This window comes from Loxodonta africana, chromosome 5 (genome assembly GCF_030014295.1).
Source record: "Loxodonta africana isolate mLoxAfr1 chromosome 5, mLoxAfr1.hap2, whole genome shotgun sequence".
Taxonomy (NCBI): Eukaryota; Metazoa; Chordata; class Mammalia; order Proboscidea; family Elephantidae; genus Loxodonta; species Loxodonta africana.
Window position 1 is genome coordinate 123191286 of NC_087346.1, and position 72089 is coordinate 123263374.

The window sequence follows — 72089 nt, forward strand, 5'->3', positions numbered from 1 at the left end:
CAATGGCACCTAACAACAATAACAATTTCTTCTCTCATTTAAATATTTACTGAATACCTAGCATGTATCTGGAACTCTCTAATCACTATATGTACAGCATTGAAGCGGTCAGCGTTTACATTTAGTGAAAGAAGATGTAAAATATACAAGCATATGGGTAAAACATGTCATATGCCAGAAGTTGATTAGTGCTTCAAATATAATGAAAGCAAAATTGGGAACAGAGGCAGCTGGGCAAACAGTTGCAATTTAAAGTATGGTAATTTGAGCAAAAACCTGAAATAGGTGAGGTAGTAAGCTATGTACATTGGGGGAGAACTTCCCAGATGAAGGAAAGAGCAAGTAGACTGGACATGAGGTGTAAGAGAAAGTGAGGAATTAAGGTGATTTCAAAAAATTTGGTCTACACACCTAGAAGAATGAAGCTACAGTTTTCTGAGAAGGGGATAAGAAGAAAAAGTTGTACAAGTAGTATAAAAAATCTGGAGGCCATTTTTTTTATATGAACACTAGACAGTCAATATTAGACATTGAGAATATTAGACTTCAAAGTGGCGATATTGAGAAAATAATTAGATACAAAATGATAGCTTGAGAATAAGACTCAGGCTAGAGATACACATTTGAGAGTCACTATATGCATGTGGGAAACCCTGGTGGCATAGTGATTGAGAGCTCGGCTGCTAATTAAAAGTTTGACAGTTTGAATCCACCAGGCACTCCTCGGAAACCCTACAGGGCAGTTCTACTCTGTCCTGTCACTGTGAGTCAGAAGTGACTCAAAGGCAATGGGCTTGGTTTTTTTTTATATGCATATATGTGCATGTGTATATATAGAGAGAGAGAGAAAGAGAGAGTTAGTAGGTTAGTTAGTTAGTTGAAAAATATCAAAAAATGTAAGGTCCTTGTCCTTAAATAACTCATTTTTTCCTTCTTTTTTATCTTGAGATTTCTAATTTTTTGAGGCTAAATACATGTATTTTCTCTTTTTGGGAACATTCCATAGCACAGCCCAGCCTGGATTAGCTTCTCCTCTGAAGCATGTTATATGAACATCTCTCTATCTTTACAACATTTATCAACCTGTATTTTAATTATCTTTTAATTTGTCATCTTGACTCTAGTAGATGAAGTGCTCCCGAAGAAAGAGTGTATGACTTACTCTGCTTTGTTCACTCACTGTCCAAGAATGTGCTGGGTGATGTCCAAGCACAACAGTTGATGCTTAATTCAAAATAATGTAATGACATTATACAGTCAGGGGAAGATTTTAAGTGATTTAATTAAAGGCTGCATTATGGATCGAAGAAGAATGTTAAGGAGACCTGGTGAAAGTAGATTGGGCTTTGTATGTGTAAATGTAAGGCATTTGAAATCTTTCCTGAAAAAAAATATGATTTGTATTCTCTTACAGCATGGTGGAGGGTGTATTGGAGCGAATACAGTGGTGGAATTGTACTTTCAAAAATACCTGGAAGTGCCTAAAGGATATAGATGTCGTTGCACTGAGTTTAAAGTTCTACCTCACAGCAGGAAAAAGGAGTTTGGAGATGGGTGTCATTTCAGGAATTTAATTTGGGAGATTACGTAATGAGAGAAGCAGGCAGAGAACTGATCATCAGAGAATCTGCTTCTTGTTTGTTCAATGATGGGAGGATATAAGCATGTTCATTTCCAAAGGGAAAGATTTCTCAGAATCATTTATCACTGTTTTAGATACTCTCCGTATTACAGTTAATGATAAAAGTGAAAATGTTCATGATTGTACTTTACCTGAGCTCTGGGATTTCTCTGGGAAATGAGTATTTTATTTCTGCCATTACTGTATATTGAGGAAATTTCAAATTTTGATGTGTCTAAAATAATTGTTTCTGCATCTCTGGGCATCTGGAATGATAGTTATTTAGATTAATGGGGCATCTGCTTTATACTTAAATCTATGCATTTCTTTTCATGACTCCCTAGATAAAACATGCACATTTTTCTATTCGAATCTTGTTATTACTGCAATAAAAAACTTCTTGAAACTTAAGGAAAACAAGTTTTATTTTAAATGTTTTAACAAAAAGAAATCCATAAGATAGGTCCAAAACAAACTATTTAGAAGTGTGTAATCAGTCAAAGACTAATTAGTCCATTGTAGCCAAGAGCTATCCCAGAGCAGTATCTGTCTAGCTGTCAGTGTTTGATCCCTGAAACTACTTTTGAGCACTTCTGATTAGTAGCTTAAACAAATCCCTTCTCACAAATATTTATGAGTGTTCAGGTCTTCTGAGAAAAAAGAAAGAAAGAAAACCAAAATAATTAATCCCCTTTGACTATTTTCAAACTAAAAGATATAGCTAGTGTAAGTATAAAACCCCCCAAAATTCATATTACCAAATCAAGAACAATTTTATCACAAGGGAATAGATAATTGTATGCTCTACACTTACATACGGAGCAGCATTTTGGCTGAACAAATAACAGAATCAGATCTGTGTTGTGTGTGTACATGTGTGATAAATTTTGATTTACAACTTTCACTAGTTTCTACAGAGTAACTACTAGGAACTAAAGAGCCATTTCTTTGCAGAGTGCAGGGATGGCTCTGGCAAATTTGAAGGAGATTTTGGAACAGGGAAGAATTGTTCTGTGTAATAAATCCAGTAAACAACTGAGTTCTCAGTGAGGGAATCCAAAAAGAAGGAAATAGGTACTAAAATGATGAACACTGAGTTGAGAAGGGTCAGAAGACAGAGGAAACTTTGATCTGTAGTGCAGCCAAGGGGATTTGGTTTGGAAGTGGGGGTTGAAATGCAATGCACTTGGGAAATAGGAAGTGGTTGACATCCATGCATTAGTACATTTAATACCATGACAGATTTGGAATGTGTATTAAATGGAATGGCAGACATGTAGAGAATATTCATACAGCTATTAGAGCGTATATTTTATGCAAATTTTACCTTTCAAGAAAAACAACAACAAAGGACAAGTCAGAGAAACGTGGCTGTACCTCTCCATTTATGTAGAAGTGGCTCATTTGTTTCTTACACTGTTAATGAGGCTACCCTAAGATTAAGATGGGAACCAGGGCAAGTAGCAAATTATTAGCGTGTCACAGCTTCTTCCCTGACTTAGCCCTCTTTAGTAGCAACCCAGAGCATTTTTAATAAATGTCAAGGCTGCTTAGATAAATTACTAGCCCCAGAGTTCTAGTCCTACCTTCTTCTAGAGCTTTATTTTGAATAGTTATCTCTTCTTTTTCTGTGTTAGATTCTGTAAATGGATCCACGTGAATTATTATTTCAGTAACTTCTTATATATATTTTCACTTAACTGCCAGGGAAAACTCATCTGTCTCCAAAATGTCCTATACTTTCTGTGACTTATGTCTTTACGATTTCTAATGAATATTTATATTTCTTCTCCATTGCACTGTATTGTTTATGAGGGTTGTTTTGTTCTCCCTGGTATCCCAGTAACAATCAAAATACCTGTAGTTATAATTACTGCAAATAAATATTTGTAGTCTACGTGAATAAAATAAATGAAGCTGGACTATATGAAGAAGAACGTGGCATCAGGATTGGAGGAAGGCTTATTAACAACTTGTGATATGCGTACAACACAACCTTGATTGCTGGAAATGAAGAAGACTTGAAGCACTTATTGATAAAGATCAAAGACTACAGCCTTCAGTATGGATTACACCTTAACATAAACAATACAAAGATTCTCCCAACTGGATCAATAAGCAGCATCATGATAAATGGAGAAAAGATTGATGTCGTCAACAATTTCATTCCACCTCACCATCAACACCCATGGAAATAGCAGTCAAGAAATAAATGATGCATTGCATTGGCAAATATGCTGCAAAGACCCCTTTGAAGTGTTAAAAAGCAAAGATGCTACTTTAAGGACTAAGGTACCCCTAACTGAAGCCATGGTGTTTTCAATTGCTTCATTTGCATGCAAAAGCTGGACAATGAACAAAGAAGACTGAAGAGGAATTGATGCCTTGAAGTTATGGTGCTGGCAAAGGATATTGTATAAACTGTGGACTGCCAGAAGAACAAACTTATCTGTCTTGGAAGAAGTACAGCCAGAATGCTCCTTAGAAGCGAGCAAGGTACGACTTCCTCTCACATAATTTGGACGTTATCAGGAGGAACAAGTCCCCGAGAAGGGCATTACGTTTGGTGAAGTAGAGTGTCAGCAAAAAAGAGGAAGACCTTCAATGAGATGGATGAACACAGTGGATGCAACAATGAGCTCAAGTATAACAATAATTGTGAGGATGGCCCAGGACCAGGCGGTGTTACCTTCTGTTGTATAGTGTTGCTATGAGTTGGAAGCGACTCAACAGCACCTAACAACAACAACAAATGGATAAAGACTGAATTAAATATTCACAAATATATTATTTTGAAGGAAGAATTCACTATAAACCCATTGCTGTGGAGGTGATTCCAACTCCTAGCAACTATATAGGATCAAGTGGAACTGCACCATAGGGATTCCAAGGAGCGGCTAGTAGAGTCAAACCGTCGACCTTTTGGATAGCATTCAAATGCTTAACCACTATGGCCCTAGGGCTCCCACTTTACTACAGTGATAAAAAACAGTTCTAAGTGAATATTTTGTTTGAGCATTTCAGTGTAACAAATCATGAACAAGCTTATAAATAATAACAACAGTAACATTTAACATCTATTAGGAATAAATTCTGTGTCAGACACTATGTACTGTTATTCTCTTTATACCCCTATGAGGTAAGTTACATTGATATTCTCATCTCCATGTTACATATGAGACATTTAGAAAGAGATATAGTAGGCAAATTGAACAAGGTCTGATCTAGTGATGGTGGAGCTGAGATATAAACTCTAGCAGTCTAACTCTGAATCTTTTAATTGCTCTTCTAGACTGCCTGTCATGGATTTGGACTTCAAAGTGTTTTACATATAATGGTCGTATTTATCACTAGAAAAAAGTGACATTTCCATTCACCAATTCATCCACTTATTCACTCACTCAATATGTGTTTATTATAGCCTGCTAAGTGTACACACTATTTTTTTTATAAAAAAATAGTATAATGCAGGTATAATGGCAAACAAGAACAGATTCTGACTGTCCAGGGCAAGAGCCATGATAGCATGGAAATTAATATCGTGAGCTCTGAAAAAGCCAGCTTGAGTCTACCACTTAGTTCTATGACCTTGAGTTAGTAACTTAATTCTCCTTTCTTCAATTTTCCACATCTGTGAAAACGACCAGTATATGAGATTAAATGACTTAATACATATAAGACCCTTACTACCGAGAATTTCACTTAGCACACACTGCCTTGATTTTATTTTTGGTGGGGGTTTCAAAAGTAAACAGAAAATCACACTGAACTATTTAAGTGCTCTGGAAAACATTGACCAAATAACTTATTCTTGCCTGGAGTTAAAGGTGAGAAATTAATCCAGGAAAGCCAACCTATGCCTGCTGTGAGATAAAACATGGTACCTTGACTATGACCATAAAATAGAGAACAAGAATTTGTCTCAGAAAGAAATAAAATTCTATAGGAATCCTTGAACAATGGATAACCCTAGACCGACCCATTTCAGAAAGGTATTCAGTCAAGGTTTGACCTCTCCCTTGGGCCCATACCAATCTGAAACATTAAGGTTAAGACAAAAATGGAGAGATACATAACCGCAAACAACATCCCATTCTGAAACTCCTTAGATAATAGACCTTTGATACCTGGTTACAGCTGTGTCAATTCACTTTCCTGTCTCTCTCAGGTTTGAAACTGTATTTATATAAACCAAAATATAAGAGATCAAAAAGACAAAATATAAAAGCAAAAATTAGTAAAGAAAGCCAAACTAGTGACACTTTACATTTATTCCTTATTTTTGCATATCTTTCCCATTATCTAAAGACATTCACATCTGTTGGTCATGTACTTTGACCAGGGAGTTTTTTTATGAGTTGACATCAGTAAAAGTACTGATGCACATATTTATCTTTTTGTACAGATAAGGGAAATAGCATTAATAAGAAAAAAAAATTTTTAAGCTACTAGAAACTGTTATAAACTATAAACCCACTATATAATAAAGAATACCAATTCACTCATAACATGATTATTCCAAGATACTTGGAAGAAATTTCCAATTTACACACACTAGTTGAGACATATTTCTGGCCATTTTGCTTTGTCTTTGCCGTTAGAAATTATTGGTAGATTCAGGCCCAAGACAGAGACTCCCTTTTTAAATACTCAAATTTAGGTACCTTGATAATATTCAAAATATTTAATAAGAAATAAGAAAAAAGCAATACAGTTATATAAATTCATAAATAAACCAATAAATAAAGACATAACGTATTCACTTTGGTTTTTTAAATAAACTATACATTAAAAGGAAACCCTGGTGGCATAGTGGTTATGAGCTACAGCTGTTAACCAAAGTTCAGCAGTTAGAATCTACCAATCTCTCCTTGGAAACCCTGTGGGGCAGTTCTACTCTGTTCGATGTGGTTGCAATGAGTTGGAATCGACTCGACACCAACAGGTTTGGTTTGTTGGGGGCTTATATATTAAAATGTGCTTAACAAGTGACTTAAGTTGAAGTGCAAATTATTCACCAAGGAATTCTAATAATTTTTAATCATCTATTGATTTGCAGAAGTTATGAGTGTGATCCATTGGTGTGATATGGCCATGATATGAGAATGAACCATATTAAGCCCTTGATTAGACTTCACCATTAAATAATACTCATTAGTTATCGAGTGTTTGGCAGAGGCATAAGGGTACTGATGTCATTTCCTAATATCTTAGCCTTCTAATCATCCCCCAGGCTTTCTTCCCTCTATCACCATCCTTTCTCCATCATGAGTCAAGATTTTACAATCTGGACACCGGACACATGTAACAGCATCAACACTCAGACCAGATGTGGAGGGATTCAGGCCGAGGTAAACAAGAGAGAGGCATATGGAGATATATAAAGCCTGGTTACCGGAGCCAGGATTTTGACTTTTGACAGCCTCATTGCACTGCAGAAGTGTGAAGAGGTTTTATGCCTTGCAGGGACCAATCAGGAAACAGTTGTTTCCATATAGGACAAAAACAAGGGGAAAGAAAAAGAAGAGAAAGATATAAAAGAAAATTCAAATAGCAATTACTGAAAGATTAGGTCAACCTTCAAGGGCTCCCATTAAAGCTAATTCTGCCAGAGCACCTAAGACAGGAGGCAGAGGAAGAGGAGGTGTTGGGCTCCTGTGAGGCTCCTTGACATTGGGGGAAGAGAGAGAGAAGTTTCACAATGTCTTGCCTTCAAGATATGCACTGGTGTGTGCCCTGATAATAGGGATTAAATGGACGGTTTCCCTCTCCACAAACCTTATCACCAGGAACCAAATGAACACAATTCCTTGTCCTCCAATGTCACCCACCACAAAAGAGTAGTTTTCAAACAAGCAAATATTCCTAAACTTATCTCGGGAATTAATCATTTTCACATGAGCACACCCTGCACAGCCAATTTTCAGTGGTCTTTGTTCCCAGCAACCTCCTCAGCGGAGATCTGAATCTGGACAAGATTAGGCATTTCTTTATGTTTGTGTGTGTGTGTTCGTGCTGTATGTGTGGGGGACGAGGAGGGGAGGGGATTGCACAATAAGTCTTCCTAGCTCTGTGAAACAGCAGATAATGGCGGCAACCAGCCCTAATTCCCTCCAGCACACACACACTCTCAGGTTCAGTATTCATATATATGAGAATGTGTATTATTAAATCATTTTACACTCACAGAAGTTATTATTATACAATTTAACTAACAATCACACAAGTAGTGTAGTTAAATGTTGTAACACTCGCTGTGCTGTGTCAACGCAAGCCATCACTTAGGCCTCATATTTCATATGTTCTGTTTGACCTGATTGCAGGGCTCTGTATTTGTTTCGATCTTGGATTAATGTTAAAGTAGTTGTTAAAAAGTCATCCCCCTACTGTGGTTTACCCTATTACTGCCATTTAGATTTGTAATTTAAGATGGTGCTTTTGAAGACTTTCGGTATTTCCTGCTTTGCACTTGCTTTGTTTGTTAGCAGAGTTCACGTTCGACAAAAGCAAAATAATTTTATTTTCCCTAAATTTTGTCTCAAGTGTTTAAGAACATATGTATCTAAGAGATAATAGAATTAACTTTATTGCCCAGGATCATTTTGTTGAATTTCATTGATTTTCAAGGCTCTGATCCAGGAAGACATAGTTATTTTGCCTAATTGCTATTACAGGGAGTCACTTTCTTTTTGAAATATGATAACAAATTGTTATAGTTTCTCTTCCTAATATTTTAAACATTGTTATCTGTATTATCAGTTATTGTTGAATGCTGAAGATTAAAACTCTGTTTTGGAATTTGTAAAGTAATATACTAACCACAGCTTATAATTTTGTTGTGAGATGTGAGAAAAAAAAAAAAAAAGGCACAGAATTTTGACATATAAATTCTAATTTTACTTAATGTTATTGCTGTTGTTGTTAGGAGCCGTCAAGTCGGTTCTGACTCATAGCAACCCTATGCACAACAGAATGAAACACTGGCCAGTCCTCAGCCATCCTTACAATCGTTATGCTTGAGCTCATTGTTGCAGTCACTGTGTCAATCCACCTCACTGAGGGTCTTCCTCTTTTCCACTGACCGTGTACTCTGCCAAGCATGATGTCTTTCTCCAGAGACTGATTCCTCCTGACAACACGTCCAAAGTATGTAAGATGCAGTCTCGCCATCCTTGCTTCTAAGGAGCATTTTGGTTGTACTTCTTCCAAGACAGATTTGTTCATTCTTTTGGCAGTCCATAGTATATTCAGTACTCTTCGCCAACACCACAGTTCAAAGGTGTCAATTCTTCTTCGGTCTTCCATATTCATTGTCCAGTTTTCACATGCATATGATGTGATTAAAAATACCATGGCTTGGATCAGGTGCACCTTAGTCTCCAAGGTGACATCTTTACTCTTCAACACTTTAAAGAAGTCCTTTGCAGCAGATTTACCCAATGCAATGCATCTTTTGATTTCTTGACTGCTGTTCCATGGCTTTTGATTGTGGATCCAAGTAAAATGAAATCCTTGACAACTTCAATCTTTTCTCTGTTTATCATAATGTTGCTCATTGGTCCAGTTGTGAGGATTTTTGTTTTCTGTATGTTGAGGTGCAGTCCATACTGAAGGCTGTGGTCTTTGATCTCCATTAGTAAGTGCTTCAAATCCTCTTCACTTTCAGCAAGCAAGGTTGTGTCATATGCATAACGCAGATTGTTAATGAGTCTTCCTCCAATCCTGATGTCCTGTTCTTCTTCATATAGTCCAGCTTCTTTGATCATTTGCTCAGCATACAGATTGAATACGTATGGTGAAAGAATACAACCCTGACACACACCTTTCCTGACTTTAAACCAATCAGTATGCCCTTGTTCTGTCTGAACAACTGCTTCTTGATCTATGTAAAGGTTCCTCATTAAGTGTTCTGGAATTCCCATTCTTCGCAATGTTACCCATAATTTGTTATGATCCACACAGTTGAATGCCCTTGCATAGTCAGTAAAACACAGGTAAACATCCTTCTGGTATTCTCTGCTTTCAGCCAGGATCCATCTGACAACAGCAAGGATACCCCTGGTTCCACGTCCTTTTCTGAAACCAGCCTCGATTTCTGGCAGTTCCCTGTCAACATACGCCTGCAGCCATTTTTGAATGATCTTCAGCAAAATTTTGCTTGAGTTAATGTTAAAAAAAAAAAATTAATGATACTGTTCTATAATTTCCACATTCAGTTGGATCACCTTTCTTGGGAATAGGCATAAATATGGATCTCTTCCAGTCAGTTGGCCAGAAAGCTGTCTTCCATATTTCTTGGCATAGACGAGTGAGCACCTCCAGCGCTGCATCTGTTTGTTGAAACATCTCAATTGATATTCCATCAATTCCTGGAGCCCTGTTTTTCTCCAATACCTTCAATGCGGCTTGGACTTCTTCCTTCAGTACCATCAGTTCCTGATCATATGCCACCTCTTGAAATGGTTGAACATCGACTAATTCTTTTTGGTATGATGACTCTGTACATTCCTTCCATCTTCTTTCGATGCTTCCTGCGTCATTTAATATTTTCGCCATGGAATCCTTCGCTATTGCAACTTGAGGCTTGAATTTTTTCTTCAGTTCTTTCAGCTTGAGAAATGCTGAGGGTGTTCTTCCCTTTTGGTTTTCCATCGCCAGCTCTTTGCACATGTCATTATAATACTTTACTTTGTCTTCTTGAGACACCCTTTGAAATCTTCTGCTCAGTTCTTTTACTTCATCAATTCTTCCTTTTGCTTTAGCTGCTCGACTTTCAAAAACAAGTTTCAGAGTCTCCTCTGATGTCCATCTTGGTCTTTTTTTTTCTTTCCTGTCTTTTCAATGACCTCTTGCTTCCTTCATGTATGATGTCCTTGATATCGTTCTACATCTTGTCTGGTCTTCAGTCACTAGTGTTCAATGCGTCAAATATATTCTTGAGATGGTCTCCAAATTCAGGTGGGATGTACTTAATATCATATATTGGCTCTTGTGGACTTAACTCTGATTTTCTTCTATTTCAGCTTGAACTTGCATATGAGCAATTAATGGTCTGTTCCACAGTTGGCCCCTGGCCTTATTCTGACTGATGATATTGAGATTTTTCATCGTCTCTTTCCACAGATGTAGTCAATTTGATTTCTGTTTGTTCCATGTGGCGAGGTCCATGTGTATAGTCATCGTTTATGTTGGTGAAAGAAGGTATTTGCAATGATGAAGTCATTGGTCTTGCAAAATTCTATCATTCAATCTCCAACATTGTTTCTATCACCAAGGCCATATTTTCCAACTACTGACCCTTCTTCTTTGTTTCCAATTTTCCCATTCCAATCACCAGTTATTGCCAATGCATCTTGATTGCATGTTTGATCAATTTCAGACTGCAGCAGCTGATAAAAATCTTCTATTTCCTCAGCTTTGGCCCTAGTGATTGGTGCGTAAATTTGAATAATAGTCCTATTAACTGGTCTTCCTTGTAGGCGTATGGATACTATCCTATCACTGACAGTGTTGTACTTCAGGATAGATCTTGAAACGTTCTTTTTGACAATGAATGCAACACCATTCCTGTTCGAGTTGTCATTCCCAGCATAGTAGACTATATGATTGTCCAATTCAAAATGGCTAATACCAGTCCATTACAGCTCACTAATGCCTAAGATTTTGATGTTTTTGCATTGCCTTTCATTTTTGATGATTTCCAGTTTTCCTAGATTCATACTTCGTACATTCCAGGTTCCGATTATTACCGGATGTTTGCAGCTGTTTCTTCTCATTTTGAGTCGTGCCACATCAGCAAATGAAGGTCCTGAAAGCTTTACTCCATCCACGTCATTAAGGTTGACTCTACTTTGAGGAGGCAGCTCTTTCCCAGTCATCTTTTGAGCGCCTTCCAACCTGGGGGGGCTCATCTTCCAGCACTGTATCAGACAATGTTCTGCTGCTATTCATAAGGTTTTCACTGGCTAATGCTTTTCAGAAGTAGAATGCCTGGTGCTTCTTCCTGGTCTGTCTTAGTCTGGAAGCTCAGCTGAAACCTGTCCTCCATAGGTGACCCTGCTGGTATCTGAATACAGGTGGTATAGCTTCCAGCATCACAGCAACACGCAAGCCCCCACTGTAAGACAAACTGATAGACATGTGGGGGAATTTTACTTAATGTGGTTTATATACCATTTATATATTAATGTGTTTAATTACTCTCAATAACCAAGTTAGTTTAAGCTTAAACTAACTTGGTTATTGAGAGTAATTAAACTCATTAATATATAAATAGTATATGTCCCAGGACCCAGGAAAATTTTGTTTGCAGTAAAGATGGGTTTTTAAATATTGGGCTTTTAAGTTGCTCATGATTAGGGGCTATTTTAAATTGATGAACACTTTTCCTAACATGAAAACAGAAAACAAAATATTATGTGTAAATACTTAAGTTTTAAATTGCTTCAACTCTATAAACATATAAGACATATTCTAGGATTTACTAATGGGAAACATGTTGATCCTAGTAAGAAACACTTCTTAAAAATCTTTTGATTATGTTAACCAATGAAAGAGTTGAAGCTGTAAAACTAATCAAAACAGATCTTTAAAGGCCTTTCAATGTTGTGAAGGAATTTTTATTCTATCTTTAGGGACATTTGAGGTCCCTGGTGGTTTTTAACTGTCACATAATTTACGTCGGTGCCAAATGTCAGTTCCTTAGAGGACTTCCGCGACCACTTATCTAAAATGACAGATCCTGCAACAATCTTACTGTCCTCTTTTTTTTCATAGTACTGACATTATTATTATTTTATTTGTCTGTCTTTTATATCTATTTGCTTGATGTCTAAGTTTTCCAATTTTCCATAAAAAATATAAAGTCCATATGGACAGCTTTATTTTCTTATTTTTATTGTTATTGTTCAATGCTGTAACTCCATAGCTTAGCATAATACCTAAAAAAAAAAAAAACTTTTTTTTTTTTTAGATAATAAATATTGTTGAATGAGTGCATGAAAACTAGTATAATGAATGCATGAACTGCATGTAACCAGTAATAATTCATCTGTCTAAAATGCACATTGGCTGCTTCACCTAACCAAAATGTAGGTAACATCTGAAACTAAGAATGCAATAGCCACAGAACAGACTAAAAAAAAGAAGGTAAAGATTTATTCTCTATGGCAAACGCTTTATAAGTATTGAGGGAGACTTTTCCTTTTCAGGTAAGGTATTTACTATTAATTACATGTGAATTTAACTCATTTGCAAATCTGAGTTTGAGGCCTATATCACATTAAAAAAGCAGAATATTAGAGAAACTGAAAGGTAGCCCTCTTTGCAGGCAGAACAATCTTTTTGAAACTCCAAATATAATCAAATCACATCACTCCCTTGTTAAAATGCTTCAATGGCTTGCAATTATATGATATGACTGATATGATATGAGCCACAGTATTAAAACTGTAAGGTGCACATGATATGTGCTTAATAATGTCTGCTGAACATGGAAGTCTCCACTCAATAGGAGAAATTCAGGGGTATTATTGGGAGGAGGATATTCAAATTGTCTTCAAGAGCTATCATTTTTAGGTCTATCAGTTAGTTTGTTCTTGGTTTTAGTTACAGAATTTCAAACCAAAACCCAAACCCATTGGCATCAAGTCAACTCTGACTCAAAATGACCCTAAAGGACAGAGTAGAACTGCCTCATAGGGTTCTAAGGCTGTAATCTTCACAGAAGCAGACTGCCACGTCTTTCTCCCACACCAAACCAAGGAAGATTTAAGTAACGAAGACATAACTTATCTCTATAGCGAAGTTTTCCATGGTATAGTTTTTCCAGGGTTGGTTGTTTTAGTGGTTCAGTGGTGTCAGAGACCTGCTCAACTTCCCCAAAATGCCTTTGGTGGCTTTTACTCTCACAGTTACAGATTGGCCAGAGTAGTTCCAAGCATCATGTCCTCATTCTAGATTTCAGATAGTGGATTCTAAATTTGTGTGCATATGTGCTTTAAAGCGAGGCAAAACAATCCCTATTCCACCCAGAACAATCTCTCACTCCAGTTTCTTTGGTCAACATTTTTTTTTTTAATTTTTATTGTGCTTTAATTGAAAGATAACAAATCAAGTCAGTCTCTCACACAGAAATGTATATTCACCTTGCTACATACTTCCAATTGCCCTCCCCCTAATGAGACAGCCCACTCCCTTCCTCCACTCTCTCTTTTCGTGTCCATTTCACCAGCTTCTAACCCCCTCTACCCTCTCGTCTTTCCTCCAGGCAGGAGATGCCAACATAGTCTCAAGTGTCCACCTGATCCAAGAAGCTCACTCCTCATCAGCATCCCTTTCCAACCCATTGTCCAGTCCAATCCCTGTCTGAAGAGTTGGCTTTGGGAATGGTTCCTGTCCTGGACCAACAGAGGGGCTGGGGCCATGACCACCAGGGTCCTTCTAGTCTCAGTCAGACTATTAAGTCTGGTCTTTTTATGAGAATTTGGGGTCTGCATCTTACTGCTCTCTTGCTCCCTCAGGGATTCTCTGTTGTGTTCCCTGTCAGGGCAGGCATCAGTTTCCTTGGCCGGCATTTTACCATTTGCCTATGCCATAACCAGTTACTGGCAATGAGAATGAGACCACCAGGCTTTGCTTATACCCTTGAAGTTTCACTCCCTGCCCCTGGACAGGAGCTCTGCATCTCCCGAAAGACAGATTAACCTGCAGAAAGGTGGACAGATTGGATAGCTGTTGGCAAGAAAGATTTTGATTTTGGTTGTTAAGTAGAAAATAATTATGTGTACCACAGAGGTTACATTTAGAAGCCACAAAGACAGTGACAACAGGCACAGTGATAATGATTGTCAATATCTTTCTATAAGTTTCTTCTTATCTCCCTTATTATAGTATGATTACAACTCCTTTTGAAAATTAGTCAATATTCCTCACTTGTGAATACGGATTCTGTCTTAGAATCTTTTTTTTTTTTTTTGTATCAGAATAAAATGTGAAAGAAAATAGGTACAGTATACCTGTCATTGTACAAGTAGAGCTGCTAGGTGACTAGGGATTTTGCTTTCACCCTGCATTCTAGAAAGATGGTCAAGAAATAATGCTCATTTCAACACCATTCACTTTTTCTTTTCTCAAAGGTATATGATTATAATATTCACAGGTTGTTCTACCAAATGTATAGGATTATGTTTTAGCTTTAAAGGCAATAGTTTTTAAATTATTCTTATAAATTAATCTTATAACTATTAATAGGATTAGAGAAGACCTAAATAAAATTAAAATGATTGGAAGATATTAGGTTATCCATTAATTAAATTAACAAACATTTATTAAAATAAAACTACGTGATTCAAGCTATGTCAAAGGAGTGTGCGTATCTGTACATAACAGTTTAAAGCCCGAATTATTTCCCTGGTATGCATCAGTATTGAATCGACTTGACTGCAATGGGTTTGATTTTTTTTGTGGTTTTGTATGCATCAGTAGGATGGTTAGAGCTCTTTATTCTTGTTAACTAATTGAGCTGGGGGTGTTGTAAAGTGTGTTTCCCAAAGCTTTAAGATTTTTTGCAGTTTTCTGAACTTGTCCTTGTAGGTGTAAAAGAGAGAAGTCAAAAATTGGGCCCCTATAGCTCCCCAATCTCCTCTTCAGGGAGGCAAATCCTGCTTTTTTGTCTTGTGTATCAAGGAAACATATAAATCTTAATTAAGGCAAAGACATATAAGAAGGGAGGTTGGAAGGAAGAAAAGTTGAAAGAGAGGAAGACAAGGAGGGTTTTTTTTTAAATAACAGGGACTATTCTCATCCTTGATCTTTTTGTGATATATACTTAATTATTAGTTAGCCAAAAATAGATGATTTGTTATCTAGGAAGCTTGTGTAAGTCAGGTTCTAAGACAAAGATTTAAAGATTTGCATGCAGAAGGTTAACTGGAGGCATGTAAAAGAAGTCCTGACATTTTAAAGAAATGAAAGAGGTAGGATTGGGCAGAGGGAAAGGTCAAAGAGGATCGAAGACTCAGCAAACTCCTGAGGAAGCACTGGGGCTGGTGCGGCCCTTCAGAGTTGTCCTAGCCTGAGGCCAAAGGATAGATGTTTGTACTCCTTTCACTACTTGTCCTTGGGTTTGGGCTGCTCCTGGGAAGGTGACCTTACCTTGCATGAGGCAACTGAGGTAAAGACTTTCGGCAGCAACACTCCAGGCAGCTGGGAGATTGAGTATCTTAGTCCTGAAAGTCTTGAAGTTCTTTGGGAGTGCATCACTGCATTCACTGCACAGGTTATTTGACTTTCTTGATTTCACTCACAGGAAACAAAACAGGTCACCTACACACACACACACACACACACACACGTGCACACAGTTGCACTTTTTTTTTTTTCATCTTTGTGCTTCTTCCTAAGAGAGGTAGCTAGGAAATCCTACTTACTGTTTTGAATGCAGTAAGATAGCTTTTGCAGAGATAGGGAAGGGAAAAGAAAAAGAAAGACAGTATAATTTTCAACTTTCAATTTTCAGATTGACTTTGAATTATATAACTTGAGAGTTAAAAGGAATTTTGATTTCCAAGAAGCAGGATTTTACTTTTGCCAAAGAAGGCCCTTGAAAGCCTCTATCTAGTTTATGCTGAAAAGAAAAAAGCAGCTTTTTCTTATTGTCCGGACTGGAGAAAAGTTCCCCAGGATTTGTTTAAGAAGGAGGGTCTAAAGGGATATGAATAGACCAAAACCTGAGGTTCTGCTCTGGTCATACTTCTCTCACTCTAGCTGAGCATGGAGAATAAATCCTTCTCATGAGTCACAGTCATACAATATATGCACTGTTTCACATCTCTGTCCATGGGAGGTATAAACCGAAAAAAAAATAAAAAGACAAACCTGTTGCCATTGAGTCAATTCCAACTCAGCAACCCTACAAGACAGAGTAGAACTGCCCCATAAGTTTTCCAAGGAGTGCCTGATGGATTCGAACTGTCGACCTTTTGATTAGCAGCCATAGCTCTTAACCACTACGCTACCATGGTTTCCATGGAAGGCGTAAGCTCCCAAATTCCCTGTTTCCATGGCAAAGGAGAAGGCTGCTGTTGTTGTTAAATGCCCTCCAGTCCATTCCGACTAACAGCGGACATATGTACAAAAGAACAAAAATCTGCCAGTCCTGTGCCATTTTCACAATCGATATGCTTGAGTCCACTGTTGCAGCCACTGTGTCAATCTATTTCATTGAGGGTCTTCCTCTTTCTCGCTGACCCTACACTTTACCAAGCATGATATCCTTCTCCAGGGACTGATCCCTCTGATAACATGCCCCAAGAGTGTGAGAAGCCTCCCCATACTTGCTTCTAAAGAGCATTCTAGCTGTACTCCTTCCAAAGAGATTTCTTCGTTCTTCTGGCAGCCCATGGTATATTCAATATTTTTGGCCAGCATCATAATTCAAAGGCATCAATTCTTCTTTGGTCTTCTTTATTCATTATCAAGCTTTCACATTCTTATGAGGTGATTAAACACACCATGGCTTGGGTCAAGCACATCTTAGTCCTCAAAGTGACATCTTTGCTATTTAACACATTAAAGAGGACTTTTGCAGAAAATTTGCCCAATGCCGTGAATATTTTGATGTCTTGACTGCTGCTTCAAAAGGCATTGATTATGGATCCAAGTAAAGTGAAATCTTTGATGACTTCAATACTTTTTTCCATTTATCACGATGTCACTTATTGGTCCAGTTGTATTTTTGTTTTCTTTATGTAGAGGTATCATCCATACTGAAAGCTGTAGTCTTTGATTTTCATCCATGAGTGCTTCAAGTCCTCTTCAGTTCAGCAAGCAATGTTGTGTCATCTGCATACCTCAGGTTGTTAATGAGTCTTCCTTCAATTCCGATGCCCCATTCTTCTTCATATAGTCCAGCTTCTAGGATTATTTTCTCAGCATACAGATTGAATAAGTATGGTGAAAGGATACAAACCTGACATACACCTTTCCTGACTTTAAACAATGCAGCATCCCCTTGTTCTGCTCTAAAGACTGCCTCTTGGTCTATGTACAGTTTCCACATGAGCACAATTAAGTGTTCTCGAATCCCCATTCTTTACAATATTATCCATTATTTGTTATGATCCATAAATTGAATGTCTTTTCATAGTTAATAAAACACAGGAAAACATCTTTCTGGTATTCTCTGCTTTCAGCAAAGATCCATCTGACATCAGCAATGATGTCCCTGGGTCCACACCCTCTTCTGAATCCAGCTAGAATTTCTGGCAGTTCCCAGTCAATATACTGGCAACCATATTTGAATGATATTCAGCAAAATCTTACTTTGTGTGATATTAATAATGTTGTTCGATAATTTCCCCATTCTGTTTCATCACCTTTCTTTGGTATAGGCACAAATATGGGAATCTTCCAGTCAGTTGTCCACCGAACAGTCTTCCAAATTTCTGAATATAGATGAGTGAGCATCTCCAGCACTGCATTCTTCTGTTGAAATACCTCACCTGGTGTTCCTGGAGCCTTGCTCTTTGCCATTCCCTGTAGTGCAGCTTAGACTTCTTCCTTCAGTACCATTGGTTCATGGTCATATGCCACCTGCTAAAATGGTTGAAAGTCAACTGATTCTTTTTGGCTCAATGACTCTGTGTATTCTTCCCATCTTCTTCTGATGCTTCCTGTGTTGTTTAATATTTTCCCTGTAGAATCCTTGCATATTGGAACTCAAGTCTTGAAATTTTTCTTCAGTTCTTTGAGTTTGAGAAATGCCTAGTGCGTTCTTCCTTTTTGATTTTCTAATTCTAGGTCTTTGCACATTTAAATATAATACGTTACTTTGTCTTCTGGAGCTACCCTTTGAAATATTCTGTTTAGCTCTTTTACTTCATCATTTCTTCCTTTCACTTTAGTTACTCCAAGTTCAAAAGCAAGTTTCAGAGTCTATTCTGACATCAGTTTTGGTCTTTCCTTTGTTATCTTTTTAATGTCCTTTTGCTTTCCTCATGTATGATAGCCTTGATGTCATTCTAAATCTTGCCTGGTTTTCCATGATTAGTGTCCAATGCATCAAATCTCTTCTCAGGATGTTCTCTAAATTCAGGTGAGATATACTCAAAGTCATGTTTTGGCTCTGGTGAACATACTGTAATTTTCTTCCACTTCAACTTGGATTTGCATATGAGCAATTGATATTCTGTTTTGTAGTTGTAGTAGGTCCCTGGCCTGTCTTGTTCTGAATGATAATATTGAGCTTATCCATTGTCTCTTTCACAGGTGTAGTTGATTTGATTTCTGTGCATTCCATCTGGTGAGGTCCACGTGTATAGTCTGTTTATGTTGTTGAAAAAGGCATTTGCAATGAAGAAGTCATTGGTCTTGCAAAAGTATATCACACAGCACGTGACTTCCGGCATTGTTTCTCTCATTAAGGCCATATTTTCCAACTACTGATACTTTTTTGTTCCCAACTTTCATACTTCAATCCCAGTAAATATCAATTCCTCTTGATGGCATATTTGATCAATTTCAGACTGCAGAGGTTAGTAAAAATCTTCAACTTCCTCATCTTTTCATATTAGTGTTGTTGTTGTTAGGTGCCTTCAAGTCAGTTCCAACTCATAGTGACCCTACGCACACAGAACAAAACATTGCCTGGTCTGCTCCATCCTTACAATTGTTGCGATGCTAGAGCCACTGTGTCATTCCACTTCATTGAGGGTCCTTCTCTTTTCCTCTGACCCTGTGCTTTACCAGGCACAATGTACTTGTTCAGGGACTGATCGCTCCTGACAACATGTCCAAAGTATGTAAGACACAGTCTTGCCATCCTTGCTCTAAGGAGCATTCTGGTTGTACTTCTTCCAAGACAGACCTGTTTGTTCTTTTGGCAGTCCATGGTGTTTTCAAAATTCTTCTCCAACACCACAGTTCAAAGGTGTCAATTCTTCAGTCTTTATTCGTTGTCCAACTTTCACACGCACATGATGTGATTGAAAATATCATGGCTTAGGTCAGGCTCACCTTAGTCTTCAAGGTGACATCTTTGCTCTTCTACACTTTAAAGAAGTCTTTTGCAGCAGATTTGCCCAATACAGTATATCTTTTGATTTCTTGACTGCTGCTTCCATGGGTGTTGATTGTGAATCCAAGTAAAATGAAATCCTTGGCAACTTCAATCTTTTCTGCATTTATCATGATATTGCTTATTGTTCCAGTCGTGAGGATTTCTGTTTTCTTCATGTTGAGGTGTAATCCATACTGAAAGCTGTGGTCTTTGAGCTTCATTAGTAAGTACTTCAAGTCCTCTTCACTTTTAGCAAGCAAGATTGTGTCATCTGTGTAATGCAGGTTGTCAATGATGAGTCTTCTTCCAATCCTGATGCCCGGTTCTTCTTCGCATAGTCCAATATCTTGGATTAATCCAAGAAGCATTAATGGTAGGTACATATATTTGAATGATAGTCATATTAACTGGACTTTCTTGTAAGTGCGTGTGTATTATCCTATCACCGACAGCATTGTACTTCTGGATAGATCTTGAAATGGTCTTTTTAACAATGAATGTGATGTCATTCCTCTTCAATTTATCATTCCCAGCATAGTAGACCATATGGTCATCTGAATCAAAATGGCCAATATCAGTCTATTTCAGCTCACTAATGCCTAGGATATTGATCTTTATGGTCTATTTCACTGAACAAACACGCATTCTATCAAAGCTGTGGTAATGAATACATTCTCCAGGTAATGAATACATTCTAACAAAGGTTTTGTAATGAATACATTCTCTAATGAAAGAAAATACATCATAAATATAACTTTAATATTCTGAACTGCCTGAGCTTTCCTCAGATTTCCTATGTGCTTTCCAGGCCTGTAAAAATTACAAATGAAGAGAGAGATGAGTTTGAAATATCACAAATAGAAACAGTTGCAGTTATTGCAAAACTAAATGAATAGCTTGAAAATATACCCCATACAGGGAAAAGTAAATAAAACAACAAAAGAAAAAATCGTAGCTCAAGATGACAAGAGAAAAGTGGAAAGCATAAAATAACTTTAACAATAAAAATAGCAGTAAGAGATACAATCATTTCAGCATAAAATTGGAGGTAATGTGGATTCAATGTGAACTATACCTTGAAGTTCACATAGCATTTCTTGGAGTATTTTCAATTCTTTATCTCACAGAAACTACATGAATTCAGATTTTCCTTCAGTTTCTCCTTGGTTCTCAATGCAAAATAGAATTTCTAATATCTGATTTAGTTGTGCCAACATAGGCCTAATAGTAAAAATTTAAATTTTTGTTAGATCGCAGCAATATACAATCACCAGCTAAAATGCAAGAGGCTCAGTTAAATTTGAATTTCAGATAATTACCAAATACATTTTAGTATAAATATGCCCCATGTAATATTTGATACACAGTTATACTAGGACTCTGGTGTCATAATAGTTAAGTGACTGGCTGCTATCTGAAAGGCTGGCAGTTCAAACCCACCAGTCTAGCTGCTCTAAGGGAAAAAGATGTGGCAGTCTGCTTCCATAAAGATGACAGCTTTGAAAATCCTATGTGGCACATATACTCTGTCCTACAGCATCTCTGTGAGTTGGAATTGACTTGACAGCAATGGATTTTGGGTTTTTGACTGAAAAGGTAGCCCCGGTGTTGGAGTGGTTAAGAGTTCAGCTGCTAAACAAAAGGTTGGCAGTTTGAATCCACCAGCCCCTCCTTGGAAACTCTGTAGGGCAGTTCAACTCTGTCCTATAGGGTTGCTATGAGTCGGAATCCATTTGACAGCAACGGATTCGGTTTTTTGGTATACTAAAAACTTATTCATTGTTTGTGTGAAATTCAAATTTAAATAGCATTGTGCATTTTTACTTGACGGCATGCTGAATTAACTGCCTTGCAGTTTAAAATCAAACAGCAAAGTTCTGAGAGAAAGAACCTTTTTCTTTACTATTGGATCATTCCCTAAACCACATCCATCATTCAGGAAACAATGTGCCTGAGTACTGAGCTATGGTAGCCTGCATTCTAAAACCTAAGATAGGCTTTGGTCTTGCTTCCTGTGTTGAATATCTACCCCAGCTGTGTTAATTAAGGCCTCTACAGCTTGTAAGTGATACTCTCTTTTTGCCTTCATCTATGTGTCCTGTCCCTACTCACCACACACAGGAGGAAGCTTTGCCTTCTCTGAGACTGCCAACACCTGAAAGTTGCCTGTGGTTCCCATTTTTGCTTAAGGTCCAAAATATACCTCTATAGCAGTGATTCTCAGCTTTTTCTGTACATGTTGAGCTTTAAAATAATACTGATGCTTGGGATCCATCTTCAAACATTCTGGTAATGTTTCTCTGGGATGCCTCTGTTGACCCTAATGTTCAGCCAAAATTGAGAATAGTCTGCTTTCTAGCAGTGGTTTTCAAGCATTCTTTTGCATCAGAATCACATGGAGAGCTTGTTGAAACACTTGTTGCTGGGCTCCAGATCTTTTGGATTCTGGGGCCTGGGATGGCCTTTAGAATTTCCTTGACTAATAAGTTTCCAAGTGATGCTAATTCTGCTAGACCAGTTTTTGTACTTTGAGAACCACCAATCTAGGGAAACATCGTCTCAGCTGTGGATAAACCCAAGGTCAAATTCCCAGGTGCCCTAAAACTTAAAGTCCTTTTCATGTTGTTGTTGTTGTTAGGTGCCATTGAGTCAGTTCCGACTCATAGCAACCCTATACACAACAGAACAAAACACTGCCGGGTCCTGCACCATCCCTACAATCGTTACTATGCTTGACCTCATTGTTGCAGCCACTGTGTCAATCACCTTGCTGAGGGTCTTCCTTTTTTCTGCTGACCCTATACTCTGCCAAGCATGATGTCCTTCTCCAGGGACTGATCCCTCCTGACAACATGTCCAAAGTATGTAAGACCCAGTCTCACCATCCTTGCCTCTAAGAAGCATTCTGGATGTACTTCTTCCAAGACAGATTTGTTTGTTCTTTTGGCAGTCCATGATATATTCAATATTGTTCGCCAATGCCACAATTCAAAGGCATCAACATTTCTTCTGTCTTCCTTATTCATTGTCCAGCTTTCACATGCATATGATGTGATTGAAAATACCATGGGTTGGGTCAGGTGCACCTTAGTCTTCAGGGTATCGTCTTTGATCTTCAATGCTTTGAAGAGGTCCTTTGCAGTAGATCTGCCCAATGCAATGCGTCTTTTGATTTCTTGACTGCTGCTTCCATGGCTTTTGATTGTGGATCCAAGTAAAATGAAATCCTTGACAACTTCAATCTTTTCTCCGTTTATGATGATGTTGCTCATTGGTCCAGTTGTGAGGGTTTTTGTTTTCCTTATGTTGAGGTGCAATCCAAACTGAAGGCTGTGGTCTTTGATCTTCATTAGTAAGTGCTTCAAGTCCTCTTCACTTTCAGCAAGCAAGGTTGTGTCATCTACATAACGCAGGTTGTTAATGAGTCTTCCTCCAATCCTGATGCCCTGTTCTTCCTCATATAGTCCAGCTTCTCGTATTATCTGCTCAGCATAGAGATTAAATAGGTATGGTGAAAGAATACAACTCTGAAGCACACCTTTCCTGACTTTAAACCAATCAGTATCCCCTTCTTCTGTCCGAACAACTGCCTCTTGATCTATGTAAAGTCCTTTTCATAGAGACTTATTAACCTGGAAGTGTGATGGTTCCATGCTGTAATGATTAGCACTCTGGACTCTGAATCCAGTGATCAAAGTTAAATCTCAGTGGAGCCTGTGATGGTCAACTTTGGAAACACTGGTGGCATAATGGTTAAGTGCTACAGCCACTAACCAATAGGTCGGCAGTTCGAATCCACCTGGCACTCCTTGAAAACTCTATGGGGCAGTTCTACTCTGGCCTATAGGGTCGCTATGAGTTGGAATCGACTTGATAGCAACAGGTTTGTTTGTTTGTTTTCTTAATTAATGTGGTCTTTACACAGTGAAGTGAAAATTGCCCACCCACCCACTAAAGTACAAGGTTCCAGATCACATACTAAACCTCATGAAAGCCAATCTCCAGTTATTTTTCTTTCACAAATTCATCAGCATGCCCACTGACCCCACTTACAAAAACTAACACCTCATTTTAACTTCTTTTGCTCTAATGTTGGAATCTTTAAGGAGTCCCAATAAACATTTCTCTTTTCTGTCCAGGTTCTGAACAAATTGAAGAGTAACACAAAGAAATGACATCTTGAGAGCATAATATCATCTTCATTACTAAGAAGACCAGATTCAAGGGCTTGGCTTTACATTTGTCCTTGCAAATGCCTAGTGAGTAAGTTGGACTAACCCTGAAGTTTAGTTTATACACTTGGTTTATATTAAAGACTAAATAAAAAGTCAATTTTAATCATGACTTTAATTGATATACATCAGAACCAATTGTATCAGAGCACGAGTAGTAGTCATAAGAAAAGGAGTTAATTGGGTGATCTTAAGCATTACCAATGAATCATTGATAGCTTAATGGATCTGTTTCCACATGAATCCTATAAAAGTCAAGCTACTTCAATGATCTGCTTACTTCCTTATTTGCCCTATTAGATTTTATGATTCTCTAAGAAACGGGACTATTTTTTTAGTCTTTATTTCTAGTATCCAAATGAAATAAATTTCACAATGGATATCAGTTGAATTCATTACAATACACTATGATAAATTTCACCACAAAGTTAGAGACAAAAGAACACTGAGGGCAATATCATGTGGTCATAGGATAGTTCAATAGCGCAGAATTGTGAGAGAGCCTTCTCAGTTACAGGCACCATATTAGGTAAATGTCAAGAGGAGCAAAAGAAATAGTATGCACTTTTGAAAATATCAAGTAGTTAATAGGGTTACCATTCTGTGGGAGAAAGATATGGCCGTCTGCTTCTTTAAAAGATTTACAGCCTTCGAAACCCTGGGGGAAATTCTATTTTGTCCTATAGGGTCACTATGAGTCAGAATTGACTTGTATGACAATAGGTTATAATAGAGTAAGTTGCTCTTAAGTATTAGCACTGCGACTCAGACTCATAGTGACCTTATTTATAACAGAAAAGTAGTTGCTTCACCCTGTGCCATCTTCATGATAGTTGGTATGTTTGAGTCCATTGTTTTGGCTATTGTATATTTTTTATCAGTCCATCTCATTGAGGGTTTCCCTCATTTTTGCTGAGTTAGGGCTGGAGATCAGTGCATATATGTGGGTATCTTGTGAGATATGATTGAAGCAAATTTAGGAAGGGCCTGGTAATTATTCCAAAGGATTTGAAGGCCTTGGTGTTCCATATACAACTGTTACACGAAAAACTGTACAATTCCCACAAGAAGAGAACAAAAAAGTATTTTCCTTACATTGCTGAGCTTTTAAAAACATGTGACCCAATAAATTACATTGCCTAAACTGGATCACACTCTGAATGATAGTTACATGTAAAGCTCAAGACTTTTTTGAGCTTGAATCTGTTTGACTGCAAGTCACTTGAACTTTAAAAAAAAAAAAAAAAAAGCATTTCCTTCCTTTAAAGCTTTAGATCTTTTTTCTTTTGCTGCCTTAAAGAAAAATGAATAAATAAGAGCTGGCTAGGCGAACTATTCTCAGCAGAGAGCCTGTGGAGTCATTGTGTTTGGGTAAAAACCTAGCTCTGCCTCTGACTATCTGAATTACTTCACCTCTCTGTTTTAATTCCGTTATCTATAGAAGGACCTTAATCATAGTACCTACTTTGTAGACTTATGATGAAGAATACACACATTAATCTATGTTATACTTAAAAAAGAGACTGACACAGAGTAAACACTACTGAAATAGTACCTGATATTAATGGCAGCGGCATTTACTAGTACTTTCTACTTATAATAACTTTTATCTTTTCTAATATTTACTTACAGTTACTGAGTTTGTATAACTCAGTATTTATGTCCTTAACTTCAGATCTTTCATTTTCCAGGTTTTGTTAGCAATTTAAACTATGATATTATACTCTATCTGCAATGTACATGATCATAGAAACCCAGTTGGCCAAAAGCTAGAAATGGAAAATTGTTCATCTAGGAAAAAATTGTACTTTTCTATATTTGTAAGCAATTTGCATTCAGGAAATATTCAGCCTGTAGCAGTCTATGTTCAGAGCATGATAAGGACTGAGTTTGTTTAGCTATCTCTCTTGGCCTGCCATGTAGAAACCTCATGGTATAAAATGCATATCATTATTTGAAAAATCAGAACAGAAACTACTTTCACAAAAATAATAGTAAATTCTATGAGTTTTACTTCTAAACATCTTGTTTCTGATGCTACAAACTTTGCAAATAAAATATATTTATAAAATATATTTATGTCACATGATTCTTTTTTAAAAGAGTGATAGACCTGCTAAATGTTTTGTTTGTTTTTTCCCCTTGGAAATGCATCTGATTCAATATAAAACATATTTTATGTATACAAAAATCTATGTATAATTATAGATACCAAAAAAAAAAAAAAAAAAAAAAACCCAGTGCTGTCGAGTCGATTCCGACTCATAGCGGCCCTACAGGACAGAGTAGAATTGCCCCATAGAGTTTCCAAGGAGCGCCTGGTGGATTCAAACTGCTGACCCTTTGGTTAGCAGCCATAGAGTTTAACCACTACACCACCAGGGTTTCCGTAATTATAGAGAGATATATGTAGCTATTCTTAGAACAGTAAAAAAAAAAAAAAAAAAGTACCCTTTACACCTTCCTATATTGCTCCTAGAATATTTCTTCAGGAAAAGAAAAATAAACCCTTATTACTGAATAAATAATTGATTTAAATTAATTACTTAAAGTTGATGTATTATTGATATTAATTTATTTTTAAGTTTCACTAGTATTTTTCAGTGTCACTAGCATTAATGAACATTATTTTAGTCTAAAGAGATGTTCTGTAATTTATATAGATGCATTTTTGTTTGGAGATCAGAACACATAGTCAAAATATTGGGGAGCATTCAAATCATGACTTGCATTGTGATTGCCTTTTTTTTGAATCTTGGAATTTGAAAGAAACCTAGAAGATTAGAGGAGATGATTTAAATTAGATTTAGTAGTGCTCTATAAAAATTAAATACTTAAGTGGAAAAACATACCTTGCTCATGGATAGGAAGACTTAACATAGTAAAAATGTCTATTCTACCAAAAGCCATCTATACATACAATGCACTTCCGATCCAAATTCCCATGTCATTTTTTAATGTGATGGAGAAATAAATCACCAACTTCATACAGAAGGGAAAGAAGCCTCGGATAAGTAAAGCATTACTGAAAAGGAAGAAGAAAGTGGGAGGCCTCACTCTACCTGATTTCAGAACCTATTATACAGCCACAGTAGTCAAAACAGCCTGGTACTGGTACAAAAACAGGCACATAGACCAATGGAACAGAATTGAGAACCCAAATATAAATCCATCCACATATGAGCAGCTGATATTTGACAAAGGCCCAGTGTCAGTTAATTGGGGAAAAGATAGTCTTTTTAACAAATGGTGCTGGCATAACTGGATATCCATTTGCAAAAAAATGAAACAGGACCCATACCTCACACCATGCACAAAAACTAACTCCAAGTGGATCAAAGACCTAAACATAAAGACTAAAATGATAAAGATCATGGAAGAAAAAATAGGGACAACCTTAGGAGCCCTAATACAAGGCATAAACAGAATACAAAACATTACCAAAAATGACGAAGAGAAACCAGATAACTGGGAGCTCCTAAAAATCAAACACCTATGCTCATCTAAAGACTTCACCAAAAGAGTAAAAAGACCACCTACAGACTGGGAAAGAACTTTCAGCTATGACATCTCCGACCAGTGCCTGACCTCTAAAATTGATATGATTCTGTCAAAACTCAACCACAAAAAGACAAACAACCCAATCAAGAAGTGGGCAAAGGATATGAACACACAGTTCACTAAAGAAGATATTCAGGCAGCTAACAGATACATGAGAAAATGCTCTCGATCATTAGCCATTAGAGAAATGCAAATTAAAACTACGACGCGATTCCATCTCACTCCAACAAGGCTGGCAATAATCCAAAAAACACAAAATAATAAATGTTGGAGAGGCTGTGGAGAGATTGGAACTCGTATACACTGCTGGTGGGAATGTAAAATGGTACAACCACTTTGGAAATCTGTCTGGCGTTATCTTAAACAGTTAGAAATAGAACTACCATACAACCCAGAAATCCCTCTCCTTGGAATATACCCTAGAGAAATAAGAGCCTTCACACAAACAGATATATGCACACCCATGTTTATTGCAGCTCTGTTTACAATAGCAAAAAGCTGGAAGCAACCAAGGTGTCCATCAACGGATGAATGGGTAAATAAATTGGGGTATATTCACACAATGGAATACTACGCATGGATAAAGAACAGTGAGGAATCTGTGAAACATTTCATAACATGGAGGAACCTGGAAGGCATTATGCTGAGCAAAATTAGTCAGAGGCAAACGGACAAATATTGTAAAAGACCACTATTATAAGATCTTGAGAAATAGTATAAACTGAGAACACATACTTTTGTGGTTACGAGGAGGGGAGGGAGGGAGGGTGGGAGAGGGTTATTTACTGATTAGTTAGTAGATAAGAACTGCTTTAGGTGAAGGGAAGGACAACACTCAATACATGGAAGGTCAGTTCAACTGGACTGGACCAAAAGCAAAGAAGTTTCCGGTATAAACTGAATGCTTCAAAGGTCAGCAGAGCAAGGGCGGGGGTTTGGTGACCATGGTTTAAGGGGACTTCTAAGTCAATTGGCATAATAAACTCTGTTATGAAAACATTCTGCATCCCACTTTGAAATGTGGCATCTGGGGTCTTAAATGATAACAAGCGGCCATCTAAGATGCATCAATTGGTCTCAACCCACCTGGATCAAAGGAGAATGCAGAACACCAAGGTTACACGATAACTAAGAGCCCAAGAGACAGAAAGGGCCACATGAACCAGAGACCTACATCATCCTGAGACCAGAAGAACTAGTTGCTGCCCAGCCACAACCGATGACTGCCCTGACAGGGAGTACAACAGAGAACCCCTGAGGGAGCAGGAGAACAGTGGGATGCAGACCCCAAATTCTCACGAAAAGACCATACTTAATGGTCTGACTGAGACTAGAGTAATCCCGGCGGTCATGGTCCCCAAACCTTCTGTTGGCCCAGGACAGGAACCATTCCCGAAGACAACTTATCAGACATGAAAGGGACTGGACAGTGGGTAGGAGAGAGATGCTGATGAAGAGTGAGCTGTTTGTATCAGGTGGACACTTGAGACTGTGTTGGCATCTCATGTCTGGAGGGCGGATGGGAGGATAGAGAGAGTTGGAAGCTGGCAAAATTGTCACGAGAGTCTGGAAGGGCTGACTCATTAGGAGGAGAGCAAGTGGGAGTATGGAGTAAGGTGTATGTAAACTTATATGTGACAGTTTGACTTGATTTGTCAACGTTCACTTGAAGCTCAATAAAAGTTAATTAAAAAATTAAATACTATAAATACATTAATATTGTTAATACTCTCTAGTTGATATAACTTTTTTTGCACTAACCCTGTATATCTTCAAAAGAAGGTAGCACTTGCAGCAGTTTTTCTCATAAACATATTTTGCATTTTGAGAATAGAAATACATTGACTGATCCACATGAGGGCCAACAGAAAATAAGCATGAGTAGCTTGCATTTTTATTAAATGTAAGTTTGAGTCGGTACAGATTTTTAAAAAATTCTCTAGGGTAAATGACAAGTCTTAAGGGCAGAAATGGAGCCCTGGTTGCACAGTGGTTCAGTGCTCAGCTGCTAACCAAAAGGTCAGCATTTTAAATCCACCAGCCTCTCTGCAGGAGAAAGATGTGGCAGTAGCCTCTTGTAAAAATTATAGCCTAGGAAACCCTATGAAGAAGTTCTATACTGTCCTAGAGGGTACTGTGATATGGATTTCATCTATGGCAACAGGTTAAAGGGCAGAGGAGCATGGTTTTAGAGGAGTAAAAGGGAAGTGGAAATGAATGGGATTACATCAAGATACATTGCCTACAACTCAGAACATGGTAACTAGTCCTCCTTTTCAGCCTTTTAAAAGTCTGGGTACACTGTGCCTTTCTTATTTTTTTCTTCTACACATACTCCTTAGTGGGAAGCTCTAAGATATCCCACTTATTAACATCATTAGTAGTCCTTCATGTAGGATTTGCTGACTAACATTATCTTACAGTGGAACGTCTGTCGTGAACAAGTAATTTTTCCTCTGCACTCACAGAATCATCTTCAGGAGAATCTCTGGTGAACACATCTAAGATTAGGCAGTTGCTTGCCAAATGCCATCTGTTTGGACATATGAAATTCTCTAGGAGCCTAGAGAAGGGAGTAATGAGGGAAACTGAATTCTTCTTCCTCATAACCTCTTAAGTGCTTTTGTTCATCTGACTTTAAAAACAAAACAAAAACCTTAAAAAAAAAAAGAATAATAAGTTACTATCACATTATAGATTTATAAAAGAATATCAGCTTAATTTAACTCTTTAATATAATAAAATAATAAGGAATAATAATATATTATAAGCTAAAGAAAGCATCAGTACGTAGGGTTGTAAAGTTAAGGACATAGTTGTTAATTTGTTTTATATGATCATATATCCTTAAAACAGTGGTTTTAACATAATCTGTGAAAAATCTAATACCAGATACTTCAAAGAAATACAATTAGTAGCTCTACTTTAAAAAGAAAAATCACCATACGATATTTCTTGAGCAAGTTTATACAAGTCAACCCTTCAAAGGAAATTCTCTTCGATGTGATTAATTTATTTGCTGGTAAAATGTTGTTGTTCCATTAAGTGCTGTCAAGTCAGTTCTGACTCATAACAGCCCTATGTATGACAGAGTAAAACGCTGCCCTGTCCTGTGCCATCCTCACAATCATTGCTATGTTCGAGCCCACTGTTTTAACCACTGTGTCAATTGTCGAGGGTCTTCTTTTTCACCAACCTTATGCTTTACCAAGCATGATATCCTTCTCCAGAGACTGGGCCTCCTGATAACATGTCCAAGGTACATGAGATGAAGTCTCTCCATCCTCCTTCTTAAGAAGCATTCTGTCTGTACTTTTTTCAAGACAGATTTGTTTGTTCTTCTCGGTGTTCATGGTATAATTAATATTCTTCCCCAACACCGAAATTCAAAGGCATCAATTCTACTTCAGTCTTCCTTACTCATTGCCCAGCTTTTGATGCTGTTATTTTACATCTTTTCTCCATCCGCAATTGTTGTTTCTAGCAGTTATTACCTCAAACATGTAGAATATAATGGCAAAAATGTGGTACATATGAAGGTCCAAAAAAAAAAAAAAAACAAAGAAAAGCAAAGATATTTCTTAGATATGATTGGTGAAATTCCAAGATGGCCCCCACGTTTTCACTGCCTGATATGATGAGTATCATAGGGTATCATTCACGTGGATAGACTACCAGTCAGTCAACTTTCAATTAAACTTAAGGAAGATTATCTTGGTGGGCCTAACATAATCAGAGAAGCCTTTCTAAACAACAATCTAGGGAAGTCATAGATTTGAAAAGTGAGAGGGTTTATGGAGAGAACCTTGTGGCAAGGAACTGCAGGGAACATCTAGGGGCTGGTAGAAGTTCCTAGTTCATAGCCAGCATGAGATTGGAGCTTCAGTTCCACAGCCATAGGAACTGAATTCTGCCAACAACCATATAAACTTGAAAGAGGAATCTGAGCTCCAGAAAGAAACGTAGGCCAGCCCACACCTTGATTTCAGCCTTGTGAATTCCTATGCAAAGAACGCCGTTCACTTGTGACTGAAATTCTGACCTCTGGAAACCTTGAGAATAAACCGGGGTTGTCTCAAGCCTCTAAATTTCTGATAATTTATTATACTGTAATAAAAATCTATCATCATGTAGGGGTTGGGAAGGAGGGGTTCAGGATGCTATGAACAGAGGGTTAGGTCATTTTGATGAAAATTCTAAATCCATTTTATAAACTGTTTTCTGGAAACACCCAAAGTGTAAATCATTGAATGGTGCCACATCTGATTCCTCTACTATTGTCTGCTACTACAGAGAGCTGTGGAAATGTTTCAAGAACTGTTAGTAAACATTTAAAATTTATCCATGACTGCTCATCTGTCTGCAGAATGCTATTGTATATTTAGGAATTAGTGATAAGTAAATTTTTTTTTTATAATCATGGTGAAGTATCAATATAACTTAAAATAAATAAAAATAACTACTACAAAAGTGTGAATTTATTTAAAGATGCTAATTATACTCATAAATAGAGTTATGATGATGCATTTGAAAATTATCTTCTGATTAAGGATAAACTAAAAATTAGGATGTCTGTAAAATATAAGGTATGTGAATAGATGATAGGGCTAGGAAAACAAGAATTTCTGCCCAGCTCCTCATAGAAAGATAGCCTCTCTCTCTTTCTGACCTCTCTATGATCTCTCTCTCTCTGTCAACTTAGAAATTTTGCACTGCTTTGAAAGATAGTAGTAGTCCAATTTGTCTCACATACCAAATAGATTTAGAAAGTAATGCATGGTACTTTAATCATTCCACAGGCATACAATTTTTTTTTTAATTTGTCCGTAAAATATATCTAACCAAGTACAGTAGCTCTAAAAGTCCTTAAGGGAGACATCAAGCTCTGTCATTTTGGCCTCCTCTGTTCTTCCTTATTCTTCTTCATTTTCAAAATCATTATAATATAACATTCTGAAAGCATTTTTTTGTGCTCAGCTTTCTACATTTTATTTAATAATTTCTTTTCAAAATGCACTGATTTCCTGTTGTATTCCAGAAATCAGTTGTCCTTATTTCACCCTAAGACCATGATGCTCTACTTTCCAAGCCTATCAAATACTTTTGCATTTTTGTACATATTTTATCTATGTTGTGCATACCAATTTATTTATTTTTGTTTCAATGATTGATGATTACTTCCTGTTAATTCCTCTTAATGGTAATAATGGCATATAATGGCTTGATTAAAGTGATACACTTATTTGCATTTTAATAGTTTACTCTCTGATCAGGACTCTAGAGTAAGACTACCTAGACCACCTACTTTTAGGTGAAATTTACTGGTAATTTTAACCTCCTGTTTACCTGTGTCCTCGTCTATACCCATGGGATAATCATTCTACTTACTGAATAGATTGTTACAAAGAAAAAATGAGTTAATACCTTTATGGAATCTAGAATTGTTCCTAGAATGTAGTAAACACTAAATATATTATAATTATTAATATCTAAAAAAGATTATATTTTTGTGATTTATACAGTAATTAATGAAATAAATCTAAATAATTTTATGCTATCCTTACTGTTTCAATACTTGATATCTTGCTATTTTGTTATTGATCCTACTGATTATACCATTGTCTTTTTCACATAGTCTGCGATTGACTGTTTATGTCTAGGAAATATTATGATAGTATCTAGGTTTTGGAAATATAATCAAAAGGCACAGAGGCAGAGAAATTAAAAAAAAAGACATGGAAAAATATGATCCACACTAGGGGTGAGGCTAATTTAACAAGGGAAACACTGGATTAAAAGTGAGGGGACACATATTATAAAGGTATTATTTCATTTGTATTTTATTATAGTCTTTTTTTTTTACAAACTTTAAATCTTTCATTTATTTATCTGCATTGGTATCTTGATTTTATTTAATCCTTGTTGTCATTGTTGCTGTTAGGTGCCGTTGAGTTAGTTCTAACTCATAGTGACCCTGCATACAACAGAAAGAAGCACTGCCCGGTTCTGCACCATTCTCAAAATCCTTGCTATGTTTGAGCCCAGCTACTGTGTCAATTTGTCTCCTTGAAAGTCTTCAACTTTTTTGCTGACCTTCTACTTTACCCAGCATGAGGTCTTTCTCCAGGGACTAATCAATTCCTCCTGATAACATGTACAAAGTATGTGAGACAAAGTCTCGTCATCCTTACTTCTAAGGAGCATTCTGACTATACTTCTTCCAAGGCAAATTTGTTTGTTCTTCTGGAAGTCCATGGTATATTCAATTTTGTTCATCAACACCGTAATTCCAAGGAATCACAAAACAAAGCCATCTTTAGTTTCTTATAAGTAAAATTCAATAATCTTAGTTTTTTGTGGATTGTTGAAATTATTTTTGAAATATTGGAATTGCTAATTTTATAAAGGAAAGATATTTTTATTAAGAATAAATAAATGTCATATTTTTTAAAGAGTGTATTTTGTACTTGATCACCTATCTTCAATAATTTAATGATAAAACTAGCTTCTATTCTAAAATATGATAGATTCTTCTCTTTGAGTATATTTAATTATAGTCTTCATAATGATCGATTGATACTTTATTTTTCCAGTACATTTCTTTTTAATAATTTGGTCCTGACTATTAAAAAGAACTTTATCCAGATGCATTCAAACTAGGGCATTCAGGTGATTATTTCACAATTCAGAAATATTAGAAATATATTTTAATTGGTGGGATAGTTACCAAACCAACTATATCTAATTGAGTACTAAAAACTTTAATATGGACTAGACAGTTTAAACACATACTCTCCCTGCTAAGTGACAACAAATTATTAAACTGGCATTCTAATTAAGACAAAAAGTTTGAAGACTTCAACATAGAGCATGCTTGTCTTTAAAATACAATTATTAATTTTTTATAAGATACCTTTAGAAAATTCTAATTTATTGATAAAGAGCAAAGAACATAATGGACAAATGTTTCTGAGCATTGTGTTTTGCAGGTTGTGACATACGAGAGATGCATTCAGAAGAATTATAAATATTACTATATATCAGGAAATATACATCAATTTCCAGACATTTGAAAAAATTAAGGTCAGAATAAAAATTGTTCATCTAGCAAGGCAATAACATGATAAATCTGAAATTGTAGGCTACTTTTATCCTGAGCATCTCTGCAAATGAAAAGAGAATAAAGGGCCTAGAAAAATGATTAATACTTGACTATTTCTACCAACCACTTTAATTTTATTTTCCTCAAACTGATTTTAAAATCTAAAAGCATCATTACTCGAGATCAAGCAAAATATAGATAGTATCATTCCCAAAGTAAATTTTTTGGATAGCATTACAAAGAGAGGATTGGGAAATTTAAAAAGAGGGGAATATTCTGCCAGGGATATTCTAAATCAATGCATGTTGTTTTCCTATGGCCCTAGGAGAAGTTTACCAAGGAAGTATTTTGATTAAAAACTTAGATGGTACATGTAAAGCATATGAATCTCTCTTCAAGTTTATTTTTCCATGCTCACATGTGTTACGGTCAAGAGATAACCTTCGCTTATGTCATGACAAGCGTAAACTTTCTGGGATTCCTGTATGTATTTAACTAATTGACTTTAAAAAAAAAAAATTCTTACTTGTTCTCCTAGGTTTTTATTACAAAGTTAAGTTACTTACTATTTTTTTTCCTCTACATTCCACCTTACATTTTAGCTATTTATTTAAGGAACTTATTCCAGAATTTACCCCCAGTGATGCTCAATTTTATGTGTCAACTTGGCTAGGCTATGTTGTTGTTTTCGTTGTTTTTATTGCTGTACAATTGGCTCCGACTCACAGTGGCCTTATGTATAAGAGAAACTTGCCTGATCCTGTGCTTTGTTTACTATCTTTGATACGATTGAGCCCATTGTTGTGGTTATTGTGTCAATCCATCTTATTGAGGGGTTCCCTCATTTTAGCTGACCATGTATTTAATACCTTTTGTTATTGTTGTTAGTGGTTGCTAGATTTCAACTCATGGCAACCCCATGTGTGCAGAGTAGAACAGCTCCACACACAGTGAGGTTTTCAAAGTTGTGACATTTTGGAAAAAGATCACCAGGCCTGTCTTCCAAGAAGCCTCCAAGTGGATTCTAACCCCAAAGCTTTCAGCTAGTAGATGAGCACTTAACGATTTGTAGCACCCAGGAACTCTTCACTTATTACCTAGGATCTGGTTATTTAATGAAACTCTAATCTAGGTATTGTTGTAAAGATGCATTTGCAGGTACCATTACCATCTACAATCAATTGACTTTAAGTAAAGGAAAATATTCTCAATAATATGGGTGAACCTAATCCAATCAGCTAAAAGACCTTAAAATAGAATTTAGGTTTCCTTAAGACTGAAGCACTGTAGGCTCTTTCTGGGATATTCCTGAAGGACAGTGGTGAAGGGAAATAATATCAGTAGGCAGAAATTTTAGCAGGGCACCTGGTTGTTCATTTTTCTTGAAAGGAGAAATGGCCAGAGGGAAGCATCACAATCACGCAATGAGCTGTGGCCAGTAGTTTGGTTTAATATTCAGTAATATTGATGACAACTGGTCTTGGGAAAGAGAAACTGGACAGACCCCTCTGAATGGGCAACAAGCATGATTGCACCTGTGTTCCCTTGTGAATGTTTACCAAAGGGTGACCAAAGACAGATGAAGATTATAGTAATCAAGTGTAAAAAGTGACTTGTCCTGTTGATAACAGTCAGCCTCTTTCCCCAGCCACTCTGGTCATTGCCCAATGAATTCATGAACATAATGGCCATGGTGTTAAGAGTAGAGGCTGTACATGAGCTCAGTCACATGGACTTCCACTCACTAAGACACTACTATAACCACTACTGAGTGCCTATCTGAGCAGCAGAGACCAACACTGTGTCCCTAATATGACAGCATTCTCTGAAGTGTCAGCCAGCTACCTGGTGGCAAATTGATTACACTGGACCACAAGTCCATCATAAAAGGGACAGCATTTTGTTCTTATTGGAATAGATATTTACTGTGGGTATGTATTTGCTTTCCTATCATGCAATGTTTTTACGGAATTACAAAATGTTTATTCACCATCACAGCATTGCTTCTAATCAAGGTACTCCCTCACTTCATGGCAAATAGTGTAACAATGGCCCATACTCATGAAATTCACTGCCCTTAGCATGTACCTCATCATCCTGATACTGCTGGCTTGATAGAATGGCCTTTTGGAGGTTCAGTATGAGCTTCCACTAGGTGACAATACCTTGCAGAGCAGGGGCAACATTCTCTAAAAGGCTGTATATCCCCTTTTTTTTCTTAACTGTACTTTAGATGAAGATTTAAAGAACAAACTAGTTTCTCATTAAACAGTACACATATTGTTTTGTGACGTTGGTTAGCAATATCACAACATGTCAACACTCTCTCTTCTCAACCTTGAGGTCCCTATTACCAGTCTTCCTGTCCCCTCCTGCCTTCTTTAGTCTCATTTTGTTTCATGGGTCTATCCAATCTTTGACTGAAGGGTGGACCTCAGGAATGACTTCATTACTGAGCTAAAAAGGTGTCCTAGGGCCATACTCTCAGGGTGTCTCCAGTCTCTGTTAGGCCAGCAAGTCTAGGCTTACTTTTTGAGTTAGAATTTTTTTCTACATTTCTATCCAGCTCTGTCTAGGACCCTCTATTGCGACCCCTGTCAGAGCAGTCTGTGGTGTTAGCTAGGCACCATCTAGTTGTACTGTACATGCTCTTAGTTAGTATCCAATATATGGTGCTATTTCTCCCATAGCCAGGATTCACAAGTACAGAAATGGAGGGGTAGAAATTGAGGTAACACCACTTACTATCACCCCTACTAAGTCACTAATACAAATTGTGCTTCCTTTACCCATAACCTTGTGTTCTGCTACTTCAGAAATATTTGTTCCAAAGAAAGGAATGCTTCCTTCAGGAGTCATAGCAATGATTCCATTGAACCAGGATGTGAAGACCTGGTCTTTGAATGTCTCTGAATCAACAGGCAAAAAAAAAAAAAAAAAGCTATTGTATTGACTTTGGTGATTGATCCTGGTTACCAAGAATAAATTAGACTGCTACTACATAATAAAGGTAAGGAAGGGTATGTCTGTAATACAGCAGATCCCTTAGGTCATCTCTCAGTTTTGCTATGTGCTGTGATTGAAGTCAATGGAAAACTACAACAATCAAATTCAGGCAGAACCTCTAACGGCCCTTGAGAACTAAAGGTTTAGGTCACCACACCAGGCAAAGAATCACAATCAGCTGAGGTCCTGGCTGAGTGCAAAGGGAATATAGAAGAGGTAGTGAAAAAAAGTAGTTATAAATACTAGTTGCAACCATATGACCAGTTTCAGAAAAGGACTATGACAGTTATGAGTTTTTCTTCCTTATTTTGCTATGTATATTTTTGTGTGTGTGTGTACATGCATATTTTTATTCTTAATGAGAACAGCAGGTGATCGTATAAAAGATAATGGACCATTGTTAAATCAAATTCATTTACAGGCAAATGTCAGTGTTTGCCATTGCAATAAGGAGCAGTAAGACGTTGAAAGGGGGAAAAGCAAACAATATGAGTACAGATGTAGGTAGGTTATTACATAAAGTCATGAAAGAATATGAAATTTTACTTTTTTTAGCTTCCATTTTCTCAGTGAAGACACAGAAACTCATCTGAATGTGTGGGTATATGTGTGCAGCATGTTGGAGAAAGAAAAAGTTCTGAAATAACTGCCTGGGAGAAGTTAATACATTCACAAGGTATGCTGGAAAATTTTTGGAAAAGAAAGTAAATTGTATGACGCTCTCCTAAAGATGTATACTTTTACAGTAAAGACAAATAATTTTTTTTTAAATTTTGGTGGATTTAAAAATAAACATTTTATTAATTCATATTAAATAAGATTTCTGAAATATGCTAATAACATTTTAAGATTGTCCATTTTAACGCAAAATCTGTTCTGTAATATCTTGGGAAAAAAACAATATCTTACTTTATTGAATTTTCTCTGCCTTATCCATAAACATTTAAAACTAACAATTCTTGTGGGCAATATACCAAATAGCTTTCAATTTGTTGACTCATTCATGGCTAGCTGAAATGCTGAATTCTAACTATCCCCAGTGGTAGGAGTTTAATCATTTGGATCACTGCTTGTTCTGGAAACAAACTGAGCAGGGTTTGAAATTATCCTCCTCCCAAACCCAAGAAATATTCTCAGGGGCATTGACCTATTTTAGATTTTCTCAGTAGACTTCATCCTAAACTCAGACCGTACGCTCAAAACGTAATGATGTCCAGTGTATTTCAAAATTTTCACATTGCCTGTCACTATTTCTTCGAATAGAGAAAGAAGAGCTGTGACATTTTCACTCCCTTTTTACCCCATAGGTTTATTTTTCTTTCTTTTTCTCAACAGGTAAAAGCATTTCATTCAGTATTTATTGAACATCTCCTATGGGCACAATACCAACAAACTTGTGATAGTAAATGAGCCAGATTATATTGTTAGCAAGCAGATGTTCCAGCATTACTTGTCACCTGTGACTAGTGGGGTGCTTGACTTAGCTGATGTGTGAAAATTCAGCAAAGCAGCTGGAATCCTTTATGTGATTGTGTGTGAGGATTTTTTTTTTTTTTTTGATAGGATGTTAGTAAAAATGTAGTTCTTTGGAGATTGGTTTCCTGCAGTAAAAATTCAGAAAACTCATAACCTCAAACATCAGAGGTGTTTTCATCAATAGCAATGAAGACATCTATAGAAGTAAGATGAAATTTTTATGTATTATTTTCTCCCCGTGTACCACTTCCCTCCTGAAAAACAGGTATAACCAACACAAAGATGAACTTGAAATCTGAGATAAAGCCAGATTACCATTTGTAAATATGAAATAAGTTTTTCCAAATTTATTTTTATCTATGCAATGTGTTATTAAATTAGAACAATTGAATGGGTCATAAAGATATTGATTCACTAAACATTGTCAAAACATAGCCAAGCCTATGGGAAGGATGGGGGAATGCTCTTTATGAGTGAAAATAAATCAACTAATTTTCCGTGAATATAAAATTTTGGTTACCTAGAATATAAATTTGAGTAAACAACTGTGATTGACCTGAATCACTGTTCTAATTATCTTGTCTCATTTTTAATTTTAGTTTTCAATTTGGGGACTTACTTAACCTAAGGAACCAGAGTGGCATAAGTGGTTTGTGATCAGCTGCTAACAGAATAAATATCACAGTCAAGCAAACCCTATGGAGCAGTTCTAGTCTGTAACACGTGGGGTCGCCATGATTCAAGGACCAACATGATAGCAGCTAACAACAACAACTAAAATATGGATTAACCTATCAGACAACAGAAAATGAATAAAACTGCATTAAATAGAAATGGGATGAGAGGAGAAAGAGTTTCTCTGTGTTTCGTATAATCCCTACAAAATTTTGCTTCTGGGGTATGGAGAAAATATTTTCAATATTGTGGAGGTATAATCATTCAAGGTCCAGTAAATAACCTCAGTAACCAGAGTGTTCTCTTGTATTATGCAAAGAAATAATTTGGAAATCCATTCACAGAGGAGTCTATAGAGCAAATCACATGGTCTGGGAGGTTCATTGTCAAAATCGGAGGACACAAAGAAACTATGAAAAATAAAACCAAAAACAGTCAAAGAAGGAAAAGAAATGACAGCCAAAGGAGAAAGGAAAGTTCTGGAATGAAGTAAAATATAATTTCAAATATAACTTTAGATTTTTTTAAGGCATAAATCTCACGCAAATTTTAAATCAATGTATGGCAAATATTGTAAGCTCATTAATGAGTGAGAAGATTAAAAAAAGCTTTTGCAAAGAACATTTTGAGTTCCTATTTATAATCACTTAAAAAAGCGTTAGAATGAGATTGCTAGTCTGCAGGTAAAACTGTTTCATGTTCTTATTCGGGATAGAACTATTTTACAGTTACAAGGGGGAAGTTCTAGGCTTATCTCTGGGGATGTCTGGCTTGGATTCTTGGTCAAAATTAAGCCTAACTTACTAATGAATGATTTGTGATATACCATTTAAAGCCTGGAATGGCCTTGGCAGCACTTAAGGTTAATTTATCTATGACTTTCACCTGGTGTAACAGATTAGACAGCTTGGGTTGCCTAAATGACAACAGGGGCATAACATACTCCTATGGGAACATCTTTCTAGAGCTTCCAGAAACCAAGATTCATTCTACAAATCTTGAAAGTTCAATCTGAAGATAATGTGCAACTTAGTGCATATAAGAAGAAACTTAGAGAGCATAAGCCTGGATGTCTCTTGTTGTTGTTAGGTGCCATCAAGTCAGTTCAGCTCATAGCTATACTACCTACAACAGAACAAAACAATGCCAGCCCCTGTGCCATCCTCACAATCTATCGTTATGCTTGAGCCCATCATTGCAGCCACTGTGTCAATCCATCTCATTGAGGGTCTTCTTCTTTTCCACTCTACCTTGCTCTACCCTCTACCAAGTATGAAGTCCTTCTTCAGGGACTGGTCCCTCCTGATGTTTCTTAGACCTCTGAAAGTTGCCTACACCCTTCATCTTGTGCTATAGTTTTGACTTTATTAAAACCTTTAATTGAATGTGCTTCGTAAAGTATATGATTCCTTTTATTACCCAAATTGTGTAATTTTTGCAGTTACGCAGGGCAATTAAAAACAATAAATACAATACACACACACGGGCAAATTATCTAGATCTTCTGTGAACAATTTCACATTTTTTCACTACATCGAAGATTCTACTTCCAGGTATGGTTGTCATCTGTCTCTCTCCCAACCCCACAGCACCTTCCTACAGAATCAAAGCCTTTTCCCAAATTTACATTCCTTGACAGGGACAGATGATGCAGTGAAGAAAAGCGTGAAATTGTTCACCATAGATTAGTAAGTGAGCATAAGCAACCCCGTGCTTACTTTGTCTTTTGGATAATCTGCCCTGTACACATGAGAAAACGGCAAAAACATAGTTTGTCATCTTTTGTACAGGAGAAAAATTCTCTGCAGTCCTGTCAAATAAAATGCACAATTTGATCAGGGCAGATTGTAAACAGCAAATCAAACACAAAGACGTTCTTCTACAGAATTAAATAATCCTTCAGAGGGCTTATCAAATGGTGCACTAGTAGGACAATGAAAGGACATGCTGTTCACCTTGTCTTTAGAGTAAGATTTTAAATGCTTTTTTTAAATGATAAAAGGAAGTGAAGATAAAAAGATCTGGTAGTTACCGTATTTGCTTTTATGATATTTTACTGATCATGCTTCCTTATTCACCTTCCTAGTGAATGGTAGCTACGGGGAAAAGCAAATAAGACCTAGTGCAATTTACCTAATCTGCTATGCTTACATATCTCTGATAAGGACTGAGATCTTATAAAAAGAATCACAAATTATGTTTGTATTTAACTAGTTATATTTTAGCAGAAGCTTATTTATTGTAGTTGTACTGTTCAGAGGGCTTGTGTAGTGCTGAGCAAACAGGCTCTGAAACCAGGGGTCCTCAGATGAATTGAATGGTTTAAAATGACCATATTATGTCAATTATTCTTCTAGGCTGTAGGGTCTGGAACTCCTCAAAATGTCAGTATAATGAAAGAAAGAAAGAAGGAATGTTCCAAAATAAAAGAGATTAAAGAGATGCATCAATTCACTAATTCATTAGTCTTGTTTGGGTCCTGTATTAAAATTATATATGTAATTTTGGGGACAATTAGGGAAATGTGGATATTACATTATATTAAATTTACTGAATATGATAGTGGTGAAATGCATTAATAAGAACATAACTAGAAAAGTCACACCAAAATATCTAAAGGTGAAATTTCTCGATATCCACAACTTTTTTTAATGTAATTAAAAATATTCACACACATAAATATGTGTACACAGAGAGGGAGAGAGAATGGAAATAAATGTGATAAAGTATTAAAATTTATTATTCTAGTTTAAGGGCATATGGTATCTATTGTTTTACTCCTTGATTTTTTTCTAGGCTTGAAGCTTCGGAAATAAAATGCTGAAGATAAGATATTTACTGTAAAAGATTTTGAAATTAATATATCATAAACAAACAAACTAAAAACAGAGTGGACTATAAAGAGTAAGAGTGTCAATAAGGAGACCAGTTAAGAAGCTAGTGCAATAATTCTGGTGAGAAGTGATAGTGACATGGCAACAGAAGTATAGGAAATGGACGCCTCATGGATAATTTCCTATCTGAATATAGAAACAAAGATAGAGGTTTAGGCTGTATCTCAAATCAGTTTGAGTCATCCACCTGATTAAAACCATGAAACTACTTGATACTAACTTAGCTAGCAGTTTTCAACACTGACTGTCCATTAGGTTCACTTGAGCAATTTTAAAGGACATTTGTATCCAAGCCGTACACAAGACCAATTAAATCAGAATCTATGGGGATGGCAATCAGGCATTTTTATTTTTTATAAGCTCCCTGGATGATGTGATTTTGTAGCCCTGGCTGGAAAACTACTGACCTGGATAGAAGCTATAAAAAGCAAAAAAGATCAGAGGTCTGTGTTCTAGGGGATGCTAATACTGTGAGGTCCAGAGGGGGAAGGGAACCAATAAACAGTCTTGTCTGAAGGAGCTAGCAGACGTGGGAGGAAAACCAAGGAAGTTTGATATCCTCAGAAGTCAACAGAAGGGAAAATCTAATAATGCTTCTAAAAGACTGAATGAAATGGACTAAGACGTTTTATTTAAAATGATTAGATAAAAGGAAACTTTATTACCCTACGAAAAATTATTCTTAAATGATGCTTACATGAAGTATAAGGGGGATAAGCCTGATTGATGTAGTTCTAGAGAAGGTATGAGGGGGAAAAGTTCAGAAAGTAAATAATGCAGAACTTATTTGATTTTATGAATTTTCTGTGAAGAAAAACAAGGAAATGAAGCATTAGCTAGTGAAAAGTGGGATCATTTCGGTGAAATCTCATTTGCTTTTTTTTCTTTTTTTAGATGGATGATAATTTAGAATGTTTATTTTGTGTTGTGAATGACCAAAAAGATAAAGATATTCTTATAGAGGAGGAAGCAGCAGGAGAAAATTATTTTTATTATGAATAAAAAGCACTGACCCATTGCCATTGAGTCAGTTCCAACTCATACAGAATACCTGATTTAACTTATTACAGAAGTGTAAGAGATGGCCTCAGAAAGAGGAAGGTCCTTTCTTAGAAAGGAAGTGTTTTCAAGTACATGAGTGTAAGTGAAGGAAAACTGATAGATTAGATAGTGGATAGATGAATTAGCTCTTTCCAACTGCTGCTACTTTCTGAATGAAATAACAATGGAGATATAATAGCTGACATTAAGGAGAGCAGGAGGGAGGCATTTTTAAGAAAGGTGTGATGCTGTTATCTCCGAAAGTGCATATACAGATTTAACTGGGAAATATAGTGGGATCCCTGAATAGAGTTCTAAGTGCCCAGTAAGCAAGTAGTGTATTTTTCTCCATGTTTAGTGATACACATGGTAAGTAATTGTACAGTCAAGGGTTTGTATTCAAGGTTGGAGTTTTGAGAAGTAAGTGATATGGGGATAGGCTGAGCAGAGATAGTGGTTGATGGTTTGCATTGAATGTGGAGAGTTAAGATAATGACAAACAATGCCATCTCACCTAGATAAGGAGATACATTTTAATATCAGGGGAGTAATAGGGAAAAAGTGGTGAGTCAATGAAAAAAAAAAAATCAATGGGGTTGAAGACTTTTGGCATGGGAGGAAATAATAGAGCAAGTGAGTTATGAGCTGAGTGCCAGAGAGTGTTATGTTTGAAATTAAGATTTGGGAGGTGAGAAAGTTATCTCTGATGTAAATGAACAATATATAGTTTTAGGCTATGGAAGGGTCACCTAGTGGTGCAGTGATTAAGAGCTCAGCTACAAACCCACAGGTTGGCCGTGAGAATCCACCAGAAGCTCCTTGAAAACCCTGTGGGGCAGTTCTACTCTGCTCTATAAGGTCACTATGAGTTTGAATCAACTCGACGGCAATGGAAACAGGCTATGGAAGTGAGTGGCTGAGGGGGGAAACTGGGAGAAAAAAGAGAATAATATAATCAATGAGAAAAGAAAAAAAAGTGTTTTAGTATAGGCATAAAAAAAAAGGACAGACATATAGATAAATGGAACAAAATTAAGATACTAGAAATAAACCTTACGGCTAGACAATTCAATGGAGGAAAATAGTCTTTTCAGCAAGTGGATGTTGAAACAACCGGACATCCACAATCAAGTTGGACACCTTCCTCACACCATACATAAAAACTAACTCTGTATAAGTGATCCAACTGTAAAACATTTAGAAGAAAACAGAAATAAATTTTCATGACCTTGGGTTAGACAAATATTTCTTAAATGCAACACCAAAGCTCAAGCAACAAAAGAAAAATTTGATAAATCGAACTTCATCAAAATTCAAAACTTTTTGTGAATCAGGGGATATCTTCCAGAAAGTGAAAACACAACCTACAGAATGGGGGGGGGGGGACTTGTAAATTGTATATTTGGTAAGTGTTTTAGTTAATCTAGTGCTACTGTAACAGAAATGTCACAAGTGGATGGCTTTAACAAAGAGAAATTTATTCGCTCACAGTTTAGGAGGTAAAAGTCCAAACTCAGAGTGCTGGCTCCAGGGGAAAGTTTTTCCTCTCTGTTGGCTCTAATAGAAGGCTCTTGTCATCAATCTTTCCCTGGTCTAGGAGCTTCTCAGCATAGGCACCCTGACTCCAAAGGACACACTCTGCTGCTTGCTCTTCCTACTTGGTGGTAGGAGGTCCCTCTATCTCTGTGCTCACATCTTTTATATCTGAAAATAGACTGAGTCACGATACAACCTAATTTTGTAGATTATGTACATCCTCATTAACATAACCGCCTCTAATCCTGCCTCATTAACGTCATAGAGATTAGGATTTACAGCACATAGAAAAATTATATCAGATCGCAAAGGTAGGACAAGCACACGACACTGGAAACCATGGCTTGGCCAAGTTGACACACTTTTTTTGGGGGGATGGGGGGCACAATTCAATACATAACAATAAAGATCCAGCATCTAGAATATATAAAGTACTCTAATAACCCAACTGAAAAATGGTCAAAAGATCTCAATAGATATTTCTCTAAAGAAGATGTACAGATGGTCAAGAAGCTCATGAAGAGAGCGCAACATAATTAGGCAAAAAGAGATACCACTTCACAAAGAAAACAGAATTATAAGTGTTAGCAAGAACTTGTGGAGGAATTGATATTGTCATAGATATTGGTGGGAATGTAAAATGGTATAGTCACTTTGGAAAACATTTTGGCAGTCCTCAAATTTTAACCATAGACTTCTCATATGATGAACTAATTCCATTCCTAGGTAAATATCCCAGAGAAATAAAACCATATGTTCACATAAAAGCTTGTACATTAAAGCTTATAGCATTATTATTCATATTAGCCCAAAATGGAAACAATCCAAATGCCCATCAGTTGATGAATATGCAAATAGATTGTGGCATATCCATTTAATACATGCTACAAGAAGGATGAACATTGAAAACAGGCTCAATAAAAAGCTAGTAACAAAAGACACATATTACATGTGATTCCATTTATATAAAATGTTCATATTATATATATGATCCCATTTATATAAAATGTCCTACACAGGCAAATAAATACACCAAAACTAATTAAAAAAAAAAAAAAAAAACGGTGCTGTCGAGTCGATTCTGACTCATAGCGACCCTATAGGACAGAGTAGAACTGCCCCATAGTTTCCAAGGAGCGCCTAGCGGATTCGAACTGCCGACCTTTTGGTTAGCAGCCATAGCACTTAACCACTATGCCACCAGTGTTTCTAAATAAATACACAGAGACAGAAAACAGATTAGTGGCTACCTATGGCTTGGGGGGTGGAATTGGAGAAGTAACTGTTTTTAGTTACAGAGTTTCTTTTTAGAGTAATAAGAGCATTCTAGAATCTATTGTGGTGATGGGCACAGCTATGAGTATAGTAAAAATCATTCAGTTTTACACCTTAAATGGGTAAATTATATAGTATGTGAGTTATGTATCAATATGTGCTAAAATATACAATGAATATATACTCTCATTAACTCCAAACACACATAATTGGAGCCCAGAAGTAGAAGAGGTTACGATGATAAAAAAATGGCCCCAAATTTTTCAGTTGATGGAAAACATAAAAAGTGTCTAGTGCAGCCTCACAAGGACAGAAAAAGACTCACTTTACATACAGTGGGGGAAAAAAAACCAAAAACAGTCACAGTTGATTTCTTACCAGAAGCAATAGAAGTAAGGAAAAAAATATCTTCGAAGTGCTGAAATGACAACAACAAAACTTTCAGTTGAGAATTCTATAAGTAGTGGAAGTATTCTTGATAAGGGAGGGTGAAAGAGAAACAATGTCAGATAAATTGAGAGAACTTTATCACCAGCATTCTGACATCATAAGAAATGTTAAAGGAAATTCATAAGATTGAAAGGGAATGGTGCCAGAGAGAAACTCAAATCTATAAAAAGGGATAATGTGCACTGGAAATTGTAAATAAATGGGTAAGTATAAGAGACAATTTTTTTTGTAATGTAATTTCCTTAAAATTCAACTGAATGTTGAAAAAGAAAGCAATAACATTGTAAGAAGACATTTCTTCACATATATATACACTTCTCCTTTTGGTGGTTCAGTGCTAGAATTCCCACCTTTCATGTGGGAGACGAGGGTTCCGTTCCCATCCAGTGTTTCCCCCGTCTGTCAGTAGATGCTTGTGTGTTGCTATGACGCTGAACAGATTTCAGTAGAATTTCTAGACTTAGACAAAGGGAGAAAATCTTGGTGATTCATTTCTGAAAATCAGTCAATGAAATCTTTATGGATCATAAAATTTCTATCCCTAACAGATCACGGGAATGGTGCTGGACCAGGCGGCATTTCAGTCAGTTATTTATGGGGTCACCATGAGTCTGGGCCAACTCAACATCAGCTAACGACAATATATACATGTGTATATGTGTGTGTGTGTGTGTGTGTGTGTGTGTGTATGAGAGAGAGAGTGTGATACGCAAATTATTTTTTATAGTCACAGTTTGGCATAAATATGGCAACCTGAACTCCATGCAATAACTTAAGAGGTCTTAGTATTTTGTGGCTTTGCAACAGGAGACTTTCCAATTATAAACCAATATAAGCTTCCACGTCAAGTTTCAAACGTTAATTTTTTATTGGTCTTTAAATGAAAGTTTACAAGTCAAACCAGTCTCTCATACAAAAAATTTATATACACCTTCTTATGTACTCTTAGTTGTTCTCCCCTTAATGAGACAGCACACCTCTCCTCTCCACTCTGTATTCCCCAAGTCCATTTAGCCAGCTCCTGTCCCCCTCTGCCTTCTCATCTCACCTCTAGGCAGGAGCTGCCCACGTAGTCTCATGTGCTACTTGAGCTAAGAAGATCAGTTCTCACCAGTATCATTTTCTGTCTTATAGTCCAGTCCAAGCCCTGTCTGAAGAGTTGACTTTGGGAATGGTACCAGTCTTAGGCTAACAGAAGGTCCAGGAACCATGACCTTTGCAGTTCTTCTACTCTCAGTCAGACTATTAAGTCTGGTCTTTTTATAAGAATTTGAGTTCTGCATTCCACTGTTCTCCTGCTCCATCCGGGGTTCTCTGTTGTGTTCCCTGTCAGGGCAGTCATTGGTTGTAACTAGACACCATCCTGTTCTTCTGGTCTCAGGCTCATGTAGTCTCTGATTTATGTGGCCCTTTCTGTCTCTTGGGCTCATAATTACCTTGTGTCTTTAGTGTTTTTCATTCTCCTTTGCTCCAGGTGGGTTGAGACATATTGATGCATCTTAGATGGGTGTTTCCTAGAGCTTTAGACCCCAGACGTCACTGACCAAAGTGGGATGCTGAATGTTTGCTTAATATATCTTGTTATGCCAATTGACCTAGCTGTCCCCTGAAACTATTGTCCCCAGACCCTGCCCCTGCTACTCTAGCCTTCAAAGCATTCGGTTGTATTCAAGAAACTTCTTTGCTTCTGGTTTAGTCCAGTAGTGCTCACCTCTACTGTTTCTCTTCACCTAAAATAGTTGTCTACTATCAAATTAGTGAATACCCCTCTCCCTCCCTCCTTCCCCACTCTCATAACCATCAAAGAATATTTTCTTCTCTGTTTAAACTATTTCTTGAGTTCTTATAAAAGTGGTCTCATACAATAATTGTAGTTTTGTCACTGACTAATTTCACTCAGTGTAATGCCTTCTAAATCTAGATTCCTCTATATCATGAAATGTTTCATGGATTCATCATTGTTCTTTATCAATGGGTATATTCCATTGTGTGACTATACCATAAATTATTTATCCATTTATTGATTGCTGGGCACCTTAGTTGATTCCATCTTTTTGCTATTGTAAACAGTGCTCCAGTGAACATGGGTGTGCATATATCTGTTCGTGTAAAGGCTCTTATTTCTCTAGGATATATTCCAAGGAATGGGATTGCTGGATCATTTGGTAGTACTATTTCTAGCTTTTTCAGGAAGCACTAAGTAGATTTCCAAAGTGGCTGTATCATTTTACATTCCCACCAGCAGTATATAAGTGTTTCAGTCTCTCCACAACCTCTCCAGCATTTATTATTTTGTCTTTTTTAGATTAATGACGGCCTTGTTGGAGTGAGATGGTATCTCATTGTATTTTTGATTTGCATTTCTCTAATGGCTAATAATGGTGAGCATTTCCTCATCTATCTCTTAGCTGCCTGAAAGTCTTCTTTGGTGAAGCGTCTGTTCATATCCTTTGCCCATTTTTTAATTGGGTTATTTGTCTTTTTGTGGTTGAGTTTTTGCAGCGTCATGTAGATTTTAGAGATCAGATGCTGATTGGAATTGTCATAGCCAAAAACTTTTTCCCAGTCTGTGGGTAATTTTTTATTCTTTTGGTGAAGTCTTTGGAAGAGCATAGGTGTTTGATTTTTTAAGAGCTCCCAGGTATCTAGTTTCTCTTCTGGCGTTTGTACATTGTTAATAACGTTTTTATACTGTTTACGCCATGTATTAGGGCTCCTAGTGATGTCCCTATTTTTTCTTTCATGATCTTTACCATTTTAGATTTTATAATTAAGTCTTTGATTCATTTTGAGTAAGTTTTTGTGCATGGTGTGAGGTATGGGTCTTGTTTCGTTTTTTTGCAGGTGGATATCCAGTTATGCCAGCACCATTTGTTAAAGAGACTGTCTTTCCCCCATTTACCTGATTTTGGGCCTTTGTCAAATATCAGCTGCTGATATGTGGATGGATTTATGTCTGGATTCTCAGTTCTGTTCCATTCGTCTATGTGTCTGTTGTTGTACCGGTACTGGGCTGTTTTGACTACTGTGGCAGTATAATAGGTTCTAAAATCAGGTACGATGAGGCCTCCCACTTTGTCCTTTTTCAGTAATGCTTTACTTATCTGGGGCCTCTTTCCCTTCCATATGAAGTTGGTGATTTGTTTCTCCATCTCACTAAAAAATGTCATTGGAATATGGATAGGGATTCCGTTGTATCTATAGATTGCTTTGGGTAGAATAGACATTTTATAATGTTAAGTCTTCCTAACCATAAGCAAGATGTTTTTCTACTTATGTAGGTCTCTTTTGATTTCTCCCTGTAGTGTCCTGTAGTATTCTTTGTATAAGTCTTTTATGTCTCTGGTCAGATTTATTCCTAATTATTTTTTCTTCTTGGGGGTACCATAAATGGTATCAATTTGATGATTTCCTCTTCAGCGTTCTCTTTTTTGGTGTAGAGGAATCCAATTGATTTTTGTATGTTTATCTTATACCCTGATACTCTGCTGAAATCTATTAGTTTCAGTAGTTTTCTTGAGGGTTTTCTGTGTATAAGATCATGTCATCTGCAAAAGAGTTACTTTTACTTTTTCTTTGCCAATTTGGATGCCCTTTATTTCTTTATCTAGCCTCATTGCTCTGGCTAGGACCTCCAGCACATTGTTGAATAAGAGCGATGATAAAGGGCATCCTTGTCTGCTTCCCTTTCTCAAGGCCAATGCTTTCAGACTCTCTCTGTTTAGGAAGATGTTGGCTATTGGGTTTGTATAAATGCCTTTATTATGTCGAGGAATTTTCTTTCTATTCCTATTATGCTAAAAGTTTTTATCACAAATGGGTGTCAGACTTTGTCAAATGCCTTTTCTGCATCCATTAATGAGATCATAAGGTACTTGTCTTTTGTTTTATTTATATGATGGATTACATCGATTGTTTTTTCTAATGTTGAACATATCTCCATACATGGTATGAATCCCAGTTAGTCATGGTGCTTTTTTTTTTTTTTTTTTGATGTGTTACTGAATTCCATTGGCTAGGATTTTGTGGAGGATTTTTGCATCTAAGTTCTTGGGGGATACAGGTCTGTAATTTTCTTTTTTGTGGTATATTTATCTGGTTTTGGTATCAAGGATATGCTGGCTTCATAGAATGAGTTTGGGAGTATTCCATCCTTTTCTATGCTCTGTAGTAGTGATGTTAACTCTTCTCTGAAAGTTTGGTAGAATTATCCAGTGAAGCCATTAGGGCCAGGCTTTTTTTTTTTTTTTTTTTTGGTGTTGGGGGGGTAGTTTTTTAATTACCTCTTCAGTCTCTTCTATTTTATTTAGTTGTTCTACCTCTGTTTGTGTTAGTTTAGGTAAGTAGTGTGTTTCTAGAAATTTGTCCATTTCTTCTAGGGTTGCAAATTTGTTAGAGTACAATTTTTCAAAGTAATCTGATATGATTCTTTTAATTTCAGTTGGGTCTGTTGTGATATCATCTTTTCATTTCTTATTTGGGTTATTTGCTTCCTTTTCTGTTTTTCTTTTTCAGTTTGGCCAATGGTTTACCAATTTTGTTAATTTTTTCAAAGAACAAGCTTTTGGTCTTATTAACTCTTTCAATTGTTTTTCTGTTCTCTATTTCATTATATTCTGCTCTAATTTTTATTATTTGTTCTCTTCTGGTGCCTCTGCATTTCTTTGGTTGCTCCCTTTCTATTTGTTTAAGTTGTAGGGATAGTTCTTTGATTTTGACCCTTTCCTCTTTTTGGATGTGTGCATTTATAGTATAAATTGGCCTCTGAGCACTGCTTTCACTCTGTCGCAAAGGTTCTGATAGGAAGTGTTTTCGTTCTCACTGGATTCTATGAATTTCTTTATTCTGTCCTTAATTTCTTCTATAACCCAGTCATTTTTGAGCAGGGTGTTGTTCAGTTTCCAAATGTTTGATTTCTTTTCTCTGCTTTATCTGTTATTGATTTCTACTTTTATGGCTTTATGGTGAGAAAAGATGCTTTGTAATATTTCCATGTTTTGGATTCTGCTAAGGCTTGGTTTATGACCTAATAAATGTTCTATTCTGGAGAATATTCCACGTGTGTTGGAAAAGAAAGTATACTTGGCTGCTGTCGGGTGAAGTGTTCTCTATATATCTATGAGGTCATGTTGGTTGATTGTGGCATTTAGATCTCCCGTGTCTTTATTGAGCTCCTTTCTGGATGTTCTCTCCTTCACCAAAAGTGGTGTGTTGAAGTCCTCTACTATTACTGTGGAGATCTCTATCTCACTTTTCAATGCTGTTAGAGTTTGTTTTATATATCTTGAAGGCCTGTCATTGGGTGCATAAATATTTAGTATGGTTATATCCTCCTGATATATTGTCCCTTTAATCATTATGTAGTGTCCTTCATTATCTTTTATGATGGATTTAACTTTAAAGTCTATTTTGCCAGAAATTAATATTGCCACTCCTGTTCTTTATTGATTGTTTTTTGATTGATATATTTTTTTCCATCCTTTGAGTTTTAGTTTGTTTCTGTCCTTAAGTCTAAGATATACCTGTTCTAAGCAGCATATAGGCAGATCATGTATTTTTTATCCATTCTGTCCCTCTCTGACTCCTTATTGGTGCATTCAGTCCATTTACATTTAGCATAATTCTTGATAGGTATGAGTTTAGTGCTGTCATTTTGATACTTTTTTGCGATTTGTTGACAGTTTCTTTCCTTCACTTATTTTTTTGCACTGAGTATATTTTCTTTATATAATGTCTTTTCCTCTTTTTCGTTGTTGTTTATTTTGTTTTTGCTGAGTCTTTATGTTTTTCTTGTATTTTAGTTTGCTGTGTAGGATTGTTATTCTTCTTTGTGGTTATCTTAATATTTACCCTTATTTTTCTAAGTTTAAACCAAACCTTTATTTCTTTATATCACCTTGACTTCCTCTCCATATGAAAGATCAATGACTACATTTCTTAGTTCCTCTTTATAGATTTAATGTTATCATCTTTTACGTAATGACATCACTGTTTCCCTATTTTGAGTTTTTTTTTATCTTGATTTATTTTTGTGGTTTCCCTATCTGGGTTGATATCTGGTTACTCTGTCCTATGTTCTAGTATTGGGTTGATACCTGATATTATTGATTTTCTAACCAGAGAACTCCCTTTAGTACCTCTTCTGGTTTTGGTTTAGCTTTTGCAAATTCCCTAAAATTCTGTTTATCAGGAAATGTCGCAATTTTGCCTTCATATTTGAGAGACAGTTTTGCTGGATATATGATTCTTAGCTGGCATTGCTTTTCCTTCAATGCTTTATGTATGTCATCCCATTGCCTTCTTGCCTACATGGATTCTGCTGAGGAGTCCAAGCTTATTTTTATTGGCTTTCCTTTATAGGTCACTTTTTATCTATCCCTTGCTACTCTTAAAATTCTCTCTTTATCTTTGGTTTTGACAAGTTTAATTATAATATGCCTTGATGACTTTCTTTTGGGATCTACTTTATGTGTCATTCAATGAGCATCTTGGATAGGTATCTTCTCATCTTTCGCAGTATCAGTGACATTTTCTGCCAATTAATCTTCAACAATTCTCTCTGTATTTTCTGTTATCCCTTCCTGTTCTGGTACTCCAGTCACTCAAGTTTCTTTCTCTTGATAGAGTTCCACATAATTCTTAGTGTTTCTTTATTTCTTTAAATTCTTTTGTTTGATTTTTTTTCAAATATATAGGTGCGAAGTGTTTTATCTTCAATCTCACTAACTCTGACTTCCTTTTCCTCATTTCTCCTCCTGTGGCTTTCTATTGAGTTGTCTAATTCTGAAATTTTATTGTCAGTTTTCTGAATTTCTGATTGCTGTCTCTCTGTGGAGTCTTGCAGTCTATTAAATTTTTCATTATGCTCTTGTATAACCATCTTAATTTTCTCCACTGCTTCATCTTGTATTCCTTGGTTTGTTCTGCCTTTTGCCTGACTTCCTTCCTGATCTCTTGAAGATTTCTGTATATTAATCTTTTGTATTCTGCCTCTCATAATTCCTGGAATATTTCTTCATCTGGAAGATTCCTTGATTGTTTTGAGAGCTTGTTGAAGTGATCATGGTCTGCTTCTTTATGCGTTTTGACATTGACTGTTGTTTCTGAGCCATCTATAAGTTATTGTGTTAATTTATCTTCTGTTTGCTTACTGTATCTTAACTTCTTGCTTTGTTTTGTCTTGTTATGCCCAAATAGGCTGCCTGAGTGAGCTAGCTTGACTGTTTTCACCTTTGAAGCCCTAATGTCCTGTCGCCAGGTGGCTAGAGCTGTTACCAGGTATATGTGGATTCAGCTCAGGTATCCAGGTATTCAGTCACTAAGTGTGTGGTGCCAGCTCTGTCCTACAGTCTTAGAAGGCCGGGGTGATTTGTGTAAGCACAGGTATCTGGTTGCAGCAGGGAGTCACACTGTGAGAAAGACAGGGGGCTGACAACTCTCACCCAAGTGTCTATGAGGAAAATACATCTCTGTTCTACAGCCAGACCATGGGCACTCAATGCTTTTGGTTGTAAGGACTGGGAGGCACCATTTATCTTTGGACCCCTCTGTTGGTGGTTAGGTGACATAGGTGGATCCACCAGTCCTCAGGCCTCTGATATGGGTAAGTGAGAAACCTGTTTAATAGGCAAAGCAGTGTCAAACGTCAAAAACCCGCCTCTTCACCACACACTGGATCAGTTGAAGTCAGATCTCAGGCACATACACTGTTGCAGTCTGCCAACATGGGCCTAAGCTCCTTAAATGGGCACACACAGGTCCAAGCAGGGTAAAATGTATTCAAAGTACGTGGACCATTTGTGCCTGGACAGGAGCCACTTCTGCCCTGAGTTTCCAGCTTAGGGGAGCCAGCAGATTATCTTTTCCTACAACTGTTAATTTATTCCTTGTCTAAGGCTGGGAGAATGGCTCAGGGCATGCTTCAGGATCTATCTCAGGCCCAGGGAAATTGACAACCACGGAAGCTGGCTTCGGAGCTGGAGGCATGGTAAATTAGACATAACTACTTAGTTGCTGAGAGTGCTGCTCTTCTCTGATTCTGGAGGTGTGAGTAGACCATGCAGCTTGTTGCCTCTCCCTGAGGAAACCACATCCTGAATGCTATCACCAGCCCCACCACGGTCACACCAGGGGTAATCATGCCTGAGGGACTCCAGTTCCCACTGAGTCAGGTCCGGAAACTCCTCTCAGCTTCTGAACCGTCTCTCTTTCCCTCATCATTCAGTCTGATTTCCTAACTTTGCCTTTGATGTTCAGGGCTCCTAGCTTGTCGTATATATAATCTCTTCACTTTTTTTTTTTTTTTTTTTGGATCTTTATTGTAAGAGAGATCACAAGAAGCATCTGATAACTCCACCATCTTGGCCTGCCACCCATTAATATTCTTTATTAAAATTGAGAATAGTGTTAATTTTTAAAAAATGTTTGGCCATTCATACTACAATAGTTTTTTTTTTTTTTTTCCCCACTAATTTTCCAGGACAACCTATATAATAAAAGCAGTAAAGAAATTCATCATTTGATCATTTCCAAGTCATTTCTTGAATGAATAAACAAAAATATATGTTTCAGAATTTCCTTTGTAATGACTGGAAATGTAGAATCAAACACCTGAACTTAATCTAGGTCATCTTTATCTGACTTCATAATGGAGATACTTAAATCATCTGTACAGCATATTTGGCATCAGTCCATTTTTCCAATTATTTAGTATAACAGGATAACATGCTAGTTTAAGCAGCAACACATTCATTGTTAGACATCTAAAAGTTTAATTCTTCCTTATGTTGAAGCAACTATCCTGTTATCTCACAGAATGAGCTCTAGCTGCTTTCTAAAGCAAAAAGAAAATGCCTACTCTCAATTATAAAATAGAAAGCCTCAAATATTTGCTGACAAACAAAATGTCTCTCCTTAGCTTTGGTTTTCCAGAGTAAAGATCCATTTAAAAATATTTCTAGTAGAAAGTGATTTTTACATGCCTAAATATCCACTTAGAATTTCTCATAGTGCATCCTTTTATTTTTAATCCACTTTCCATCCATGTAGTATTCTCTCCATCTATCCCCACATGCATTCATCTAAGCAACCAATCATCCTACATACCTTGACTAAGCTTCAGTAATAATCCAGGTTAAGTGAATAAACATGCTAATTAATGGGACCACAAAATGCACAATCCTCAACTGTTTTTCCTTTAAGTGAAGCCATTTATTAATAAGTGATTTCTGGTCTCAGATTGCTTTCTTTGGAATATTTTGATATTGACATTCAAATGTTCTTCAGCTTCTACAGCCAACTGATTATGTAAAGTCAATATGGTTAAAGTCCTCTGCTGTTGACTGAAAGGTTGGTAGTTTGAACCTACCAGCCACTTCACCAGAGAAGGATGTGGTAGTTTGCTTTTGTAAAGATTTACAACCTTGGAAACCCTAAGAGGCAGTTCTACTTTGTCCTATAGGGTCGCTATGAATAGAGTCCAGCCTATGCCTGTGGGTTTTGGGGTTTGATGCATTTATAAACTAATTATACATGGAAATAGTTTAGACAAAATGTGGAAACACAGGCACAAATAATAAAACTCATCAAGTCTTTATAAGCTGTAAAGTATGAAGAAAAGTGTAAAAATATACGAACTCATTATTTTGAAAAATATCACTCCCTGACTTCTCTATAATATATACTTCTGCTATTGGTTCATTTATTTGTGATGGCTTGGTATACATTATATGCATTATACCAGTTGCATCGAGTCAATTCCGACTCATGGTAACCCCATATGTGTCAGGGTAGAACTGTACTCCATAGGGTTTTCAATGGTTGATTTTCTTGGAAGTAGATTGCCAGGCCTTTCTTCTGAGACCACTTTGGGTGGCCTCCACTCTCCAACCTTTCAGTGAGCAGCTGAGCACTGTAACCATTTGTACCACCCAGGGGCTCAGATGAATTAGTACATGATTTTTACTCATTTTTGAAGATGAAAGCTTTAAACATAGGAAAGTAAACAGAATTGTATAAGTTCCCATGTATCTATTACAGCTTTAACAATTATCAATTAATGCCCGATATAGTTTCGCCTATATCCTCACTCAATTACACCCCCTCATATTATATTATTTCATTCTTAAATATTTCAGAATGTATTTCCAAAAATTAAGAAATAATCACGATAAGTATGTTTATTATTATGATATCATAATTACCAGTTACAAAGTATTCTCTTAAATAAATTAATATGCCATACTGTATTTAATCATGCCCCTATTTCATCCCTGTTCATGTTAGTCATCACAAGCCTCAAACTCTTACCTGTCATCTCTTACACTGTAATTCCTCTAAGGCTACACTCATATGTTTATTGGTCCTTTTTCATATACTCCTTTCTGACTTCTAAAACTATTTCCCTAGTTGAGAAAAAGAAATGCAACCCTGACAGCCATTAGAAGGTCTAGGGCCTACATCTTGGCCATGGTGTTCTGTTGAATAATTTCACAAAACTCCAACATTGAGCAAGAGCACTCTGTGACTGTAATAGGTAAAGGCAAAGGCAAAGGCAAAAAAAAAAAAAAAAAAAAAGTCTCTACAAGCATGCCTGAATAAATATAAAAACAAGAATATTGTTCAAAACGCAGAAATTTCAAATATTATTTTATATTGCTTAATACGAGTGAGGGAAACCATGGTGGCATAGTGGTTAAGAGGTAAGGCTGGTATCAAAAAGGGTCAATAGTTCAAAGTCATAAGGCATTCCTTGGAAACCCTATAGGGCAGTTCTCCTCTGTCCTGTAGGGCCCCTATGAGTTGGGATTGACTTGATGGCAATGGGTTTTTGGTTTTGGAATATGAGTGAAAGGAACCCTGATTGCACAGTGGTTAAGTGCTCAGTGGCTAATGGAAAGGTTAATAATTCTCATCTGCCACCATTCTTAGGAAAGAAGATGTGGCAGTCTGCTTCTGTAAAGATTACAGTTTTGGAAACCCTACTCTGTCTTATAGTGTCGCTAGGAGTAGGAATTGACAAGACAGCACAAAACAATAATATGAGTGGCTGTTCATCTTTACTAATCACAGATATAAGCTTGCTCTGTTCTCACCTTCTGGATAGCAATTATTGTGATATACAACCAAAGAATTATCCCACTTCTTCACAGCATCCAATCTACAACAAAGCCCTCCTGTATTTAATTAACACTCCAAAAACTTACCCAATATAATATCAAATTCTATAATAAATCCTTTTTAACATCCTCTTACAGAGATGCCCCATGATTTTTCACACTGTACATTGTCTCTTCTTGCAACATGTAAGTAAATCCAATGTTGTTTTTCTACGTGTGTGCTCCTGTTGGTCTTTGGCTGAAGGACATTAACAGAGGGTTCTAAACTTCAATGTCCAGCAGAAACAAGATCCACTAAATCCTTAACATCTTTCCTAAGGCTTCTCTTCACATTCTAGCAGAACTGAAAATCTTAATCTTGATCTAGTGTATTCCTTCTCTTGCAGCCCCCACAAATGCTGGCTAGTTTTTCCTCCTCAGCCCTCACATAGATTTTATATATTGCTTGAGCGAAAAAATGAACGGATGATTCGGTATGTCAGTCATTTGAGTGTAATGAGAAGATTAGACTGTCTGAATTAAATTGAGGTATTTGCTTTGGTGGTCTGATCACATGAAAATAGTCAAGGAATTATCAGGAGACAAAATTGCTTTTTCTTTTTTTTTTCTTTTTTCTTACTGTTCTGTGAATTATCTCATTCAAATAACAATATCTTTTTAGATAAACGTGTTTAATCCCTTGAAGTATTTCCTACACTTGTAAGAAAAGCCCTCACTAATAAATAAGATGTATTTTGACCATACAAAGAAAAATTGCAATACGATTTGCTTTTATTCCTCAAAAGGCCAGGGCAGGTTTTAACAAGTAGATCTTATTATAAGAACTATTTAAATACATATATTAAAAAAATCTCATTTTCATAGACTAGGGTTCCAGAAAAAATAGAGTCTGACTACAGTTCATGGACTAATATTTTATTGTGGAATATACTGTTGGAAAAGTAGAAGTGAGGGGAAAGGGAAATGAGAGAACAAAAGAGGGAAAACAAATATAAGGGATACCTCACTGAGGTGTGTGCAGTGGTTAAAAGGTTAGCTGCTAACCAAAATGTTGGCAGTTCAAATCCAACAGCTGCTTCTTGGAAACCCTATGAGGCAGTTCTACTCTGTCCTATAGGGCCTCTATGAGTCGGAATTGATTTAACGGCAATGGGTCTTTTTTTTTTTTTTTTTAAATATACTAGCATGATAAAGCTCATAAAGCCTCATCTGTAACCTTTATGAATCCTGCAGGCTCAGGATAATCATCTCTCATGGAGCATCATCAATATCATATACCAGAAAGCTAGTGCCGAGCAAATCCAGGGAGACATCTAAACAGGATCCAGCACATCATCTCAAGGGAAATTTCTACTATTGTCCTCACCACATCCCATCCTTCGGCCTGGGCTGGCCACAGTGTATTTAATTATTTTGACTTAATCTATACTTAGATACCTGTATTTGTTACATAAATATTTTCAGTATTTATTGGGGCGCTTTGTCACTTTGCTTTGAATAACAATAAAAACGTAGTTCTAGTGTGATCTCCTTCACGTTGCAGCATATAGCAGATGGTGTTGTTAGTCGCCATGGAGTCAGCTCCACTTCATGGCAGCTTTATGTAGAACAGAACAAAACACTGGTTTGTCATTTACCATCTTCATGATGTTAGTATGTTTCAATCCATTGTTGCTGCTATTGTGTAGTGCCTTCCAACCCAGAAGGTTCATCTTCTATTACCATGTCATAAAATACCCTGTTGTGATCCATAGAGTCTTTAATGACTAGTTTTCAGAAGTAGATCACCAGGCCTTTCTTTTTAGTCTGTCTTAGTCTGGAAGCTCCACTGAAACCTGTCCATCATGGGTGACCTGCTGCTATTTAAAATACTAGTGGCATAGCTTCCAGCATCATATCAACATGCAAGCCACTACAGTACTACGAGCCGACAGACAAGTGGTGAATATAACAGAGTCACCTTAAACAGATGATCTAACTGACGTTCACTTTAAAGGTAACTCACACTTTTGGATAATTCTCAAACTGGGCAAGGGTGAGATAAAAATTCCATAAAAGACAGTGAATTTAGTGTGTAACATCTTTCATATTGCTTATCCTTAGCATGTTTAGATACCTTTAGACATTATTCTCTACATCCGTTATTATGAACTCCTATTTTTGATTATCACAGTTGCACTAGTATCCATGGCCTTTCATAACCAAATATGAATTCTCCAGTGTTTGATGGAGCCTCAAAATGTTTATCATTTTGAGAAGCTAAACTTCATGCATGATCCTTGTCTAGTCTTTGCCTGTCCCTAATGCTCCCACCTAACTGTAGACCTCTTCTGTGACTTGTTTAACATTCTTTAATGTGGTTTCTATGAAAAAAAATTTTAAAAGCCTAAAGGGACATATAAAGTGGGCTTTTTTTTTAAAGCTTACATTTTAGAAGAAGAGACAGGTAGTAAATAGCCATAATAAAGTGCTAAGTGTGTTTCTGCCTTAGAAAGAAATGTTTGGTACTGCCTAGAAGCCATTCATTTTATTTGCTCAGCATACAGATTGAATAGGTATGGTGAAAGGATATAACCCTAACACACACCTTTCCTGACTTTAAACCACGCAATATCCACTTGTTCTGCCCAAAAAACTTCCTGTTGAACTATGTACAGGTTTCTCATGAGCACAATTAAGTGCTCTGGAATTCCCATTCTTCATAATGTTATCCATAATTTATTATACTCCATACAGTCGAATGTCTTTGCATAGTCAATGAAACACAAGTAAACATCTTTCTGGTATTCTCTGTTTTCAGCTAGGATGCAACTGACATCAGCAGTGTTATCCCTGGTTCCACATCCTCTTCTGAATCCAGCCTGAGTTTCTGGCAGTTCCCTGTTGGTGCACTGCTGCAGCTGTTTTTGAATGATCTTCAGCAAAATTTTACTTGCATGCAATATTATTGGATAATTTCCACATTCAGCTGCATCACCTTTCTTGGGAATAGACATAAATATGAATCTCTTCCAGTCGGTTGGCCAGGTAGCTATTTTCCAAATTTCTTGGCATAAATGGATACGCATTCATTTGTTGAAACATCTCAATTGATGTTCTGTCAATTCCTTGGAGCCTTGTTTTTCGCCAATGCCTTCAGAGCAGCTTGGACTTCTTCCTTCAGTACTATTGTTTCCTGATCATGTGCTACCTCTTGAAGTGGTTGAACATCAACCAATGTTTTTTTGTATAATGACTCTGTGTATTCCCTCCATCTTCTTCTTCTGTTTTCTGCCTCATTTAATATTTTCCCCATAGAATCCTTCACTACTGCAACTTGAGGCCAGAATTTTTTCTTCAGTTTTTTCAGCTTGAGAAATGCTAAGAGTGTTCTTCTGTTTTGGTTTTCCATCTCCAGCTCTTTGCACATGTCATTGTAATACTTTACTTTGTCTTCTTGACCAGTCCTTTGAAATCTTCAGTTCTTTTACCTCATCATTTCTGCCTTTTGCTTTAGCTACTCAATGTTCAAGAGCAAGTTTCAGAGTCTCTTCTGACATCCATTTTGGTCTTTTCTTTCTTTCCTGTCTTTTTAATGACTTCTGGCTTTCTTCATGTATGAGGTCCTTAACTTCATTCCACAACTTGTCTGCTCTTAGGTCTTTAGTGTTGTACCCTTTCACCATACCTTTTCCATTTGTATGCTGAGCAAATAATCCAAGAAGCTGGACTATATGAAGAAGAACGGGGCAACAGCATTGGTGAAAGAATCATTAACAACCTAGGTTATGCAGGTGACACAACCCTGCTTGCTGAAAGTGAAGAGGGCTTAAAGCACTTATGAAGATCAACGACCTTAGCCTTCATAAAGATTACACCTCTACATAAAGAAAACAAAAATGCTCACAACTGGACCAATAAGGAACATCATGATAAATGGAGAAAAGATTGAAGTTGTCAAAGATTTCATGTTCCTTGGAGCCACAATCAACACCCATGGAAACAACAGTTAAGAAATGAAAAGACACATTGCACTGGGCAAATCTGCTGCAAAAGACCTCTTTCCAGTGTTGAAAAGCAAAGATGTCACCTTGAAGACTAAGGTGCACCTGACCCAAGTCATGATATTTTTAATTGCATCATATGTATACAAACGCTTGTATGTTGTATATAGGGTTGCTATGAGTTGGAAGCGATTCCATGGCACCTAACAACAATATGGAACAAAATATAAGGGCTGATTAATGGTGGATAATTTCACCGAAGGGGAAGTTTGATATTATAATTTGGATATCATGTTAAAAGCAAGACGAGAACTTATTTGATATTTCTCATTTAAAGCTATTATGCCATCTCATTTTAATGAATATCTATGACAATCATTGTTATGCTTGAGCCCATTGTTGCACCCACTGTGTCCATCCATCTTATTGAGGGTCTTCCTCTTTTTCCTTGATCCTATACTTTACCAAACATGATGTCCTTCCACAGGGACTGAACTCTTCTGACAACATATCCAAAGTATTTAAGATATAGCCTTGCCATCCTTGATTCTAAGGAGCATTCTTGTTGCACTTCTTCCAAGACAGATTTATTCATTCTATTGGTAGTCCATGGTATGTTCAATACTCTTTGCCAGCATCACAATTCAAAGGCAGCAATTCTTCTTCTGTCTTCTTTATTTATTGTCTAGCTTTTACATGCATATGAGGTGGTTGAAAACACCATGGCTTGGGTCAAGTGCACCTTAGTCTTTAAAGTGATATCTTTGCTTTTTAATACATTAAAGAAGTCTTTTACAGCAGATTTGCTCAATGTAATGTATCTTTTGATTTTTTGACCACTGCTTCTGTGGGTATTGATTTTGGATCTGAGCAAAACGAAATCCTTGACAACTTCAATATTTTCTCTGTTTATCATGATCAAAGACTTCAGCCTTCAATATGGATCACACGTCAACATAAAGAAAACAAAAATCCTCACTACTGGACCAATCAGCAACACCATGATAAACAGAGAGAAGATCGACTTTGTCAAGGATTTCATTTTCTTGGATCCATATTTTGTTTAGTGGCATCAAACACTGAACTTTCTTCTCAAAGTCCCAACTTTATAACCAATAGTGTATAGGAAATTTCTAACATAATTACATATGAAAGAACATATATTCACATTTTAAGTTAATATCTCAATGGAATATTTGATAGACTATTACTTTTTTTACTAAAATTTTAAGTAAAGCCAATGTTTAATTATATACAGGGCCACTCAGTAGCTCTCACAAAAATAAAAAAATTAGAGGGCCACTGAACATGAACACTCCGGAGATTCATCTAACTCTTAAACTCTAGGCTTATGTTCTTGCATACTAATTAAATCACGCTTTTTTCACTTTTAAAAGTATAAACATATAACTTACTGTAAGGATACATTGTATTACCATGTGGAATATAATATGTATTCTGCTTCAGGAAATAAAAGCAATTTAATTTGAATCTCTCTGGAAACTGGAACATCAGCTCAGCTAGTCATCTGTAACACCTGTGAATATTACCTTCTGGTAAACCCTTTTAGACTGTCATTAATACGTGGGATATTTGTGTACAATGAGGCTTCTACAAAGGTGATGCTAATGTAGCTCACCCTTTATGACTGGGGAAAAAAATCCAGTTGTGCTTGTTGCAAGTCACTGTTGCTCAGGGGATTTTTCTTTAGACTATTCATACTTTTAGAAAATGGTCAAAAGTAAAAAGAAGATGGTATTCTACAGGCAACCAGGTGGGGACTATTCAGCTCTATTTTTAATAAGGGAAAAAAAGACCTTCTGAGATTAAAAAGTCCTGTTATGATCTCCTGAGCTTTCTTGAACAGTTTCACAGTCCATGTAGGCTTTAACCAATCATAGCATGTTGCCTAATGGTGTTAATGGGAATTCATTTCTTCTAATTAAACACAGATGTAGATCTAAAATTTAAGAAAAAGAGAAAAGCTGTATTCCCTAGCCAGGCTCATGATTTCTCTTTTTTGCACACTGCAGGGTCATTGACAGTACCCAGGAGCCTAACACAGATGCACATTAATTATCCGTTCTCTAATTACTAGGGTACCAATATAACTACTCAACCATTCATTACACATTCTTATCAACTTTGCAAAGCCCCAGAGACATATGTATGAAGCACACCACTTGGCAACATTAATTGAACCCTATTAACTCATAAAATTTATGAAAAGTACAGCTATTAATAAAAAAAAAAAGGTCCTCTTTCATTTAGTCCACTAAACTCACAATGTACAAATGATCATTTTCCTTGTGTTGTATATTGGATATCAGACAATGCAGCCGTTCACAGATTGTTAATTACCAGGAATACATCAACAGGCTTAGACTAGAACCCTGGTAGTTAAATTATCCAGGCTAATTTCCCATTCTGGAAGTTATGCACAGAGGTAGTTAGCTATATAAGCAAATCTAATTTGAGTGCTTAGCCAGAAAAGTAAATAAAAAAAGGAAAAAAAAAATCAAGAAGTAAACAAAAGCTAGGGAGATAACAATGTTCAGATTTTCCCATACCAAGTCACTACATTTCTAATTTGTTTGTTAAGGAGCATAATCCAAAAATTAAATATTTTTTTTTATTGGAAATATGTCCTTAATGAGATATTTTACCTTGAAAAAAAAGTATATTTTTACTGTCAGATATATTTCCCTTATTTATAGCATGTAATGATTCCCACCAAACCAAACACACTGCCTACAAGGCCAATTCGAACCATAGCGACCCCATAGGGTTTCCAAGGCTGTAAATCTTTACAGAAGCAGACGGCCATATCTTTCTCTCCCGAAGCTGCTGGGGGTCAGACTGCCAATCTTTTGGTTAGCAGTTGATCGCTTTAACCACTGAGCCACCAGGACTCCTTATGTAATGTTTAGGGAAGATTTATTTTTACTGGATATAGTCCAAATTCTATAGCCTGGATTCAGCCTTTCCCGTTTTATCTCCTACTCCGTGTATGAATCGCTCCTTTATTCTAACTGATCTTTTCGCCATTCTGCACCCGGATGCTTTAGCAGACCTCGAAAGTTCTCCATCTCTCTTCTTTTTGAAAAGCATCAAAAACTCTTGTGCCCTATAAAATTTCTGCAAAATTGTCCAGCTCTCACCTCTTAATCAATGCCTTCTATAGATTGAACAAAGATTACATGCCATGCATTTGACTAGGCCCTGTGAATATATAGGTGAGCAAGAAAAAAATACAAAGCAAACTATGAAAAGAGAGGATTTCACAGGTTAGTGAGGAAGGTAGAGAAGTAAACTATTAAAAGAACAGTATATAAAGTACAATAAAAGAACTTGAATCATAGCAGAAATGGTGGTGATGGAAGAAAGAACTGTGAGCTCCTGATACACAGTTTGTCCTACTGATTCATTTGGTGTTGAGCAGGTACTCTCTTTTGTGGCTCTCTCTATATATTCTATACATATTATATATATACGTATTATATATAGGTATTTTAGAGAGAGAGAGAACCCTAGTCTCACAGTAGTTAAGAGCTATGACAAGCTATGGCTGCTAACCAAAAGGCCAGCAGTTTGAATTCACCAACCACTCATTGGGAACCCTGTGGGGCAGCTCTACTCTGTCCTATAGGGTCGCTGTGAGTCGGAATCATCTTCATGGCAATGGATTTGGTTTTGTTTGCTGTTGTTGAGTTGGTTCTGACTGGTAAAAAAAAAAAAAAATAGTAACCCTATATTCCACAAAATGAAACACTCTCCAGTCCTGTGCCATCCTCGCAATCATTTCTATATTTGATCCCATTGTTTCAGCCAGTGTACCAGTCCATCTCATCAAGGGCCTTCCTCTTTTGCACTAACACTCTACCAAACACAATGTCCTTCTTCAGGGACTGGTCCCTCCTGATAACACATCCAAAGTATGTGAAACAGAGTCTCACCATACTGGGTTCTAAGGACCATTCTGGCTGTACTTCTTCCAAGAAATATTGTTTGTTCTTCTGAAAATCCATGGTATATTCAACATTCTGTGCCAACACCATAACTCAAATACATCAGTTCTTCTTCAGTCCTCCTTATTCACTGTCCAGCTTTTGTATGCATATGAGAAGATTGAAAACACTATGACTTAGGTCAGGTGCACCTTAGTCAACAAAGTGTTCTGGAATTCCCATTCTTTGTAATGCTATCCATAATTTCTTATGTTCCACACAGTCAAATGCCTTTGCACAGTAAATAAAATATGGTATGCTCTGCTTTCAGCCAAGAACCACCTGACATCAGGAATGATATCACAGTTTCATATCCTCTTCTGAATCCACCTTGAATTTCTGGCAGTTCCCTGTTGATGTACTTCTGCAATCATTTTGGAATTATCTTCAGCAAAATTTTACTTGCGTGTGTTATTAATGATATTGTCCTATAATTTCTGAGTTCTACTGGATCATCTTTCCTTGGCTTGGACATGAATGTGGATCTGTTCCAGACAGTTTGTTAGGTCATGATCTTCCAAAAACTTCTCGGCATAGAAGGATGCGTGCTCCTTGTGTTGCAGCCATTTGATGAAAACATCTCAATTTTTATTCTGTCAATTCCTGGAACCTTGTTTATCTCCAAAGCCTTCAGCGCAGCTTGGATTTCTTCCTGCAGTACCATCAGTTCTTGATCATATGCTACCTCCTGAAATATTTGAACATTGACTGATTATTTTTGGTACAGTGACTGTATATTTCTTCCATCTTCTTTTGATGCTTCCTGCATCCTTCAATTTTTTTGCCCATGTTGTTGTTGTCATTGTTAGGTGCTGTCAAGTCGGTTCCAACTCTTGGCGATCCTATGCACAACAGAACGAAACACTGCCCCCTCCTGCGCCATCCTCACACTCGTTGTTATGCTTGAGCTCATTGTTGCAGCCACTGGGACAATCCACCTCGTTGAGGATCTTCCTCTTTTCCACTGACCCTGTTCTCTGCCAAGCATGATGTCCTTCTCCAGGGACTGATCCCTCCTGACAACATGTCCAAAGTATGTAAGTTGCAGTCTCGCCATCCTTGCTTCTAAGGAGCATTTTGGTTGTACTTCTTCAAAGACAGATTTGTTCGTTCTTTTGGCAGTCCATGGTATATTCAATATTATTCGCCAACACCACAATTCAAAGAGGTCAACTCTTCTTCTGTCTTCCTTATTCATTGTCCAGCTTTCACATGCATATGATGAGATTGACAATACCATGGCTTGGGTCAGGCGCACCTTAGTCTTCAGGCTGACATCTTTGCTCTTCAACACTTTGAAGAGGTCCTTTGCAGCAGATTTACCCAATGCAATGCGTCTTTTGATTTCTTGACTGCTGCTCCCATAGCTGTTGATTGTGGATCCAAGTAAAATGAAATCCTTGACAACATCAATCTTTTCTCCATTTATTATCATGTTGCTTATTGGTCCAGTTGTGAGGATGTTTGTTTTCTTTATGTTGAGGTGTAATCCATACTGAAGGCTGTGGTCTTTGATCTTCATTAGTAAGTGCTTCAAGTCCTCTTCACTTTCAGCAAGCAAGGTTGTGTCATCTGCATAACACAGGTTGTTAATGAGTCTTCCCCCAGTCCTGATGCCCTGTTCTTCTTCATATAGTCCAGCTTCTCAGATTATTTGTTCAGCTTACAGGTTAAATAGGTATGGTGAAAGAATACAACCCAAATGCACACCTTTCCTGACTTTAAACCAATCAGTATCTCCTTGTTCTGTCTAAACAACTGCCTCTTGATCTATGTAAAGGTTCCTCATGAGCACAATTAAGTGTTCTGGAATTCCCATTCTTTGCAATGTTATCCATAGTTTGTTATGATCCACACAGTCAAATGCATTTGCATAGTCAATAAAACTCAGGTAGACATCCCTCTGGTATTCTGTGCTTTCAGCCAGGATCCATCTGACATCAGCAATGATATCCCCGGTTCCACGTCCTCTTCTGAAACCGGCCTGAATTTCTGGCAGTTCCCTATCGATACATGGCTGCAATCATTTTTGAATGATCTTCAGAAAAATTTTCCTCGCATGTGATATTAATGATATTGTTCTATAATTTTCACATTTGGTTGGATCATCTTTCTTGGGAATGGGCATAAATATGGATCTCTTCTAGTCAGTTGGCCAGGAAGCTGTCTTCCATATTTCTTGGCATAGACAAGTGAGCACTTCCAGCACTGCATCTGTTTGTTGAAACATCTCAATTGATATTCCATCAATTCCTGGAGCCTTGTTTTTTACCATTGCCTTCAGAGCAGCTTGGACTTCTTCCTTCAGTACCATCCATCGGTTCCTGATCATATGGTACCTCTTGAAATGGTTGAATATCAACTTTTTGGTATAATGACTCTGTGTATTCCTTCCATCTTCTTTTGATGCTTCCTGCATCATTTAATATTTTCCCCATGGAATCCTTCACTATTGCAACTCGAGGCTTGAATTTTTTCTTCAGTTATTTCAGCTGGAGAAATGCTGAGTGTGTTCTTCCCTTTTGGTTTTCCATCTCCAGCTCTTTGCATATGTCATTATAATACTTTATTTTGTCTTCTCGAGAGGCCCTTTGAAATTTTCTGTTCAGTTCTTTTACTTCATCAGTTCTTCCCTTTACTTTAGCTGCTCAATGCTTAAAAGCAAGTTTCAGAGTCTCCTCTGACATCCGTCTTGGTCATTTCTTTCTTTCCTGTCTTTTCAGTAACCTGTTGCTTCCTTCATGGATGATGTCCTTGATGTCATTCCACAACTCGTCTGGTCTTTGGTCACTAGTGTTCAATGCATGAAATCTATCCTTGAGATGGTCTCTAAATTCAGGTGGAATATACTCAAGTTCATATTTTGGCTCTTGTGGACTTGCTCTGATTTTCTTCAGTTTCAGCTTGAACTTGCATTTGAGCAATTGATGGTCTGTTCCACAGTTGGCCCCTGGCCTTGTTCTGACTGATGATATCGAGCTTTTCCATCATCTCTTCCCACAGACATAGTCAATATGATATCTGTGTGTTCTATCTGGTAAGGTCCATGTGTATAGTCACCATTTATGTTGATGAAAGAAGGTATTTGCAATGAAGAAGTTGTTGGTCTTGCAAAATTCTATCATTCGATCTCTGGCATTGTTTCTATCACCAAGGCCATATTTTCCAACTACTGATCCTTCTTGTTTTTTTCCAATTTTTGCATTCCAGTCACCAGTAATTATCAATGCATCTTGATTGCATGTTCAATGAATTTCAGACTGCAGCAGCTGATAAAAATCTTCTATTTCTTCATCTTTGGCCCTAGTGGTTGGTGCATAAATTTGAATAATTTTTTGTATTAACTGGTCTTCCTTGTAGGCTTATGGATATTATCCTATCACTGACAGCTTTGTACTTCAGGATCAATCTTGAAACTTTCTTTTTGACAATGAATGCAACACCATTCCTCTTCGAGTTATCTCTTGCAGTGTAGTAGACTATATGATTGTCCGATTCAAAATGGCCAATGCCATATATTCCTTCAATATTGCAACTCGAGGCTTTATTATTATTTTCAGTTCTTTCAGTTTCAGAAATGCCAAAGATGTTCTTCCTTTTTGATTTTCTAACTCCAGATCTTGGCACGTTTCATTAAAATGTCTTTCTTTGTTTCCTTGAGTTGCCCTTTGAAATTTTCTGTTTAGCTAGTATACTTCATCATTTCTTCATTTCGCTTTATCTACTCTACACGCAAAAACAAGTTTTGGATTCTCTTCTGACACCCTTTTTGGTCTTTTTTTTTTCTTTCCTGTCTTTTAGTGGCCTCATGCTTTCTTCATGCATGAAGTCCTTGAAGTCTACCCACAACTCATCTGGCCTTCTCTTATTAGTGTTCGATGTGTCCTGAGACACATGATGGTTCAATGACCATCTTGGGATGGTCTCTAAATTCAGATGGGACATACTCAAAGTCATACTTTGGCTCTCATGAAGTTTTAATTTTCTTCAGCTTCAACTTGAACTTGCATATGAGAAAATGATGATTTTTTTCTACATTCTGATTATTAATGGCTGTTTGTAGCTGTTTTTTCTCATTCTGAGTCAAACCACGTCTGTAAATGAAGGTGTCAAAAGCTTTACTCCATCTATGTCATTAAGGTTGACTCTATTTTATGGAGGCAGCTCTTCCCCAGTGCTATTTTAAGTGCCTACCAACCTGAGGGACTCCTCTTCCAGCCCTATATCAGACAATGTTCCACTACTATTCATAAGGTTTTTACCGGCCAGTTTTTTTGGAAATAGGTCACCAGGTCCTTCCCAGTCTACCTCATTATGGAAGCTTTGCTGAAACCTGTCCACCATGGGTGACCCTGCTGGTATTTGAAATACCAGGGACATAGCTTCCATCATCACAGCAAGACACAAGCCACCAAAGTATGGCAAACTGACAGACAAGTGGTAGATATAGATAGACAGATGTTATAAATTTGTACTACTTCGACAATTCAATTACCTTATCTTTTTTCTTATCCTCACATTTTCACATTACAGACTCTTATTTAAATATAGTGCTATGAAGAAGATTCTGAAAATACAAGAATATCTGACTTCTTTATTTGTACAAGGACATTATCTGGCACTTTAAACTTTTGTTAGTAAAATCGATTATTCACATGTTTCTATTTTATTCATATCCACCTGAATGTTTTTCAATAAAGTAAGACGCTATTTAAGTTACAGTAAATAATACAGTGGCATAACTGTTACACTTGGTTCTTTCCTGTTACTGTTTCTGAAGTTAGAATGCAAGTTTTACTATCTAAGATTTTAACATACTATCTCATTTATTTAAGTGGAAGTGGCTTAAATGATTAACTGATAAATCAATGGATGCTTTTTCTTAAATACAGTGAAATCAGTCATTTTGCAATATTCTATAAGTCACTTTTCAAATGGACTTGAAAAATCCAGCTCCACTCTTCATGTGAATTAGAAAAAAGAAAAAAACCCTTATAAGATATGGTTTAAATCTAAACTTTTCCCAGTTATCCCTGCACCATTAGAATATACAAATAACAGAAATAATCATATCCTAGTTTGTGTATTGGAAAAGAGAGAGATGAAACAAATTAGATTGTATAAAATTCTCAAAATACATGGCATTTTTTAGATGTTACTAACATGAAAGCATAAGGACATGACATGGGCTGTAGAAATGTACAAAAGCTGTCTCTACATTCCACCTGGCTCCCAACACATTATATTCAATACATTATATTATATTCTTGGCTCCCAACACATAATATTATGCACATTATGACGTGCATAATGCATGTCATGAATACCAAGTGTGCTTGCAATACATTGTCACTGTATTTTAAATATGCACCCATGAATGTTTTGTGATAAAAGAGCCTGTGAAAGAGAAATAATACTGGTTCTAGATATCATTCTTCTTCTATCAAAATGATATGGGCTAAGAATATTTCTAGGAAATAAATTTATAATGAAATTTTGGTAAAGAAACCAACGCTGATCTAAATATTGAATTACACATGATTGAAAAGTTGACTTTCTCAGGAGTTTACTTACAGTTTATTGAAATATATGAACTTCATGATGCATGATTTTCAGAAATTAGATATGAAAATAATAATATATTTGGGCAAAACATATGTCACACCAGTTAAAACACCAATATGCATGGAGAAAATTAACATGTTTTTATAACATGATAAAAATAAAACCAACAATGAAGGTGTGGTCTAAATATGATTTGTAAAAATAGGAATTATTTAAATTTCTATCTGTGCTTTAAACATTTTTGATGGCATACACAAACATATTCATGTGTCTGTATTAATATGCACACATGTATATGTAATCATTTAATCAGCAACTCAATTTATGACATTACTTTGATTTCATAGATTAACAGAGTTTCAAACATACTTAGACTTATGTTACCTCTAGTTTATATTCTCCACCATGCATCTGTCAATTTGTCATATTGTGTTGGATTGCGTGTTGTGATGATGGCAGCTATGCCACTGGTGTTTCAAATACCAGATGG